This window comes from Choloepus didactylus, assembly GCF_015220235.1.
Source record: "Choloepus didactylus isolate mChoDid1 chromosome 26 unlocalized genomic scaffold, mChoDid1.pri SUPER_26_unloc2, whole genome shotgun sequence".
Taxonomy (NCBI): domain Eukaryota; kingdom Metazoa; phylum Chordata; class Mammalia; order Pilosa; family Megalonychidae; genus Choloepus; species Choloepus didactylus.
Window position 1 is genome coordinate 3,204,858 of NW_023637615.1, and position 72,089 is coordinate 3,276,946.

The 72,089-nt window shown below is 37.4% G+C and overlaps 2 pseudogenes; one reads left to right on the forward strand and one right to left on the reverse strand.

The window, feature by feature from the left end:
• Window positions 1-16,506: 16,506 nt before the first annotated feature.
• On the reverse strand, window positions 16,507-18,216 carry LOC119525782 (annotated as a pseudogene).
• Window positions 18,217-70,713: 52,497 nt separating this feature from the next.
• Window positions 70,714-71,698, forward strand: LOC119525755 (annotated as a pseudogene).
• The last annotated feature ends 391 nt before the right edge of the window (window positions 71,699-72,089 follow it).

A 72,089-nucleotide genomic window follows, 5' to 3' on the forward strand; every position in this document is an offset into this window, starting at 1 on the left:
TCCATCCTAAACCCATAGTACTATTGTTTTTAAACACACAAAAAGATGTAAGAGGAAAATCCAGGGCTCACCTTTTGATAAAGGTATTTTCTTTTTAAAAGATTATGACATTATAAAGTGTCCTGAAATGATTTGTATACAGATTTTAAAACTTAAATCATTTCTTTACTTGCAGATTGCCAAGTTTCAGGAAGATCTCTGCACAGCAAGGTTTTCCAAGGGTAACTAAAATACTGCACAAGTGCTCCCATCCCACAAATATAAAAGAAAATATCATTTATTTTAATGGATACATAAAGAATGCATTTTCAATATAAAGAATTATTGGTATAATTTTCCATTTATATTTTTAATTCACAAATCCATATAAAACAGTATACTTAAAGTTAGGTCAATATTTCAAAATATTTAGGGGTGAATTATGCACAGAAAGGGCTAGAAGCTCTGTGTATGAATTGCAGAAAAGTGTTTATATTTTCTTTCAAAACATGCTATGAGAAATCCCTAGAATTACACCTGAAGTAAAAGGGCTCGTGTATATATCTTATTTTCATGACAAGGATTCACTTGTTTACTTTTCACCAACTGAATATGTAGCACAGAGTTTAGCAAAGAGAAGATAATAGGCAAATATTTGTGGTATTATTAATTAAATAACAACAATAAAATATGCAATTTTTAAGATGAATGGAGCCAAACAAAATTAAGTGTATTTAAATACTTAAATTAATTTTCTTCATATTGAAAGTTTGGGCAGCAAGAGGAGCCCCCCAATTTTGCTGGCATCAGTTCCACTAGGCACTGTAATCCAATCATTCTGAACTTTCATTAACAATTATCAATTCTACTTAAAGCTGCTGGGACTGAGTTTTTCAATTCAATGAATAATAATACTTTGACTTGGTCTCATTGTGTAAGTAACATCCCTATAAGTATTTTCCATTCCAATTTTATTAAAGAATAGAAGAGCAGGAGAGAGTTGGAGTGATACATGGAGGAGGTAAAAAGGAAAAGAAGAAAACAGTAACATTAAACACAAGTTAATACTGTCTTCTCTTACACTGGAGAGGAAAGGCAGGGTTTCTGGTAAGGATCCAGTAACTTTTCAGGTGCAGGCAAGGGTGAGTGGGAACCTGAGATGATTAAGACTATGGAAGTAATCATTCTGTTTTATAACAAGGCCATCTTTGTTTAGTTTTAGTTTAAAATGTGGGGAAGCAATTACACTAGAGAAAACCCCTTGGTATGCAAACTTTGGCATAAAAATAGAGTGCTGTTGTAATTTCAGATAGCTAATTGCCTTGAGATGGCTCTAGGAAAGCAAAATATCTTCCATGATTCTTAGAAATTCCAATTAAATTTCTGTCATTGATTTCTAGTTTAATTCAGCTATGCTCAGACAATTTAGTCATTATGATTTTAACAAAGGGAGCACGTTGATTTTTGGCTTAGTAAATGGACAATTTTGATATATACCAAAAATGTTCTTGAAAAAATCATATACCCAGAGAGAAATAATCTGTATGTCCTGTTTAAGACAAGTTAGCTCATTGTGTTTTTCAAGTGTTGTGTATAATAATTAGATTTTGTTTATATCTCCCACTATGATATTGGAATTCTAAAAATTCTCCTTTGTGATGTCATTTTGTGGAGTATGTTTGCAGTCATGTCATGAGTGCATACAAATTTGTAATTGTTAAATCTTCCTATTAAATCAACTTCCCTATATTTAAGAAAAATCTCTCTTTCTATTGAGCCATACTTCCTAAATCTGGTCTACATTTTTTTTACTAGAATTCAGCCACATAGCTTTAATGACTGTTTGTTTTTTAGGGGGGAGGGGCTTGTTTTGCATTATATATTTTGCCATCTTGTTTAAAATTTTATTTTTGATGTACATTTTTTTCTTATTTTAAGTATTATCACTTATGAAGAACTTACAGTTGGATATTTTAGTTTATCATTCCAATTGAAAAATTTTGTGTTATTATTGGGTCATTAAGTTCATTTAAATTTAACATCATTAGTAGCACATGTTGAATTTCTGTCTACTCTCATGCTTTTGGTTTGCTATTTGTCCCACCTTTTCTGTGTCCAATATTTCTTCTATTGAGTTGATAAAGTGTATTTTTCCTTTTTTACCATCTAGTAGATTTTCAGTTATAAAATCTTATCTCAGTAATTTTAGATATTACCCTAGAGATTTCAAAATTGATCTTCAACTTATTACATTCTACCTTGTTTCCATCATTAGTTGACAGATCACTCATATGAACAATTATCCAAATCAATATCTGGATATTGTTCCACATGGCTCTGGATTTATTTTAAAGGTGATTGTTTTTAAATATGCATTTAGATGACATATAAAAATAAATTTCATGATTGCTATGTCACTGTCACAGTTCTGAGTACTAAAGAGTAATTTTGTTTCATTCTATTCAAACTATCCCATGGAGGGCTTCCCCTCCCTCAACACCCCCATACAGAGGATGGCAAATAATTGTGGTTAATCTGGCTGCCTCTAGAGCCAAACAGCCTATGTTTCTAGGCACTATCTACAATGTAAGGGCTCTGTGCACTTTAGCAAGTTATGTTTTTTTGACTTCCTGAATCCACATATTTACCCTTTCATTGTCCTTCATACCTTACTGCATCCATTTTATCTGTCTGGAATGATTTCCCTCAGCCTGAAAATCATCTGTTAAGACTTTTTGTACCATCCAGTTGATGGCCTTGAACTTTCTCTGCTTTAGTTTATCTGAATATATATTTCTTTGCTCTTTGTTTAATACTTCCATAAGTATTCATTTATTTGATGTCAGACACTATTATGAATATTCAATGTCTATATAAATAGAATCATATAGTATGTATTCTTTTGTAGTTGACTTCTTTTGATCTATCTATCTATCTATCTACATAATTTTTGGCTGGGGGTGATTTGTTTTTCTAGGAGTGTTCCACCAGATTTACTGCACATATTGTAGTTATTGAATCTCCTAATATTCAACATTGTGTTTATTACCCTGTTTTAGCTATTGTGAAAACTAAACTTCCTTTAAAATTGTTATAATTGGGTTGGTGGACCTAGACACTCATTTTTCTTGAACATGTAGGAGATAAATTGCTAAATCAAAAACAGATGCATGTGACAAGTGGATAGTGAGAAGCAGAAGAGCAAGAACCAAGACTCCATCCTCCCAGCATAACAACTATTATACAGGTAGAACCTGTCTGAAACAGCTATTTTGAATCTCCACAAATGAGAGGAATACTGTACAGTATCCAGGGAAAAGCAGGAGTAAGAGCCTGACAAATTACAGTAAAGAACAGAAAATTGCTCTCATCTCAAGGTGGTTACCGTCACACATATCCCACTCTTGCTGCACTCCACAAAGTTTCCAACCCTTGACAAGCTTGCTGGTGACAGAAAGGGATGTGAAAATCTTTGCCAAGACAAAGTGGGGGCACATCTAAGCACTGATCACAGCTTTTGATTAATGGCTTTTGATTGCTGGGACCCCACTATAAATGTGGCCATTGATTCAACCCATCCTACAGAGGCAGTGGTGGCAGCCATTTTTTTGAACCATCCTGAGAGGTAGAGGTGAACTGAAGAAACTAGCCTTCCACAGGTCTGCATAAGACAGATGAAAGAGTACACTTTTGGGACATGCCAAGAGAGCTCAGCTTTGAAAAGCTGTGAAGAAAGATCTTGGGGACTTACCTGGTCTTCTACCCAGGGCATTTTGGAGCCAGTCTGTAAACTTGACACTGTTGACTAGCCCTGATTCAGCAGAAGAGACAGGCTTGTGAAAGTCTTCTTCATGACATCCCTCAACTCAGAATTTGCCTCTCAGTCAATAGCAACTTAAGGCAATAAAAGACATGTAAGAATTATAAAGGCAGTGATACAGGAGCAATGAATTGTGGTCTTCAAACACCCATGAGCAGGATGTCTGTCTCCTGGTCAACAGAGGACAAACTCCTGAAAATAGAGAATCTCAAAAACAACTAAGAAGAAAAAGCACAGGACCAGACACAGGCACAGAATGAAAAGGGGAAACATGCACACTGTATTCATTTTTTGTAGGCATCCCTGATAGGGGGGATGATGCTCAATAAAATCTCTCTCTTATCACCAGATGGTTACAAAACTAAGAAACATAAATCTTCAGGGAATAAATACCAGAATTAACATATTAAAATGCACAGTGTGCAATGAGTGAAAAACAAAGAGACAGGAAATAATGGCCTATCAAAAGGAAAAGGATAAAAATACAGCAACAGTGAAGAATGCCAGAATCTGGACATGCCAAATAAATCCTTTAAAAATGATCTTAAAATGCTCAAGATGAAGGAAAATACAGAGAAAAAACTGAAGGATATAAGGGAAACAATGAATGAGAAAGTGGGAACCTTAGTAAAAATACAGAAATTTTAAAAGGAATCAACAGAACTACTAGAGTTGAAAACCATAATAACAAAAATAAAAAGTGTCCAGAAAAGTTTCAAGGGCAGATTGGTGCTGGCCAAAGAAATAATCTGAACACAATGACAGGACAATTGAAATGAATAGGGTTGAGCAACAAATATAATAATTATGAAAAGTGAAAATATCTTAAGAGATCTTCAAATGTACCAATGTATGCATTACAGGAGTTCCAAAAGGAGAGGAAAGAAAGGGGAAGAAAGACTAGTCAAAGAAACAATGAACTTCCCAAGCTTAACAAAAAATATGAATATACACACCCAACAAGCTCAGAAACAGCAAAGATCAGAAGCATTAAGAAAAATGAAACATTTCATTTATTGATAACATTATTGAACACAAAGTACAAGGGGAGACTTCTGAATGCTCTGAGAAAAAACAATGAGTTATGTACAAGCAAGTCCCAATAAGTTTGAGTGCTTATTTCTCATCAGAAATAATGAAGGAAAGAAGACAGTGGGTTGAAATACCTATTGTGATTTAAGGAAACAGTTTCCAACCAAGAATTATATATCAGGTGAAACTTTCATTCAAAAATGAGGGAGAGAGACTTCAGGGCCAAGATGGCAACTGGAATGGGCAAATGAACTGTGGAGTACTGGCCCCACAGAGCCATGGTCTATCCGGGAGAATGATTGGTTGGCATCTTCTGTCATGAGGAGTGGAGATAAAAACTGGGTGTCAGTTAACAGAGCAATCAAGCCTTTTGCAGAACTTGGCCACCCTCCAGACTGCTTCTCTCAAAAACATTGTGCTTCTCAATACTCAGAACTTCAAGAGACCACTGAGACCCCAAAATGGAAATGCAGTGAAAGAGGAAGCTATGGAAACTGTTGAAGATGTCATTCTTCAAAACTGATGGCTGAACCAGTTGAGGAATTAAAGAAAGTAATAAAGGAAATCCAGGAAAAATATAGATGACTGAAAAGAGATGCAGAACTAATTCAAGCTGGGCACATGGATAGCAGACTGGATGAGCTTTGCAATGACATTGCAATGAAAAAGAAATTTGAGGAAGAGGAGGCTGAAGTAAAGAGGAAGGCTACAGATGCTGCATATCAGGCTCTTCAAGCAGTAAAAACACCCCCTTGGAGGTTACTGACTGTGATGGTTCACTCTCCTGTAGATTCTGCCTTCCCAGGAGGTGATTATTCACTTGGGGACTTGACTGTAACCACTAAGGAAGAGGCCACTTCTGAGGTAAACCCTGGGATGTTGCCAAGTACCACAGTCACCTCATTTCCTGGGATACCTGACACCCTTCCTCCAGGCTCTCCACCCTCAGAAGCCCTCATTACCCAAGTAAGAGATGATTAACCCCAGAAAAATATGACTGGACAGAAATGAAGTCCACAAATACAATAATTTTTGTCCAAGAAGGAGAAGATAAAAGTAAAGTGCTAGGAGGAGTATATGAGGACAAAATTGGATAACTCTTCCCACCTTAAAAAAGATGTAAATATACAAAGAAGCCCAACAAACTCCAAATAGAACAAATCCAAATAGAATCACTCTAAGGCATATACTAATCAGATTGTCAAATTTTGAAGAGAAGGAGAAAGTCCTGAAAGCAAGACAGAAGCAATTTACCACATAAAAGGGAAACTATGTAAAACTAAGTACTGCTACAGTACACGCATCATGGAGGTGAGAAGGCAGAGGTATGACATATTTAAAATTCTGAAAAAGCAAAAATTCCCAGCAAAGAATATATCATACAGCAAAGCTGTACTTTAAAAGTGAGGGAGAGACTAAAATTTTCACAAACACATGCTGAAAAAATTTGTTGACAAGAGACCTGCCCTGCAAGAAATACTAAATGGAGCTCTACCCACTGAGAAAAATGTCAGGAGAGAGAGATCTGAAGAAAGGTACACAACATAAGAGTATTAGAAAGCATAACTTAAAGGAAAAAGAGAGAGAGGAGGGAAAAACAGAACAAAAAAAGGATAAGATGGTTAGTTGAAGAACTGCCTTCACAGTAATGAATTTGAATGGGAATGGATTAAACTCTCCAATTCAAAGATATAGACTGACTAAATGGATTAAAAAGTATGATCCATTGATGTGCTGTTTACAAGAGAATCAACTTAGACCTAGTGGCACAAAAAGATTGAAAGTGAAAGGATGGAAAAAATATTCCATAGAATCTGTAACCAAAGAAAACAGGGTTAGCCATAGAAACATCAAAGGAAATAGGTTTTAAATGCAAAATCAATATGGTAAATGAATTACACTTAATATATATGTCTATATATAAGGAAACATATGAATGCATTAAAAATAACAGTATATACCTTTTCTCTAGTGTTCATGGAATGTTCTCCAGGAAACGTCAAATGATGGGGCACAAAACAAGTCTCAATTTAAAATGAATAAAATCATCCAAATAACATTCTCTTACCACAATGGAATGTAACTTGAAATCAATAATTACCAAACAACAAGAACTTTCAAAAATATATATAGTCAAGGTGTAAATCCCCATGCAATATGAGAAATGACTCCTGGGGATAAGACTGGATCTGACAAAAGAGATAAAGCATATAATGAAAATACTGGATAGACATAAGGTAGAAAATGAAAGTTAAAAAAAATACAAGTGGCAGAAACTATGGAAATGACAGACACAACACAAGAGATGAAAGACAGAAAGGAGACATAAAAAAGCAGATCTCAAGAGGCAGAAGAAAACATTCAGGAACTGGAGAACCAGAGATGAGAAAGCCTACACACTAAAGGAGAAATAGAGAAAAGAATGGAAAAATATGAACAACATCCTGGGAACTGAATGACAATGTGAAATGCAGAAATGTAAATGTCAGCACACTAGGCACAGCAAAAAAGCAGCTACTTGAAAATGGATATGAGGGTTTGAAGCAGTGTTACTCTAACTAGATGACAAGAGACAGAAAAGGGAAAAGGACTGTGCAGCAAGAAAAAGTACCCAAAAGGAAATAAATGGACTGTAGGACGAGTATTGTTTATATTATTAGAAATCTTTAAACAAATGCCTTGAAGATAACACATTAATACAAAATTCAGCAATGAGGAAGCAAAGTAGTTATTATAGGTTATTTGCTTTTCCTAAACTCTCCTTTCCTTTAATCTAAAGTTTTCATATTTTGATGTTTGTGTGTTTTTCTAGCTTATAGAGAATATGTGTAATGAATTCAATACATTGAAAGAAACAAAAATTCAACATTTCATTTAAAAAATAATCGCAGTGCAGGCAAAATAATTATCGGCCTATCTCAACTAAAGCTCATAAAGTCAATATCAACAGGAAGAATCTCTGAATAAAACAGAATTTGGGGAATAGTTTTTAAAGATGGTTCAGCAGTTTTCTAATTTATACAGCTGAAGGAAATAATTGATGTATATTCACGGGAAAGAGAATAAATACACCTGAAGAAAATGGAATGTTTCACATGAGACCTAACACTCTGTCTTGTTTTTTCCTTTCTCTATTTCTCACATTATTACTACCATTAACATTTTGCTTGGTCTATAGGTCATCAGTGGCTAATTGTTGAGGTGTGGACCAGGTCCCAAGGTGACATATTTGTACTACGACCACATTAATTTAAAGATTGTGGTAATGTACCAGTGAATACCTAAGACAACATCCGTGCTGTGAAGGGAAATACAACAAGAATAACTAAAGAAATTGACATTCTTTTACTGACAAATGTCCAGTTCTTAAAGACAATCTTTTAATACAAGGAATGTGAAAAAATGTTAACACGGTGAAGAAATGAATTATAGAAACACACACTTCCTAAGTGTTGGCTTCCATCCTTACGAAGGCCTAGGTTCAGATCAGGGTGAGATTACACTGACCTGCTTTCATGGGATAGGAGAAGAATTGTCACAGTCAGTTCCACTTGGGCATACTCCCTAGGGCATCAGCAAATTCAGGAACTAAATTCTTCGGGGAAGAACTCTCCCTTTGCTGAAATCTTGTTTCAGATGTGGAACGGTTCAGGGGCCACGTCTGTGGTAAATCTCTGCCATGCCCAGCAGCAGGCCAGAGGGGGACTCGGGGTGACTCTTTGCAGTTCCTTGTGGATCACACTCAATGACAGAGCCAGAGTATGTTGGCTTCCAGAACAGGGAATTCCGTAATGGCAATGGAAATGACTGGAAAGAGAAAGAAAAATATTCAGTGTCCACCTTCGTGCCGGCCCTCTGGGAGCCTCCATCCCTGGCCACAACCATGCCTGCAGCAATCTCAACATCAGCCTGTCCACATGTCATGTGGTCTCTGCATCACGGGACCACCTTGGTTATCACTCTGCCTTTAGTCCCAGAAGGAGAGATCCGGCAAGCACAAATAGAGCAAGAAATCCCACGATTAAGGGAGTCATGAACCAATCATCATGCCGGGTATAAACAGTGGAGAGGACAGACACGTCACAGTTGTCCCAGTTTCCCTGACTTCTAGAGAGTTCATTGACTGAACATGGTCATGCCTCACGGTGACCTCTCCTAAGTGAGATTCGGGGTGCTAGGCTGCATGTCTACCATCCACTGGTAATATCAGTGCCATTGGAAAAGAATGGCAGGCCCAAGCGAGAGCAGGGGCACTTCACTAAGCCTCGGCCGACCCCACAACCCACTGGAAGTTGCCCTCGGGCATACCAGTGCAGCGCACTAACGGGAGAGTCAAAAATCTCACCAACCATACGGGGGCATGTCATCCTCAGGGCTGCAGAATCATCCTCATATGTCTACTCCTGACTACGCAGGCCACAACACCTCCACCGTGACCTGCACACTTGGGGAGCCCCTTCCATGCTCAGACCACAGGGCAGCCATTGGGCTAGAGGTCTGTTGCTTAGGAACCAGATTACTTTGGGACACAGATGAGGTACAGCGTCATTTGCACATGCACATTCTGACCCCTGCTAGAATTCTAAACCACTTTGGAGCCTGTGCTGACGCTGTCTCCTCCACCGGTTCCACCCCAGTGGGAATTTTTCACTGAGTTTTGTTAACTTGGGATTTCCTGCTGCCTACTGGGCACACAGGGTTACAGCGACTCCTCTGTGGAGTAATGGGAGAAATTCAGTACCACATTCCCTGCTCTTTAGCTGAGTCTGCACACTAGGCAAAGCAGAAAAGCCTCTATTGGAAAGTGGTTATGAGGGTTGGAAGTAGTTTTTCTATAACTAGATGACAAGAGAGGGAAACAGGAAACATAGGTCTGGACAGCAGTGAAAAGTACCCCAAGGGAAATCCATGGACTGTAGGAAGAGTACTGTGTATAATATTAGAAATCTTTAAAAAAAAAAAAAAAAAAAAAAAAAAACGCCTTGAAGATAACCCATTGATGCAAACTTGAGCAATGGGGAAGCAAAGTGGTATCTTCAGATTAGTTGCCTTTCTGAAACTGTGCTTTGCTTTGTTAGAAAGTGGTGATCTTTGATGTTTGTGTGTTTTTGCAGTTTATAGACAAAATTTATAAGGAATTCAATACAGTGTAAGAAAGAAAAATTCAACTTCTCATTGAAAAAGTAATCACGATGGGGGACAATAATTATCGGCACACCTCTCCTAAAACTCATCAACTCAGTTTCATCAGGAAGAGACTCTGAGAAAAAACACAATTTAGGCAATGTATTTTCTAAAGGATGGTTCAGCAGCTTTCCAATTTACCCAGCTGAAGGAATTAATTGACATATATTCAGATGAAAGAGAATAAGTATACCTGATAACGAAATGCAGTGTTTAATACGAGACTGGACAGTATCTTTGTTTTTTTTTCCTTTCTATATTTCTAACATGATTGTTCCTGTTAACATTTTGTTTGGTCTATAGGTCATGACTGGGTAATTGTTGAGGTGTGGACCAGGTCCCTAGGCGACATATTTGTACTATGACCAGGTAAATTTAAAGATTGTGGCAATGTTCCTGTGAATACATAAGAGAACACCTCTGTTGTGAAGGGAAATACAACAAGAATAATTAAAGAAATTGACCTTTTTTACTGATAAATTTCCAATTCTTAGAGACAACCTTTATATACATGGAACATGAAGCACTGTTAATACTGTGAAGAAATGAATTAAATAAACACAGTTCCGACGTGTTGGTTTCCTTCCTTATGGAGGCACTGGGTCAGATCATGGTGCCGGGATCACGGGTGGCCGAGTTCCAGGCGCCGCCTGACCGCTCCCTCCAGGGCGGACAGTCCTGGCCGTTTCCCTGGAGACGGCTGTGTCCCGGGTCCTATGTTACGTCTTCCCCGCGGGCCTGTCCTCGCGGCCTCGCTCTTCCCAGCTCCATGGCGCCTCGCCATTCTCCTTGCCCGAGGCCCCGCGTCTGCTCGTAGGGCACCGATGTCAGCCTTAAGGCGTGGGCGTCACTTCCCGGCCCGTCGCTGCTGGCGGTGAGGATCCCGGCGACGTTCCCCACGGGACGGGCGGGCCCCGTGCGTGCCCCTGTGTGGCGGGGAGCGGCTGACACTGGGGACTCGAGCAAGTCGGCGCGGACCGCTGGATTTCCCTGGCGGGAGGGTGTTGTAGGGAGGCAGAGGCCGGCCGGTGTCCCAGGCCTCGCGGGGCCGGCCTCGGGCAATCGGTGCCCCGGGCGGTGAGGCCCGTGTGATTTCCTGGCGGCGCGGCTGTGTCCGCGGCTTCCCTCAACTCCCTGCCGGCGGCTCTCGGGCCCTCGTCGCCGCCTCGTCTCTCCGGCACCTCCTCGCCGCCTGCCGTATTCCCGGCGTTCCCGTCCTCGTCGTTCTTTCCCACCCGGGGCCACTCGTCCCGCGTCTATCGCCTCCCAGGGCGGTCTGCGGCTCCTCTCCGTTGCCCGCGTTGCCCAAGTGCGGCGGGCGGCGTGCCGCGGGGCGGGGCTCTCTTTACCGCGGGCCACCCCACCAGCGGTCAGGCGCCTGCGCCCGTGAGCGCGTTGCCGGCGTTTACACCAAGGGGCAGGCCCCGCCGCTCCTCTCCACTCGCCGCCGCACGCCCCGCCGGTGCCTGGGAATGCCCATGCCTCTGGACCCTCGCCCGGGCGCTGGCGGTGGCGGCGGCGCTGTGGAGGGGTTGGCGATCGAGTGGCCGGCCACCGGCGGCGACTCCCGATCCGCTCTGGCGCCGCGCCCCTGTTGTCGGTGGCCCCGCGGTAGGGTTTTGTTCTGCCTGCGCTCGTCGCCAGCGAGCCCTCCCTGCTCGGCGGCCCGGGACGGGTTCCCTGCCCCCTGCGGCTCTCCGGTGAGACCCGGGAGGGGGCGGGAGGGCACCGCTCCCTGCTCTTGCGGGCGGGACCCTCGCGTCTGGCGCACCCGTCCCACCCCGAGGGAGAGACGCCGCCCCCCCACCCGGGTGTTCTCCCAGGGTTTTCAGTGACTTTTGTTAACTTCGGTTTTCCTGCTGTGTATTGGGCACACGTGGGCACTTTGACTTCTACTTGGGGTAAGGGGAAAAAGTCACTAACCCATTGTGTGGTTTTTAAATGATTCTGCACACTAGGCACAGCAGAAAAGCCTCTATCTGAAACTGGATACTGGGGGTTGAAGCAGTGTTACTGTAACTAGATGACAAGAGACGGAAACGGGAAACAGGTCTGTGCAGCAAGAAAAAGTACCCAAAAGGAAATAAATGGACTGTAGGACGAGCATTGTTTATAATATTAGAAACCTTTAAACAAATGCCTTGAAGATAACACATGAATGCAAACTTGAGCATGAGGAAGCCAAGTAGTTACTATAGGTTATTTGCTTTTCTTAAACTCTGCTTTGCTTTAATGTAAAGTTTTGATTTTTTGATGTTTGTGTGTTTTTGTAGCTTATAGAGAATATGTATAATGAAGTCAATACATGGAAAGAAACAAAAATTAAACTTTTCATTTAAAAAATAACTGCAGTGCGGGCAGAATAATTATTGGCCTATCTCAACTAAAGCTCATAAAGTCAATATCAGCAGGAAGAATCTCTGAATAAAACAGAATTTGGGGAATAGTTTTTAAAGATGGTTCAGCAGTGTTCTAATTCATACAGCTGAAGGAAATTATTGATGTATATTCATGGGAAAGACAATAAATACACCTGAAGAAAATGCAATGTTTGATATGAGACTGGACACTCTGTCTTGTTTTTTCCTTTCTATATTTCTCACATTATTACTACCATTAACATTTTGCTTGGTCTATAGGTCATGAGTGGCTAACTGTTGAGGTGTGGACCAGGTCCCTAGGAGACGAATTTAAAAGGTATTCTGCTGATTAATTTTTTTCCAGGAATCACAAAATATAAAGCAATTTTAACTATTTGAAAAGAATAAAAGCAGACCTTTGACAGCAAAGTAAGGCTATTGTCATAACCTGCCTTTTCCGTTTTCTAATATATATCATGCTCACTTAATTCTACCTTTAACAAAATTAGGGCTACATACACTTCAGATTTTATTTTAACATATAAGGGTATTAGAAGGTAGATATAATTAATTCTAAAGAAAGTATTTTTACAAAAATAAAATAATGCAACTCTAATATCAATGATTTTGCAAATAATATTTATTTATTGTGTGGTTTTAATTTTCAAACTAAAGCCATTTTTCTTTATACCCGATGAATGTCTTAGGAAGGATATTGTCTGTAGTGAGAGAAATATTAAAATAATTTAAAAGTTTTACACAGCTTTTTCACCTACATCTCTATTGCTCTCTAGACAAGTAAAGACCAACTTGGATATTTGAACATGTATACTCAGAGTCTCTGATGTGTTTGGGTTGTTTTTTGGAATGTAATGTTGAATTTTCTTGTAAATACTTCTTTTCAGTAAAGCAATGTATTAGAGCCTATACTGCATTTGATTGTCTTAAAGTAAAATAAATTAAGATATCTTCTCCCTGCTTGCTTTTGGGGGTTATTTAGTGGTGAGCCAGTATCATAAGACATCCTGTGGCATCTATGCTATATACACCAAATTCTCTTTTTTATCCACAAATGTCTTTTTTCCCTGTGGCCAATGTACAGGGAAATCTATGACCTGAGCTGCCCTTTGTAAAAAGTATGCTCATTAGTTCACAAATTTGGGGCTTGAAGTGTTTTCTCTGTTTAGGACTTCACATGGCTTACCTGATAAATTTTTTTTCATGATGATCAGAGTGCACTTCCTATAGTAATTAAGAAAGAACAAAGGAAGTACAGGAGGGATTAACATTGTTTCCACAGGAACTGAAGGAAGAACTTCCTAAGTGTCTTTATTGCCTGCTGTTGCCTGTAATACTTATGCTTCAAAAGATGATTGCAGAATAGTATCACTCAATATTTCAGCCAACACAGGATAATCAGAAGATTGCTTTCACAAGCATATCAATTAAAAACTATGTCTGCATTAAGAAACTACAAAATCCCCACACTGGTTTCTTGTCTCTTTATGGCAAATAACTGAGGTCCTACTGAGTGCATAAATCAATGCTGCTCATTATGCTGGATGCCAGTTATGATCCATTTACAAAGGGTTTACATAAAGAAACAGTGAATATGTGTAGGTGGCATGGAAGACTGATAATCTTACCAATAGAAGAAGGAAAGAATGATGCTGTAGAAATCAAATGAAATAAATCTAGATGATAGTCACATATGTGCAAAGTAAGGAAACAGGTTTGCCCTTCTTCAAATTACTCAAGGAAAAATATGTTTCAACCAACATAAGGTTTTGTTAAAATTATTTAGCCCATATTTAAAATAAATTGAAGCTCAATCCATATGTACATATATCAAATGCATCAATAATTTATGCATTAAAATAAGAATTTTAATCTGGTGCTTATCAATGAGAAAGCCAAAGGCACAAGTAATTATACTGAAATATGTAGAGGCAGTTTGCAGTAATGTGAAGTATTAATGGCATTGACCTTAAGTACCAGGCATACTTATAATCTAGAGATGCTCATATCTGTCCACATTCTTAATAGTGATCTCATGGAATCTTTGCCCAAAAGGCAATACAAATATAGGAGTTTTAACATAAGTTTTACCCTTGGGAAGACGGTTGCTGCAAAGGAGAGGCTAGGCCTCCCTATATTTGTGCCTAAGAGTCTCCCCCTCAATGCCTCTTTGTTGCTCAGATGTGGCCCTCTCTCTCTGGCTAAGCCAACTTGAAAGGTGAAATCACTGCCCTCCCCTCTACGTGGGATCAGACACCCAGGGGAGTGAATCTCCTTGGCAACGTAGAATATGACTCCCGGGGAGGAATGTAGACCCGGCATCGTGGGACGGAGAACATCTTCTTGACCAAAAGGGGGATGTGAAAGGAAATGAAATAAGCTTCAGTGGCAGAGAGATTCCAAAAGGAGCTGAGAGGTCACTCTGGTGGGCACTCTTACGCACACTTTAGACAACCCTTTTTAGGTTCTAAAGAATTGGGGTAGCTGGTGGTGGATACCTGAAACTATCAAACTACAACCCAGAACCCATGAATCTCGAAGACAGTTGTATAAAAATGTAGCTTATGAGAGGTGACAATGGGATTGGGAAAGCCATAAGGACCACACTCCACTTTGTCTAGTTTATGGATGGATGAGTAGAAAAATAGGGGAAGGAAACAAACAGACAAAGGTACCCAGTGTTCTTTTTTACTTCAATTGCTCTTTTTCACTCTAATTATTATTCTTGTTATTTTTGTGTGTGTGCTAATGAAGGTGTCAGGGATTGATTTAGGTGATGAATGTACAACTATGTAATGGTACTGTAAACAATCGAAAGTACGATTTGTTTTGTATGACTGCGTGGTATGTGAATATATCTCAATAAAATGATGATTAAAAAAATAAATAAAAAAGAAAAAAAGAAAAAAAAATCTTATTGAGCTATAATTGGTATTTAATGAACACAATAAATATATATAGTTCAATAATTTCTGACAAATATATACACACAAAATCTGCAACCATAATCAAATATATAAACTTCTTATCTACCCTCAAAAGTTTCTTCAAACCACATGGAGACAATTCAATTCTTCTAGGACACCCAGCAAGCCACTGGTATCCATTCTTTTCTAATAGATTAGCCTCACTTTTCTTAGGTTTATATATGTATGTGTGTGTGTTTGTATGTATAAGTAAATATAAACATATAAATATATTTCTGTGATGAATAATGACATTAAGCAACTTTTGATATGTTTACTGGCCTTTTTTATATTTTGTCAAATTTCTAATCAAATTATGTGCAATTTTTAAATTTATTTTATTTATATTTTATATTTTATTTACATTTCTAATATTCCTTCTGTTTCCAGATGAATTCAATTTTTGTTTCACAAATACAAATTCACTTCATGTGGAAGACATAAAGAGGAACTCATTTTATCCTTAGTATTATGTAAGTATGTACCTTATATTGCTATCATTGCTTTTCTCATTTTAATGCAGTTTTTATATATAATTTAATGATAGTTTAATTTCAAAAAATGTTTGTGTAGGTAAGACAGTGAAATTTTTTAAAACCTGAATTTAATACATTTTACTAGTTTTCTAAAACAACTTAGAGGAATCATTATTTATAGCAGATGTAGTATTTATGCAAAATCTGGCATCAGGTGTATTGCATATGTATATAATGTGTGTGTATATATATACTGAAGTATGTGGAGGCAGTTTACAGTAGCATGAAGTATTAATGGCATTAATTGACCTTAGGTACCAGGCATAAAGACATAGATATATATGGATCCAAAGATTATAAGAGATAGGAAACAGATCTACATCCAAACAGCATTTTAGAGTACAGAGTCTGATACTGGGATTTATAAATGCTCTTTAAAACATGGGATTTGGAGGGGAGGTGTCTTGTTTTCAAAACCAGAGACTTTTCTCAGGACTCTAGCCAACATCATAAATGTCACAGAAGAGGGCAAAGGGGAAGCTCTTCTTGCTTTAATTCTTCTTTTGCATCAGAAATTCCAGTATCACTGAGATAGGAACCACTGCATTAAGAAGGGAGTGAACAGGTTCCCCCAAAGAAAGATTCTTGCTTAGTTATGTTTACTGCCATGCCTAATGCTTGGCAGCTCCAAGACATTTCAGTAGTGGAACATCATAAACCCAACATTCTCTATCTTCCTGAAATAACCTTGTTTCCCCTTCAATTTCCTTCTCCTTGCTTTATTGGTCTTCTGCTCTTTGAATTTCTTCAACTCCATGCTTTGTTTCAGTTGCAATATTCAGTGTCTCTGGTTTTTAAGATGAAAGTGACATCCTACAAAAGGCAACAGGATTCATACTCATTCTGATCTTCCAACTTCCACACTTTCTTCTTGATTACAGGTGACTTCTTCATATCTATAAAGATATTTTCCCTGTTGCATATTTTGCATGCATTACACCATTCCATTCCTCTTCAACTAAGAAAAAAGTCCTCTTGAATTTGGAGAAAAAAATTCAGTGGTAATTGTGTTGCTTGCCTCCATAGAAAGGTGTAGTATAGAAGATGATATTTGCACCATAGCCTTTTTGGAACAATTAATATTGTATTCTCCTAGCTCTACCTAGGGCATGGTGAAGATAGATCTTCCATATTTGGGAAATGTGAGAAGACAATATTGATCTTAGCCTAGACATGAGACACAGCCCTGCCCTATGTTGCTCAAGCCAACTGACATCCCAAGGAATTTTGATTTGGTCCACATATAAGCATTGTATTGCATCTTTTTGTTAAAGCACTTAGCATAAAAGGATGAATGGGTGGATGATGGGTAAACTGATCAGCCATGAATGTCACTCTTTTTGGAAACCAGGGAACCAGTCTTTCCAAAATTAGTTCTGTGTTCTCTTCAGTGCTATTTAGTAGCATCCAATGAAACTGCAAGATTTTGACCACAAAAGGTCTGCATGGCTTTTTGGCAACTGATCCTTTCATTCCTGCATGAAAGGGTGAAATGTACCATTTCAAAACCTAAGCCATGCAATCCCTGGGATCCTTCTGGTCTCCAATGCTCACAAACAGGACTGGATGTGCAAAATATCTGCATACATCTCTAAAAGATCTTCTTTTAAGAATAAATTTTGGAAGAACTACTTTAGTAAGATCCATTCTAAGCCTAACTTGTGACAAGTGTTGTATGATAATCCTCTTGTGCTCTTCTCCTGACCCTACATCCCCTTCACTGCCTCCTTTATCATTGAAGAGGTAAACATCCCTTGTCCCATTGGACATGGGAGATTTCAGTGATTTTGGACTATTTCCTGAGCTGCTATGTTTCAACATGGAGGTATATCAAGAGGAATATATTAAGTACTTTGGGGATAAGCCACTTTGATGGAATTCAAGAGCATCATAGTATTCATCCCCACTATTAGAATAAAAGAACCCCAGGACTGTCTTTGGAGACAAGATGTCAAGGCTTGGAGACATTAGACTGCTGCTAGGTGTTGAGTGTCCACTGCCTGTACTATTTGGTATTGAGACCTGATGATGTCTCAGGGTAGCTAAGACAGGTACAACTGGTAGGGAAGATAGACACAGTTTTGACTTACACAACTTAATAGGTTCTGGAATTAAGACAGTCTGAGAAGGCATTTTGCTGATCACAGGTTCCAAGGAGCTGTTGATATACTGCATCTACAGTATTAATAGTACTTATAATCACATATGTATGTTTCTCCACATTATTCTGGTCATTAATTCTGCAGCAACTCAATGCAGTGTTTAATTGATTCTACCATGCTATTTGTTGTCTCTTTTAGAGATTCAATTTTCTTTCTCTGTTCATTACTGGAGACCTTAAGACAACTTAGAGTTGGCACAGTACCAGTCACCTGGAGATCCAGACAGAAAGATATTTGGAGGATGGAGCCCAAAGTTTATCCCAGAGAGGCTAAGAGGGGACCACCAGATGCTTAGAAAGAAACACCCTGGGAGAAAAATCAAGGAGGCACAGGAGTTGAGAGAGACAAACTAAGAGTGATGGATGCCCAGAGACATGTTGGAGAAATCAATTTTGAAACCACAATCCAGGTACAAAGGATGAGCAGACATTAGCACAGGCCTTCCCAGTTGACAGAGTGTGGCAGATGTCATTGGTCTTAAGTGAACATATCCTCCTGTTGATGGCCTTGTTTGGACACTTTTCTTCCCTTAGAAGTGTAAGTTTGTAAACTAATAAACACACTATAAAATCCAATATGCTTCTGATATTTTGCACTCAAGTGACCTTAGCAAACCAGGAAACCATATGTTCCCTTAACTCATTGATTTTATTTCTTAATTGATTTAACATGTTTTTAAAATTTTTATTGAGATTGTTCATATACCATACAATTATCCAAAGACCCAAAGTGTACAATCAATTGCCCATGGTACTAACAAGCAGTTGTGCATCCGTCACAACAATTATTTTTTTTTTGAAATTTTAGAAATTTTCATTACTCCAGAAAAGAAATAAGGAGATGAAAAGGAAACTCAAATCCTTCCATACCCCTAACCACCCCCTCTCCTTTACTGACTCATAGTATTGGTGTAGGACATTTGTTACTATTGAAAGAATGTTAAAGTACTACCTGCTTTAGCATTTAGTTTGCAATAGGTATATTTTCCATATATGCCCTTCTATTCTTTTTTTTTTAAGTGAAAATTATTTTTTATTAAATTCAGTTTTATTGAAATATATTCACACACCATACAATCATCCATGATATACAATCCACTGTCCACAGTATGATAACATAGTTATGCGTTCATCACCACAATCTATCTCTGAACATTTTCCTTACATCAGAAAGAACCAGAACAAGAATAAAAAATAAAAGTGAAAAAAGAACACCCAAATCATCCCCCATCACACCCCATTTGTCCTTTAGTTTTTATCCCCATTCCTCCACTCATCCATACACTAGATAAAGGGGGTGTGATCCACAAGGTCTTCACAATCACACTGTCACCCCTTGTAATCTACATTATTATATAATTGTCTTCAGGAGTCCAGACTGCTGGGTTGGAGTTTGGTAGTTTCAGGTATTTACTTCTAGCTATTCCAATACATTAAAGCCTAAGAGGTGTTATCTATATAGTGCATAAGAATGTCCACCAGAGTGACCTCTCGACTCCATTTGGAATCTCTCAGCCACTGAAACCATTGCATCTCATTTTGCATCCCCCTTTTGGTCAAGAAGATACTCTCAGTCCCATGATGCCAGGTCCACATTCATCCCCGGGAGTCATACTCTGTGTTGCCAGGGAGATTTACACCCCTGGGAGCCGGGTCCCACGTAGGGGGGAGGGCAGCGAGTTCACCTGTCGAGATGGCTCAGTTAGAGAGAGAGAGGGCCACATCTGAGCAACAAAGAGGTACTCAGGGGGAGACTCTTAGGCACCATTACATACAACTTTAGACTCTCCTTTGTGGTAATGAGCTTCATAAGGGCAAGTCCCTTGCTCGAGGGCTCAGCACATCAAACCGCCAGTCCCAATGTTTGTGACAACGTCAACACCAGTCCAGGTGAGGATGTCCAACACATCCGCACCTTCCCCCAGATCCTCGGGGCTGGGGAGGGGGAGGCTGTAAATATATTTTTTATTATCTGCCCAAATTACTCTAGGATGTGTCACTATTTCACTCCAGCCTATACTAACCTACCGTATCTCACTTCCTATTCAAAGTTCCATGCAATTGTGGTGCAAAAACCATATTCTTTAATGCAATCTTGTGGGGGCAGACATATTAGTGTTGATTAGGTTGGAATCCTTTGATTGTTTCTATGGAGATGTGACTCAATCAAATGTTGGTGACCCATTTGATTAAATTATTTCCATGGAGATATAGACCCCACCCATTCAGGGTGGGTCTTGATTTAATCATTGTAAGTCCTATTACAGAGCTCACAAACAGAAGGACAGAAGAGCAGTTGAGAGAAACACATCAGAGATGCTAGCCCAGAGTTTGTTCCCGAGAAGCTCAGAGAGGGCAAAACACCCCAAGAGCAACATTTGAGGAGCACACAGGTGCTGAGAGAGGAGCTGGAATACAACCCAGGATAAGCAAATGCCAGCCACATGCCTTCCAAGCTAACAGAGATTTTCTGGACACCATTGGCCTTCCTTCAGTGAAGGTATTCTTGAGCTGATGCCTTAATTTAGACATTTTCATGGCCTTTACACTGTAACTTTGTAACTGAATAAACCCCCTTTATAAAAGCCTATCCATTACTGGTATTTTGCATAACAGCAGCATTAGCAAACCAGAGCAGATGGTAATTCTCTCTTTCACTTTCTGATAACCCACTAAACTTTTCCACAGTGGCTGTACCATTTTATATTCCCACCAACAATATACTAAGTTTCCTATTTCTTGGCATCCTCACCTACACTTGTTATTTTCCATTTTTAAAATGATAAACATCCTGGTTTGTGTGAAGTGATTGTCATTATGATAATGCTATTATTTTTTAAATGTCAACGGTGACAAAAAAACACAACTGATATTGATTTCGAATCCTGGACCTTATTCAAGTAGCTTTTATTTTTTGTAAATCCCTTAAGATTTTTCATATATACAATCACACCATCTGTGCCAGTTTGAATGTATTGTGTTCCCTAAATGCCATTATCTTTGATGTAGTCTTGTGGGGCAGATGTTTTGGTGCTGATTAGATTTGCTTGGAATGTGCCCCACCCAGCTGTGGGTGATGACTCTGATGAGATATTCCCATGGAGGCATGGCCCCACCCATTCACGGTGGGCCTTGAACAGTGGAGCCATATAAATGAGCTGACTCAAAGAGAAGGAACTCAGTACAGCTGTGAGTGACGTTTTGAAGAGAAGCAAGCTTGCTCAAAATGGGAGAAAGACATTTTGAAACCAGAACTTTGGAGCAGACGCCAGCCACGTGCCTTCCCAGCTAACAGAGGTTTTCCGGATGCCATTGGCCATCCTCCAGTGAAGGTACCCAATTACTGATGTGTTACCTTGGACACTTTATGGCCTTAAGACTGTAACTGTGTAGCCAAATAAACCCCCTTTTTATAAAAGCCAATCCATCTCTGGTGTTTTGCATTCTGCAGCATTAGCAAACTAGAAAACCATCTTTGAATAAGGCCAGTTTGTATGCTTTTTAATTTTTCTTGCCTTATTGCACTGACTAGGGCCTCCACTACAATGCTGAATAGAAGTGGTGAGGACAGCTGCCCTTGCCTTTTTCCTGCCCTAGGGGGGAAGCATTCAGTTTTTCAGGTATCATGTTACCTGTAAGTTTTTTTTTTTTATCTTCATTTTATTGAGATATATTCACATACCACGCAGTCATAGAAAACAAATTGTACTTTCGATTGTTTACAGTACCATTACATAGTTGTACATTCATCACCTAAATCAATCCCTGACACCTTCATTAGCACACATACAAAAATAACAAGAATAATAATTAGAGTGAAAAAGAGCAATTGAAGTAAAAAAGAACACTGGGTACCTTTGTCTGTTTGTTTCCTTCCCCTATTTTTCTACTCCTCCATCCATAAACTAGACAAAGTGGAGTGTGGTCCTTATGGCTTTCCCAATCCCATTGTCACCCCGCATAATCTACATTTTTATACAACTGTCTTCGAGATTCATGGGTTCTGGGTTGTAGTTTGATAGTTTCAGGTATCCACCACCAGCTACCCCAATTCTTTAGAACCTAAAAAGGGTTGTCTAAAGTGTGCGTAAGAGTGCCCACCAGAGTGACCTCTCAGCTCCTTTTGGAATCTCTCTGCCACTGAAGCTTATTTCATTTCCTTTCACATCCCCCTTTTGGTCAAGAAGATGTTCTCCGTCCCACGATGCCGGGTCTACATTCCTCCCCGGGAGTCATATTCCATGTTGGCAGGGAGATTCACTCCCCTGGGTGTCTGATCCCACGTAGCGGGGAGGGCAGTGCTTTCACCTTTCAAGTTGGCTTAGCCAGAGAGAGAGGGCCACATCTGAGCAACAAAGAGGCATTCGGGAGGAGGCTCTTAGGCACAACCATAGGGAGGCCTAGCCTCTCTTTGCAGCAACCGTCTTCCCAAGGGTAAAACTTATGGTAGAGGGCTCAACCCATCAAACCACCAGTCCCCTATGTCTGTGGTCATGTTAGCAACCATGGAGGTGGGGTAGGCAAATACCCCTGCATTCTCCACAGGCTCCTCAAGGGGGCATTACATCTTTTTTTTTCCTTGTTTTTCTTTTTTTGTTTTTTTTTTTTTAACTTTCCCATCTTTTTTAAATCAACTGTATGAAAAAAAAAAGTTAAAAAGAAAACAAACATACAATAAAAGAACATTTCAAAGAGACCATAACAAGAGAGTAAGAAAAAGACAACTAACCTAAGATAACTGCTTAACTTCCAACATGTTCCTACTTTACCCCAAGAAAGTTACATAATATAGTAACATTTCTGTGAACTTGTTCCTACTATATCCATCAGAAATTAACAGACCATAGTCATTCCTGGGCATCCCCAGAACGTTAAATAGCTTATCTGTTCTTCTTGGATTATTGTTCCCCCTTCCTTAATTGGTCTCTACTGCTAGTTCCCCTACATTCTACATTAAAAACCATTTGTTTTACATTTTTCAAAGTTCACATTAGTGGTAGCATATAATATTTCTCTTTTTGCGCCAGGCTTATTTCGCTCAGCATTATGTCTTCAAGGTTCAACCATGTTGTCATATGTTTCACGAGATCGTTCCTTCTTACTGCCGTGTAGTATTCCATCATGTGTATATACCACATTTTATTTATCCACTCATCTGTTGAAGGACATTTGGGTTGTTTCCATCTCTTGGCAATTGTGAATAATACTGCTATGAACATTGGCGTGCATATATCTGTTCGTGTCACTGCTTTCCGATCTTCCGGGTACATACCGAGAAGTGCAATCGCTGGATCGAATGGTAACTCTATAGCTAGTTTTCTAAGGAACTGCCAGACTGTCTTCCAGAGTGGCTGAACCATTATACACTCTCACCAACAATGAATAAGGGTTCCAATTTCTCCACATCCCCTCCAGCATTTGTAGTTTCCTGTTTGTTTAATGGCAGCCATTCTAACCGGTGTTAGATGGTATCTCATTGTGGTCTTAATTTGCATCTCTCTAATAGCTAGTGAAGCTGAACATTTTTTCATGTGTTTCTTGGCCATTTGTATTTCCTCTTCAGAGAACTGTCTTTTCATATCTTTTGCCCATTTTATAATTGGGCTGTCTGTACTATTGTCATTGAGTTGTAGGATTTCTTTGTATATGCAAGATATCAGTCTTTTGTCAGATACATGGTTTCCAAAAATTTTTTCCCATTGAGTTGGCTGCCTCTTTACCTTTTTGAGAAATTCCTTTGAGGTGCAGAAACTTCTAAGCTTGAGGAGTTCCCATTTATCTATTTTCTCTTTTGTTGCTTGTGCTTTGGGTGTAAAGTCTAGGAAGTGGCCGCCTAATACAAGGTCTTGAAGATGTTTTCCTACATTCTCTTCTAGGAGTTTTATGGTACATTCTTTTATATTGAAATCTTTGGTCCATTTTGAGTTAATTTTTGTGTAGGGGGTGAGGTAGGGGTCCTCTTTCATTCTTTTGGATATGGATATCCAACTCTCCCAGCCCCATTTGTTGAAAAGACCATTATGACTCAGTTCAGTGACTTTGAGGGCCTTATCAAAGATCAGTCAGCCATAGATCTGAGGGTCTATCTCTGAATTCTCAATTCGATTCCATTGATCTATATGTCTATCTTTGTGCCAGTACCATGCTGTTTTGGCAACTGTGGCTTTATAATAAGCTTCAAAGTCAGGGAGTGTAAGTCCTCCCACTTCGTTTTTCTTTTTTAGAGTGTCTTTAGCAATTCCAGGCATCTTCCCTTTCCAAATAAATTTGATAACTAGCTTTTCCAAGTCTGCAAAGTAGGTTGTTGGAATTTTGATTGGGATTGCATTGAATCTGTAGATGAGTTTGGGTAGAATTGACATCTTAATGACATTTAGCCTTCCTATCCATGAACATGGAATATTTTTCCATTTTTTAAGGTCCCCTTCTATTTCTTTTAGTAGAGTTATGTAGTTTTCTTTGTATAGGTCTTTTACATCTTTGTTTAAGTTTATTCCTAGGTACTTGATTTTTTTAGTTGCTATTGAAAATGGTATCTTTTTCTTGAGTGTCTCTTCAGTTTGTTCATTTCTAGCATATAGAAACATTACTGACTTATGTGCATTAATCTTGTATCCCGCTACTTTGCTAAATTTGTTTATTAGCTCTAGTAGCTGTATCGTCGATTTCTCAGGGTTTTCTATATATAAGATCATATCATCTGCAAACAATGACAGTTTTACTTCTTCTTTTCCAATTTGGATGCCTTTTACTTCTTTGTCTTGCTGGATTGCCCTGGCTAGCACTTCCAGCACAATGTTGAATAACAGCGGTGACAGCGGGCATCCTTGTCTTGTTCCTGATCTTAGAGGGAAGGCTTTCAGTCTCTCACCATTGAGTACTATGCTGGCTGTGGGTTTTTCATATATGCTCTTTATCATGTTGAGGAAGTTTCCTTCAATTCCTACCTTTTGAAGTGTTTTTATCAAAAATGAATGTTGGATTTTGTCAAATGCTTTTTCAACATCTATTGACATGATCAATTGATTTTTCCCTTTTGAATTGCTAATGTGTTGTAATTGATTGATTTTCTTATGTTGAACCATCCTTGCATGCCTGGAATGAACCCCACTTGGTCATGGTGTATGATTTTTTTAATGTGTCTTTGGAATTGATTTGTAAGTATTTTGTTGAGGATTTTTGCATCTATATTCATTAGGGAGATTGCCCGGTAGTTTTTCTTTTTTTGTAGCATCTTTGCCTGGTTTTGGTATTAGATTGATGTTAGCTTCATAAAATGAGTTAGGTAGTGTTTCATTTTCTTCAATGTTTTGAAAGAGTTTGAGTAAGATTGGTGTCAGTTGTTTCTGGAAAGTTTGGTAGAATTCCCCTGTGAAGCAATCTGGCCCTGGGCATTTATTTGTGGGAAGATTTTTGATGACTGATTGGATCTCTTTGCTTGTGATTGTTTGGTTGAGGTCTTCTATTTCTTCTCTGGTCAGTCTAGGTTGTTCATATGTTTCCAGGAAATTGTCCATTTCTTCTACATTATCCAGTTTGTTGCCATACAGTTGTTCATAATATCCTCTTATAATTTTTTTAATTTCTTCAGGATCTGCAGTTATGTCACCTTTTTCATTCATTATTTTGTTTATATGGGTCTTCTGTCTTTTTGATATTGTCAGTCTAGCTAGGGGCTTGTCAATGTTTTTGATCTTCTCAAAGAACCAACTTTTGGTGATATTTATCCTCTCTCTTTTTTTTTTTTTTTTTCTCTATGTCATTTATTTCTGCTTTAATCCTTGTTATTTCTTTTCTTCTGCTTGGTTTAGGACTGGTTTGCTGTTCATTTTCTAGCTTCTTCAGGTGATCAATTAGTTCTTTGATTTTGGCTCTTTCTTCCTTTTTAATATATGCGTTTAGTGATATAAATTTCTGCCCTAGCACTGCTTTTGCTGCATCCCATAGGTTTTGGTATGTTGTGTTCTCATTTTCATTCGTCTCTATATATTAAGCAATTTCTCTTCCTATTTCTTCTTTAACCCACTGATTGTTTATGAGTGTGTTGTTTAACCTCCAGGTATTTGTGAATTTTCTAAGTCTCTGATGGTTATTGACTTCTAATTGTATTCCATTGTGGTCAGAGAATGTGCTTTGAATAATTTCAATCTTTTTAAATTTATTGAGGCTTGTTTTATGTCCCAGCATATGATCTATTCTGGAGAAAGTTCCGTGAGCACTAGAAAAGTATGTGTATCCTGGTGATTTGGGATGTAATGTCTTGTATATGTCTGTTAAATCTAATTCATTTATCAGATTGTTTAGGTTTTCAATTTCCTTATTGGTCTTCTGTCTGGTTGATCTATCTATAGGAGAGAGTGATGTGTTGAAGTCTCCCACAATTATTGTGGAAACATCAATTGCTTCCTTTAGTTTTGCCAGTGTTTCTCTCATGTATTTTGTGGCACCTTGATTGGGTGCATAGACATTTACGATTGTTATTTCTGCTTGCTGAATTGCCCCTTTTATTAGTATGTAGTGGCCTTCTTTGTCTCTCAAAACATCCCTGCATTTGAAGTCTATTTTATCTGAGATTAATATTGCTACACCTGCTTTCTTTTGGCTGCAGTTTGCATGAAATATTTTTTTCCATCCGTTCTCTTTCAATTTCTTTGTGTCCCTGTGTCTAAGTTGAGTCTCTTGTATGCAACATATTGATAGTTCATTTTTTTTATCCATTCTGCAAATCTATATCTTTTAATTGGAGAGTTTAATCCATTTACATTCAACGTTATAACCGTGAAGGCATTTCGTGAATCAGCCATCTTATCCTTTGGTTTATGTTTGTCATATTTTTCCCTCTCTCTATTAATATCCTTTATTGTACCCATACCGAATCTCTTTAGTACTGAACCTTTCTCCAAGTCTCTCTGTCCTGTCTTTGTTTCTCTGTCTGTAGGGCTCCCTTTAGTATCTCCAGTAGGGCAGGTCTCTTGTTAGCAAATTCTCTCAGCATTTCTTTGTCTGTGAAAAATTTAAGCTCTCCCTCAAATTTGAAGGAGAGCTTTGCTGGATAAAGTATTCTTGCCTGGAAATTTTTCTCACTCAGAATTTTAAATATATCGTGCCACTGCCTTCTTGCCTCCATGGTGGCTGCTGAGTAGTCACTACTTAGTCTTATGCTGTTTCCTTTGTATGTGGTGAATTGCTTTTCTCTTGCTGCTTTCAGAACTTCCTCCTTCTCTTCTGTGTTTGACAGTGTGATCAGTATATGACTCAGAGTGGGTTTATTTGGATTTATTCTATTTGGAGTTCACTGAGCATTTATGATTTGTGTATTTATGGTGTTTAGAAGATTTGGGAAGTTTTCCCCAACAATTTCTTTGAATACTCTTCCTAGACCTTTACCCTTTTCTTCCCCTTCTGGGACACCAATGAGTCTTATATTCAGAAGTTTCATATTATCTATCATATCCCTGAAGTCCATTTTGATTTTTTCAATTTTTTTCCCCATTCTTTCTTTTATGCTTTCATTTTCCATTCTGTCATCTTCCAGGTCACTGATTCGTTGTTCAACTTCCTCTAGTCTTGTACTATGAGTGTCCAGAATCTTTTTATTTTGGTCAACAATTTCTTTAATTTCCATAAGTTCATCCATTTTTTTATTTAGTCTTGCAATGTCTTCTTTATGCTCTTCTAGGGTCTTCTTGATTTCCTTTGTATCCCGTACTATGGTCTCATCATTCATCTTTAGTTCTTTGAGTAGCTGCTCTAGGTGCTGTGTCTCTTCTGATCTTTTGATTTGGGTGCTTGGGCTTGGGTTATCCATATCGTCTGGTTTTTCATATGCTTTATAATTTTCTGTTGTTTATGGCCTCGTGGCATTTGCTGAACTTCATAGGGTTCTTTTAGGATTTGTAGACCAATTGAAGTCCTTATCTCTAATTTATCACATCTACAGCTTCGTGGAGTACACTTTCTCTAACTAACCAGTAGGTGGCGTCCACGAGCCACCTGTTCTCCACAAGCCAGTTCTCCCCTGCTTAGCCTTTTTGGTGAGTGGGGGAGTGAGTCTTGTGGGGTCCAATTGGTTTACCAAGCTTGCGTGTGTATTTGGTGTTGCCTGCCCTGTATATGGGTTGTGTTTCTTGGTAGTCAGGGAGGGGGGTGGCCCTAACAATCAAATCTCCCTGGTGATCCTAGAATTTTAAAGCTGCTGCAATAGTCTAATCCTTTAGTTCAGTCCTGCCACAGTTTGTCTCTGCCACTGACCCACAAGTCCTTGATATTGGCGTATGGCTCCTGAGACTTGCAAGTGGGCCCCTCTTCCAGGCTGTGCACCCCATGTCCTCTGTTGAAGGATGACTGTGCTATGTCACAGGTGAGTGCCGTCCCCCCAGGGCAGTTCTGGGCTGCTGGGCTGTGTAGGGAGGCTCCCAGTCTGCTGAAATGATGGCTGAATGGGGCTTTGTTAATTCACACTGCTCCACCTTCCCAACTCTGGGACAATCAGCTGATGTTGCAGGGAAGGCTAATGTCCACGCCCAGTTTTGTGGTGTGTGCCTGTTATTTGAAGCACTTCCGTCACACTGGGTTGTCTGGGGCAGCTCTGGGCTATGGGGCTGGCAATGGGCAGGAGTGTTTCCTGTCCACCAGGATAATGGCTGTGAGCGGACACCCCCTTTTTCTTGGGAAGTTGTGGTGTTTAGTGAATTTTCTCAGCCACTGGATTATTGCCTTTTGTCTCAGAGCTCTCTTAGTTCTGCTCTTGACTTGACCTGTCCAAATTGCAAGTCTTTGAAGCTTTCTGTATTGGGCTTCTTAGAGTAATTGTTTTAGAAAAAGAAAAAAGGATTAAAAGAAAAAAAAAAAAGGGCCCTCCTCAGAGATCTAATGGGTTATTGAAATGCTAAGAGACAAAGCAACCAGGGCCATTAAGGAAAGTTCCACAGGGCAGAGAGATCAGCTTTTCTTTGGGATTTGCATATGCGTCTCAGGGCCTGAGCTCTGCCCTTCCCCATTCTATGTTCACCAGAACTCCAAAAATCCTCCGCTTTTGTTTTGGAGTTTTTCGTGTTGTTTTTTTTTTTTTCTATGCCTGTCTCCTCTCTGCTGGGCTGGCTGCTCTCAGATTCTCTGGTGTCTGGTCTCAGTCTATCTATGGTTGAAGTTTGGATCAGTAGAATGAGTTTCCGATAAGGGCTGCCACTGCAGTTCTCCCTTCTCCTTCCTGGAGCTGACAGCCCCTCCTCCCACGGGACTGAGCCTGGCAGGGAGGGGCGCGGGTCCCCTGGCTGCAGAAACTTACAGATTTCGCTGATCTCAGCAGTTCGACGTTTTCATGAGTGTTGTATGAAGTATGCCCAAAGTCAGATTGTTCTGTGGTTTCCAATCCCTGCAGTTCCTGGCTTTCTACCTACTTTCCTGAAGAAGTAACTAAAACATACAGCTCATCAGTCCGCCATCTTGCCCTGCCCTCGCCCTTCTATTCTTAACTTCTAGTTATAGTGTCATACATTTGTTCTAGTTCATGAAAGAGATTGCTAATATTTGTACAGTTAATCATGGATATTGCCCACCACAGGATTCACTTCTTTATATCTTCCCATCCTTTAACCTCCAACTTTGCTTCTGCTCACATGCATGACTCTGGGCTTCCCCTTTCTACCATATTCACTGGGCTATTGTCACCTCTGTCCCTTTATAAACACAGTTAAGTTCAACCTAGTTGAGGATCCTGCTCATAATTAGCAACTGCTTCCCATTCTTTAGCCTACTTCTATATCCTGGTAACTTATATTTCATGTCTATGAGTTTAAGTATTATAATTAGTTCATATCAGTGAGACTATCCAATATTTGTCCTTATGTTTCTGACTTATTTCACTAAATATAGTTTCCTCAAGTTTTCTTCATGAACCCAATTTTAAGATGGTTTTGTTCACACACCATACCTTCCATCCTAAGTAAACAATCAATGGTTCCCTGTATAGTAATGTATTTATATATTCAACACCATCACCATTATCTATATAAGGACATCTCCATTTCTTCCACAAAGAAGGAAGAAGAGTCAAAGAAGGTAGAGAGACAAAAGAAAATGAAAAAAGAGAAAAAAATGATAAAAATAAACATAACCAGTAGGAAGCAACAAAAAGAAAAATAGCATTAAACTTTAGAATAGTCAGACAACATCACCAATGCCTAGAGTTCCATATCCCTCTTATATCCCCCTCTTATATGCATGCAGCTTTGGTATATTGCCTTTGTTACATTAAAGGAAACATATTACAATGTTTCTGTTAATTATCATCTCTAGTTTGTATTTTCCCCCAATCCCACCGCATTTTTAACACCTTGCAAGGTTGATATTCATTTGTTACTCCACATGCAAAAACATATTTGTACATTTTATCAAAATTGTTGAGAACTTTAGGTTTCACTGACTCGTATAGTCCAAGTCTTTATCTTTCCTCTTTCCTTCTGGTGTCCCACATGCTCATAACCGTCCTCTTTCAACCATATTCACAGTCATCTTTTTTCAGTGTACTTATATTGCTGTACTACCATCACCCAAAATTATGCTCCAAACCTCTCACTCCTGTCCTTTCCTATCTGTCTGTAGTGCTCCCCTCAGCATTTCCTGTAAAACAGGTATCCTGTTCACATACTCTATCATTGTCTGTTTGTCAGAGAATATTTTAAACTCTCCCTCATATTTGAAGGACAGTTTTGCCAGATACAGGATTCTTGGTTGGCAGTTTTTCTCTTTCAGTATCTTAAATATATCACAGCACTTCCTTCCTGCCTTCATGGTTTCTATTGATAAATCCACACATAGACTTATCAAGCTTCCTTTGTATGTGAAGGATCACATTTCTCTTGCTGCTTTTAGGATTCTCTTTGTCTTTGTCGTTTGATAATCTGTTTATTAAGTGTCTTGGCATATGCTTTTTCAGATGTATTCTGTTTGTGGTATGCTGCAATTCTTGGATCTGTAATTTTAAGTCTTTCATAAGAGATCAGAAATATTCATTGATTATTTCCTCTGTTATTGCTCTGACACTTTTCCCTTCCCTTCTCCTTCTGGGACATGCATTACATGTACATTCATGTGTTTCATGTGGTCATTCAATACCCTGAGATATTGCTCATATTTTTCCATTCTTTTCCCTGTTATTTTGTGTGTAGGATTTCAGTTGTCTTGTTCTCCTGTTCCTGATTGTTTTCTTCTGCCTCTTGAGATCTGTTGTTGTATGTCCCCATTGTGTCTTTCATCATTTATGTTGTGCCTTTTGTTTTCAAAGATTCTGAAAGTTGTTTTTTTTGAACTTTTAATTTCACTCTTATGTTCACCCAGTGTTTTCATTATACACTTCATCTCCTTTGCCATATCATCCCTAAATTTTTGAATTGATTTAGCATTAGTTGCTTCAATTCTTCTATCTCAGTTGAAGTGTAGGTTTTTTCCTTTGACTGGGCGTAACTTCATTTTTCTTAGTATAGGTTGTAGTTTTCTGTTGTCTAGGCATCTGCTTTACTTGGTTACCCCAATCAGGGTTTCTTAGACCAGAAAAGGCTCAGTTCTCAGAATGGGGCAATATTCAGTTTCAGATTTCCATGAGGGTGAATCTTAGAAACTTGACACACCCTGTGGGGTCTCTAGCTGCTGTGCTTTTCCTAACTTTCCCAGTAGGTTGCATCTGACAGCCTTTTGTTCCTGACTGGTGTAAGGGATTGTGTCCTAGAGCTTCTGTTTTGGCTATTTTCGCCCAGTCTCTGGGATCTGGTTGTGAATTGGAGGCCAGTAGTAGGGCTGGGCACCATCTCCTTCCTCTTATGGAAGATACACCACCTAGGGAGTGATCATCAGCATTTAAATAGGTTCTTTGTCTCTCTGACTCTGCTGTCTCCACCCTAGTCTGGGTCAAAGCACTGTGAACTGAAAATGGCTGTGGCATTCTTGACTGAACTGCCCAGGTTGAGAGAGAGAAAGGGACAGAAATCCTCCCCTTCAGGGTCAGTCCACACCCCCACCAGCTTCACCCACTGGCCAGAGATAGCACCTGGTCCTCTGGGTTACTCCCCCCTGGTAAAGAGAAGTCCACTGGCTCTTTAAGGTCAGTCATCACTAAAAGCCTCTGTCTGCCTATTGGGGATTCATAGCTTGTATTGAGCAGTCCACATCAGTTAATTAAATCCCAGCTGAAGCTGGACTGAGGTATATTCACTTGTTCAGAGAGTGCTGCTTTTTACCACAGTGAGGTTTTGCAGTTTGGGCTTCCATGAGGGGAGGAGGGGGGCTTCCAGCGGGAGTCTGCAGGTTTTACTTACAAATTCTATGCTGCAATCTCAAGCATTCCTCCCAATCCAGGTTGGTGTATGATGTCTGCACAGTAACAGTTGTCCCCCAGTAGTTATTCCAGATTATTTACTAGTTGTCCCTGGTTGTTTATTAGTTGTTCCAGGGTGACTAAATAACTTCCAGGCCTCTTCATGTCACCATCTTCTTCTGTCCAACAGGTCTTTTCAAACAACTTTTATTAGCTGTTTCAACTTCTGTATCTTGTTTGAAGTGTTAGTTTGTCCATTTGACTGGGCCATATCTTAATTTTTCCTTTTGTAACTTGTAATTCTTTGTTGGTATTTAGGCATCTGGTTTTCTTTATTAATTTATTGTAGAGGTCATTTTCACTCTTTTACCTACTGTTTTCCTGATTGGATTTGTTATTTATCTGTTCTCTGTTGTTCAGTTCAACTTACTCTAGACCTCAAGCATAGCTTTTTTTTGCTGATCAGAATGTTTCAGCTCTTGTATTGTGGTTCATGCCCTGTCTATATGGATCCCATTTTTGTGAAGGGGTTCTACCCAGATATAATCAAACTCAATCAGATTTTTCCAGTTTTAGACAGGCCAAGGACTCGGGAAGTTGGTGTAATCAGTAACAAGTTTCCCTGATGATGAGACAGAGACAGTTTTCAGACTTTCCTGTGAGGCCTTTACACTGTGCTTTTCCAATGCCACCCATCATATGGCACTTTTAGCCCACAGTTCCCTCATCAGTGTTAAAATACATGGTGCCTCTAATTCTCAGACTGTCCTTGCCAGAGTCATAATTGAATTAAAAGTCCACTTTAAGCTGTTTCTTCTTCCATCCTTGTTTTCTGAGTTGTCTGAAAGAGGGCTGCCACTTGAGCTGGAGCATGACCCCCTTTACTTGGGGAAGATATTCCTTTTAGGGAATTATCTCCTTCACTTGACTCCTTGCTTTGTGTCTCTGACCTACCTTTGCTCCACCCTTGCCTGGGTCAACACTGACAATTGAAAATGCCTGAGGTTCTCTTTATTGAGCTACTTAGAATCATTTAAGAAATGAAAGAAAACTAAGTCAATTTTCAGAGCCATTCCCAAAGCCACAAATTTCACAAGTCATGAGCTGAAGTTGGTATATGGCTTTTTATGCCCTTTATCTTGGGACACAGCCGTTTTCAAGTATTTTGATCTTGATCAACTCCAAATGCCTCTGTTGTATTTATTTATTTTATTATTATTTATGTCATCCCTGCCTCCTCTCTGCCATGAGAGAATTCATGGTTACTTTCCTGCTTGATGCAGGCTTATCTGTGTTCATAGCTTGTATTCAGTAGTCTAAATTTGTTGGTTAAAACCACAATTGATATTCCCTGTTGACTGTTCTGAGAAATCCAACTCACTCAACCAGGTCACTGGCATTGAAGAATCACAGACCAGTCTCAGGGATTAAACCAGAGGGACAGGAAGAGATGTACTCTCTTGCAGGCACCCAAACATAGCTTTTCCAACACACAATGGCTTAGACAACATAGAAAATATCTCAGGGTTCAGTTTTCTGGGCTCTGATGCTTCTCTCACAGTGAGGATCAAGTTTTTTCCCCAAAGAACCCATTGGGAAGTCACTTACAACTCTGGGACATCTCAGCCCTCTGCATGCTTATCTCATTGTGAATGAAAACCCAGAGGAAGACAGTTGTCAGCTGAGCTATTGACAATGCAGCCACTGGAGTCCATGGATTTGAAAGATGTAGTTACAGATTTTACACATAAAATGTGGTCCCTGCTGGACAGATCCCAGAGAAAGTGTTCTGAGATATGATGCTGGATAATATCAGTAATCTGGTCTCAGTGGTACATCCAATCTTGAAATCAGATTTAACCTCCCACTTAGAGCAACAAGAGGAACTCTGGGGGGAAGGAATCGGATTTTTCCAATCCCAGAATTCAGAGGTGAAATTATCATTAAAAAGAATAACATTATGTGTAATGAATTGCCAGAATATTTTACACAGAGATCCAGAGTGATTCAACAGCTGCTTTAACTCACAATGGAAGTAAACTGTACCTCATCAGTTTTGCTGGAAGAGCCCTAAGTGACCAGCAACTGTTAATAAACAAAAGCAAATGTGCACTCAAAATGCATCACATGAATGCTGTCTAAGTGGTAAATCCTTTATTGAAATCTCTAGTCTAACACATTACAATGGAACTCACATTAGAGTGAAACCATATGAATGCCCTCTATGTGGGAAAGCCTTCATTCCCTATTGTACCAAGAGACAACATGAGAAAACTCACATTGAAGAGAAATGACATGAATGTCACCTATCTTGCAAAGCCATCATCTATTATTCTATGCTTAGCCATAGATGAGTCATACTGAGAGAAACCCTATGAATGTCATCTCTTTTGGAAAGCCTTCGGTCAGGTTTCTAATCTGAGACAACATGAGAGAATTCACACTGGAGAGAAACCATATGAATGCCATCTGTGTGGGAAAGCCTTTCATCTATGTTGTTAGACTACATGAGACAACTCACACTGGAGAGAAACCATATTAATGCCATCTGTGTGGGAAAACCTTTAATTGATGTTCTTCCCTGAGACAAAATGTGAAAATTCACAATGGAGAGTGACCCTACGGATGCCACCTTTGTGGGAAAGACTTCACTTATAATTCTGCCTTTAAAGAACATGAGAAAACTCATTTTGGAGAGATAAAAAATACCATCTATTTTGGGAAACCTTAGTTTATTACTGTAACCTTAGACAGCATGACAGAAACCAAACTGGAGAGAAACCCTATGAATGCCATATATGTGAAAGACTTCAGTCAATATTCTGACCTTAGAAGACAAGAAAAAACTCATACTAAAAACATTTTTATATAGATGAGATTTAATCCCTTGCATGAACCTTTAAACATGCAAGAAAACTCACACACTGAAACAAAACTCTAAGCAATCTGGTAGAGCTTTTAGTCATCCTAACTGCTGTATCAATCTAAGCAAAATTAAACTAGAGATGATCAATGTAAATGCCACTTACATATAAAATCATTTAATATATGGTCATACAACATGACAGAAATAATAATGAAAGTGGAATTGTCTATCTCCAGTGCTCTGGTAGAGAGACAAGTCTTTAACAGAGGATGAAGCCCCTTGAGAGAGAGCTAGATAATGCCTGCTGGAGATGTTATTCATGGAAAATCACACAATATAATTTATTTTATACAGCAACACTTTTAGGGCAAGTGAGAATTCACATTGTATAAAACTCATCAATGTCCTGAGGGAAGGCATGTCATCATTGATCTCTCATTTTTTAGCCCTAATATTCATGTACTGAGGAATCAACAACCCCAAATTCAATTTAGGAATATTTTCAGTTAGATTTCACATTAGAAAATTCATATTGCTAAATAAAATCTTTTATATGCATTCTTTAGCACTTGTGCTGGTTTGGGTGTATTATGTCTTCCAAAATGCCATGTTCTTTAATGCTATCTTGTGTGGGCAGGCATATTAGTGTTGATTAGGTCAAATCCTTTGAGTGTTTCCATGGAGATGTGACTCAATCAACTGTGGGAAAGACTTATGATTTGATAATTTCCACCCATTCAGTGTGAGTCTCTTTAAATCACTGGAGGGGTATAAAAGAGTTCACAGACAGAAGGAATTCAAGAGCAGCTGAGACTGACATTTTGGAGACAGCAATTGAAAGCAGACTTTTGCTGATACTTGGAGATGCTAGCCCAGAATTTGCTCTGGAGAAACTAAGAGAGGAAAAAAAAATGCCTCAAGAGCAATATTTTGCAGAATGCACAGGAACTGAGAAGCTGGAACACACCTGGGGATCAGCATATGTTATCCACGTGCCTTTCTAGCTAACAGAGATTTTTCTAGATGCCATTGGCCTTCCTCAGTGAAGGAATAAGTGTTGATCCCTTATTTTGGACATTTTCATGGCCTTCAGCCTGTAAATTTGTAACCAAATAAATTTCCTTTATTAAAGCCAATACATTTCTGGTATTTTGCATAACAGCAGCGTTAGCAAATGGAAACAGCACTCAATTCAGCAAAGAGTCAAGAATTTTGAATAAGACTTACTATTGAATTTATGTGTGAAAACAATGTAGGATTGTGAGCTGTCATTGGCATTATAATTAATGATGAATTTTATAAGAAGTGATACAAAGTGAGAAAAAGTCCATACATTAGTACTTGCATACTTTTAAGCAAGAAATAATGTTGCTGAAAATCTAATATGTTGGCCATAGTTTAGTTGTTTTTATTCAGCTCTAAAAAAATTATTTGAATCAAACAGAAGGCATCTCTGAAAGCTAACTCAAGAACTTAGAGTATAAAACTATGATTATTAACTATTATCATAGAATTATATATGATCATGGCAAGGATGAAAACAAACTTGGATAAATAAATGTACATTAGAAGTAAAAAAAAACACAGTAGAAGCTTCATTGGACTACATTTCCTTCCTCCTAGTAGAGATGATTCTTTTTCCCATGGGGAAGTGTTCCAATTCAGCCTGCCTTGCCAATGGGGTGAGATGCCCTGCATTCCACGAGGTCTTTACTTACTGGTGTATAGAAATCTGTACAATTACATCAATTTTGTCTGGTGTACAATGTGTGTCCATTCACTGATGATCCCCAAACAGTTGTTCCAGACAGTTCCTGCCATTTTCCTAAATTTTTTCATCTCAAAAATATTATAAAAATGAAATGAAGCAGTATGTAACCTTTAAGATTGATTTTTGTGATTTTACATGATTCTGTGATTATTCATCAGTGGTGTTGCCTATATCAGTAATTGTCCATTTTTATTGCTGAATAGTAATGTAGTATATACAGGTACTACAGGTTGTTTAAACATACACTCATGGAAATTCACCAAGGTGTTTCCCAGATTTTGGCTGTTATTAATAAAAACTATAGAGATATTTGACATTTTTATGATCCTTTATTTTATTTCTTCCTCCCCATTGTACATCTTCTATTTTATTTTATTTTTGCCTCATTGCAGTGTCTTTAACTTCCTATAGTATATTGAATAAGAGTTGTGGCAACCAGTAACTTTGCCTTGTTCCTGATCAATAGGGAAAGCCATCAATCTTTTCCCAATATCATGATAGCATTTGGTATTTTTGTAGATGTATGTTATATAGTTGAATCAAGTCCCTCTATACCAAATTTGCTAAAATTTTTTATTATGAATTGGTGGTGGTTTTTAGTCAAAGACTTTCTATTTCAATTGATGTTAATCATATGACTTATATTTTTAGCTTGCTGATATGGTAGATTACATCATTTTATTGAATGTTTCACCAACCTTACATAAAGTGAATAATCTCCAACTGATCATTGTGTATAAATCTTCTAACACATGCAGGATTCAATTTTCCAATATGTTGTTGAGGATTTTTGCATCTGAATTCGTGAGACATATTGGCTTATAGTTGCTTGCATACTTGCTTGATTGTTTGCTGTGTGTGTGTGTTTCTGATATTTGTTTACACTTGGTTTTAGAGAATTGTAGAAAGAGAAAAATGTTTGGTATGTGTCTTTCCTCAAATTTTCTAGAGGAGTTTGTGTAACATTTCTGTTAACAATTCTTCACATGCTTTGTAGAATTATGTGAAAAATATGGGATAGGAGATTTATTTTTAGGGAGTAAAGATCATGGGTCCAATTTCTTAAATAATAAAGCTACTCAAATTTTGTATTTCAGCTTGATTAAGGAAAGGTAGTTTATTCTTTTAAAGAAAATGGGCGTTGTCAATTTTAGGACTGTAAGTTGTTTCTAGTACTTCCTTATAGTTTAAAAATGTATTTTACTTTCAAATTTTTACTTATTTTATTTTATAAGTAAACACTCTCACTTTATGTCTCATTCTTCACTCTACATCCTGTTTTGCCTTCCCCAGGACTTACTATTTTATGGTATTTTATGAAGAAGGCTTGGCTTCATTGATTTTCCCTATTGATTTGCTTTATTCAATTTCATTGGTTTATGCTTTTCATTTTTTCCTGTTTCTAATTGCTTGATGTATATTTGGCTCTTCTTTTTATCTAGTTCCCTGAGATAGAAATGCAACTCATTTATATGAGAATTTTCACTTTTACTAATGCAACCATTTGTGGAAAGAGTTGACATAAGATATGTCATTGACACCATGAATCAGGGACAGTGAAAATTCTCAGCAAAAACTGCATCATTATTTACACAGTGAAAAGTGTGCAAAAGAACAGAGCAGATTTCCTATTGTGGCTTATCTCCCAGGGAGGCCAACTGCCCAGTACAGGTTTGGTAGATGTCAGCTCAACCTGCCCCAATTTCTTTGAAGATGAGAGATCACAGCAGCCCAAGTGTTGAGTTTTTAACTCACCCCAGGGTAGGGAACCCTGCCACGGAACAAAATAATGTATCAGGAAAATTTTGTTCAGGCTTTCTGCCTTCACAGTTTAGCTGCTTGTTCCCAAATTAGGGTTCAAGGTACAGTAAGGATATTCCATTTTTGGGTAGCCTGTTTTCCATGTGTGAGACTTAACATATCCAGGCTTCAAAACAAAAACATGTCAAAATATTAAATGCAAACAAGCAAGAGAGGAAAAGGAGGGGGTAGACAGAGATGACTTTTTCAGCAGCATTTAGTGCTACAAATATCAACTTTAAGAATGCTTAAATGGTGCCCCAAAATTTGAAGAATTCTATTTTTTTTTACATTTAATTGAACATGCTTTTTAATTTCCTTAGAGTTTTCCTCACTGACCTCTGGATAATGTACAAATGTGTAATCTAGTTAACAAGTGTTCAGAGATTTTCTTGTATTTCTAATTACATTTATATTTAATTATATTTCTAATTACATATTTTGAAGATAATGTTATGACTTTTTATATGATTTATCATGGTATATGTTCCCTGGGTCCACAAAATGAATGCATATTCCACTGTGGTGGTGTGCTTTTGCAAAAAAAAATCAATTAGATCCTGTTCATTGATGTGGCTGTTGAGTTCTATATTCTTGCTGATTTTGTCTAATATTCTATTAATTTTGAGAGAGGATTGTTGATTTTTAAACTACACTAGTGTATTTCTCTATTTATCATTTCAGGTCTACCATTTTTTTTCAATTATTTTGCAGTTTTATTGTTTGACATATGTTTCATTTTGCTAAGCCTGGTTAAATTCAATTCACTAGAAATGGGTTGCCTTTTACCATGGGTACTTATTAACTTAAAATTTATAGTTCTTAGGCCATGAAAATATCCAACTCAGGGCATAAGCAGGATGATTCTTGGATTCAGAGGACAGGCTGTTGACATCTTGGACACATCTGTTATGTGGGAAGACGCACAGCCAGCATCTGCTGGTTCTTTTCAGGGTTATCCTCCTTCCAGCTTCTGAATTCAGTGGCTTCTCTCAGCTTCTCTGGGTTTTTTTTTTTTTTTTTTTTTTTTTTTTTTTTTTTGGTTTGTTTGTTTGTTAGCTTCTCTTAATTTCAACTCTTTCTGTGTGCTTTCTCTAGTAAGGGGATTAAGACACACCTTAAATAGGGTGGGTCAAATCTCAATTAAAATAACCTAATCAAAGGGTCCTACCAACAGTATGCACCCATGGGAATTGATTAAAAGAACATGTTAAAAGAACCATAAGAAAACATAGAAAATGGAAGGCAGAATATCACAAATAAATATTAACTTAATGTTTGCAAGTAAGACATGTTCTTCAATTTGAAATGACATATGTAAACTGTAAAAATCCTACACACTAGACTGTGATAATACAGGCATAAAATATAAATAAATGTTAAAGAGAATGTCATAATCAGGAAAATATGAATCAGATTTGAGGGCCATAAAGTCAGAAATATCAAGTATTCAATTGCCAAATGACCATTTACACTTTCTAAGGAAGCTACATGAATGTAATGACTAAGAGAGATCCATTTCAAAGATTGATGAAGGGAAATGTTAGACTTATAGATGTACATAAGGCATAAAATTTAATATTCCTATTTAGAAACCCAGGCAAAGAAGATTTGAAAGCTAGTTAGGTGGAAAAATGGAATCTGTTAGAAGAGAAGAGAATATGTTCAAAAAATTAGGGAATTCAAAAATAAATTGTTAATTTTGTGAAAATTCTATAAAATATGTGTGATATAAAAATGCCATATATCATGACAGTTTTGGTTTGGTAAATCTGGTGAAATGCAATATTTCAGAAATGGACTGGGTTTTAACAAAGAGATTTATTAGCTTACAAATTTATAATTCCAAGGATGTGAAAATGTCCCAATTAGGGCATCAACAGGATGATACCTTCTCTGAAGACCACTTATTGGTGATCTTGGGCTCCTCTATTGGTGATCTTGGGCTCCTCATGGTAATGTCTGCTGGTCATTTTCTCCCATGTTTCTTTGTTCCAGCTTCTGGCTTCAGTGACTTCCTCTCTCAGCTTCTGTGGAGTTTTTCTGTGAGCTCTTAATTTACTCTCTTTGCTTTTCTGTGTTTTATCTTTTTAAAAAGGACTCCACTAAGAGGATTAAGACACACCATGAATGAGGTGGGTCTCATCTCAATAGAAAAAACCTAATCAAGATGTCCTACCCATACTGGATCTGCATCCAGAGAAATGGATTAAAAGAAAATGACTTTTTCTGGGGTTCATAACAACTTCAAATTACCACAAGGAACAAACACTTAAGAATGCTAAGTCTTTCTTGTGGATTGATCAGTATATAATTATAAAATTTCCTTCTTTATCATGGTAATTTTCTTTGCTATGATGTCTAATTTATTTGATATTTAAAAAGTTACTATTGATTTATTTGATTAATGTTTTCATGGTATATATTGCATCCATCCTTTAATTTGAGCATACCACCATAGTTACAATTTTAGTGAATTTTTGTGGGGGGTTAATATTGTATCATTTTTTCTTTTAAAAGCAATTTTATTGAGATATGTTTACACTCCTTTCAATCATTCTAAAGTGTACAATTAATGGCTCACAGTATCATCACATAGTTTTTAATTCATAAACAATTTTAGAACACTTTCATTACTCCAGGGAAAAAAGTAAATAGAAAAATAGAAAACCCCAAATGCCCGATAACCCTTATCTCCCCTATCATTGATCCTTAACATTTGGGCAGTATATTTGTTAGTGTTGATGAAAAAATATTAATATATTACTGTTAACTCCAGTCCATAAAACTGAATATGTGCACTTTCCCCCATATATCACTCTATTATTAACTCCTTGTAATTCTTCCAAACATTTGCTCTGGTTCATGGGGGAAATTTTACTATTGATCACATTTATCATCCACCACAAGATTTACTATATTATACATTCCAATGTTTAAACTTCTGGCTTTTTTTCTGGTGATATATATGACTCTAAACTTTTCCTAACAACCACATTCACACATGATTCAGCCCTGTTAAGTATAATCACAATAATGTGCTTCCATTACTTCTATCCATCTCCACATATTTAAATTCAACCTAGTTAAAAATTCTGGACATTTTAAGCAACTGTTCCCCATTTTCTAGCCTCATTCTATCTCCTGGTTCACTGTATTCTAGATTTTATCTCTTTAAGTTTACATAGTATAGTTAGTTCATATTAGTGAGTTCATACAATATTTGTCCTTTCTTGTCTGAAATACTTCACTCAACATAAGGTCCTCAAGTTTCATCCATTTTATCACATGCTTCATGACTTCATTTCTTCTTGTTGATGAATCATATTCTATTGTATGTACATACGTTTTGTTTTTCCAGCCGTAGGTTTGTGGGCACTTGTATTACTTCCATATTTTGGTAATTGTAAATAATGCTGCTATGAACATCAGTGTGCAAATATCTGTCCTTATCCCTGATTTTAATTCTTCTGTGTATATCTGGAGTTGTGGGATTGCAGATCATAGGGCAACTCTGTACTTAGCTTTCTGTGGAACCACAAAATCAGCTTCACCATGACTATCATTTTACATTTCCAGCAGCAGTGAATAAGTGTTCCTATTTCTCCATATCCTCTCTAACACTTGTAGTTTACTGTTTGTTTAACAGTGATTATTATAATAGGTGTGAAATCACTCATTGTGATTTTGATTTGCATTTCCCTAATAGTTCCTGAAGATGAGCATCTTTTCATGTGCCATTTGTATTGCCTCACTGGAAAATTCATGCATTCTGTTCATTTTGCAATTGGACTCTATCTTTTTAGCATTGAATTGCAGGATTTCTGTGTATAATCTGGATATAAAACTCTTATCAGATATGTGATTTCCACATATTCTCTCCCATTGTGTTGGCTACCTTTTCACCCTTTTGAAAAATTACTTTGAAGCACAGATTTAACCAATTTTGAGGGAGTTCCATTTATCTGTTTTTACTTTCATTTTTGTGCTTTGGGTGTAAGATGTAGGAAACTATTTCCTATCACTAGATATTGAAGATATTTCTCTACATTTACTTCTAAGCATTTTATGGCACTGTCTCTTATCCATTTTGAGTTAATTTTCATATTGGGAGTGAGATCATGGTCTTCTATCATTCTTTTCTTTATGCATGTCCATTTCCCTAGCACCATTTATTGAAAAAATTGTTTGGTCCCAGTTGAGTGGACTTGGGAGCCTTGTCAAAAACCATTTGACCATAGACATGAGTACCCATTTCTGAAGTCTCAATTTGATCCTATTTTTTTTCAATATGTCTATCTACATGCTATTACCATGCTGTTTGGATCACTGCAGTTTTATAATATGCTTTAAACCTGGAAGCATGATTCCTGCCACTTCATCCTTCTCTTTCAATATGTTTTGGCTACAGAGGTCCCTTTCCCTTCCAAATAAATTTGATAATTAACTTTTCATTTCAGCAAATTAGGCTGTTAGAATTTTAGATAGCTATTGCATTGAATCTGTAGAATAATTTGGGCAGAATTGACAGCTTAATGACATTTGGCCTTCTCATCCATGAATACAGAATGTCTTTTCATTGTCTTAAGTCTTTTATTTCTTTTAGCAATGTATTGTAGTTTTCTGTGTACAGGCTTTTTACCTCATTTGTTACGTTAATTCCTAGATATTTGACTCCTTTAGTGGCTATTTTGAAGGGAACTATTTCTTGATTACCTCCTCAGATAGCTCATTGCTAGTGTACAGAAACACTACTGGTTTTCAGTGTTGATCTCATATCTTGCCACTTTGCTGAACTCTTATTAGCTCCAAGAGCTTTATCATAGTTTTTCTTTGTGGAGGAGGGAAGCATTCTAAATATAGGATCATGTCTTTGGCAAATAGTGCAAGTTTTAACTTCTTCCTTTCTTATCTGGATGCCTTTTAATCTTGTCTAATTGCCCTAGCTAGAACTTCCAGCACAATGTTGAATAACAGTGGTGACAGTGGACATATCTTTCTGGTTCCCAATCTTAGAAGGAAAACTTTCAGCCTCCCACAATTTAGTATGATGTTAGCTGTAGGATTTTCATATATCCTCTTTATCATGTTGTGGAATTTTTCTACTATTCCTATCTTTGAAATGTTTTTATCAAGAAAAGGTGCTGGATTTTGTTAAATGCTTTTTCTATGTCAGTTGAGAGGAGAATGTGGTTTTTCCCCTTTGAATTGTTAGTATTTGTTAACAAGTAACTACATTTGTGAATTTGTTGATTACATTACTTGATTTTTTTGTGTTGAACCACCCTTGCATAGCTAGGATAAAACCTACTTCATGGTGGTATATATTTCACTTAATGTGCTCTTGGATTTCATTTGCAAGTATTTTTTTGAGGATTTCTGCATCCATATTGATTAACACTATTGGTCTTTAATTTTCTTTTATTATAATATTCTTAGCCTTTGTTATTAAGGTAATGATGGTGTCATAGATTGCATTAAGTACATTCCTTCTAATTCAATTTTTTGGAACAGTATAAGCAGAATACAGATAATTCTTCCAGGAATTCTTGGTAGAATTCACCTGTGAAGTCTTCTGGTTACTGGGTTTCTCTTTGTTGGTATGTTTTTGATAACTGATTTTATCTTTTTCCTCTTTACATATTTTTGAGTTCTCTATTTTTTCTCTAGTCAGTTTGGATTATTCATGTGTTTCTAGGAAATTGCCGATTTCATGTATGCTTTTAGTTTGTTGATGTACTGTTGTCCATAGTATTTCCTTATGATCATTTTTATTTCTTTGAGTTCATGGTGATGACCCCCATCTTATTTCTGATTTTATGTATTTGCTTCTTCTATATTTTTGTCTTTGTCAGTTTATCTAATGGTTTGTTTATTCTCTTTATCTACTCAAAGAACAAATTTTTGGCTTTGTTGATTCTCTATTACTGGTTGTTCTCCATTTCAATAATTTCCACTCTATTTCTGTATTTCATCTATTTCTGTCCTTGGGCTTTTTTGGGGATTACTTTGCTGTTCATTCTCTAGTTTTTACAGATATTTAGTTAGGTCTTTGATTTTAGATCTTTCTTCCATCTTAATGTGGGTGTTTAGGGCTATATATTCCTTCTCATCATTGCCTTTCCTACATCCCCAAATTTTTTATATGTTGTGTTCTTCTTTTCATTCATCTCAAAACATTCACTGATTTCTCTTGGAATGTCTTCTTTGGCCCACTGATTAAGATTGTATTGTTTAACCTCCATAAATTTGTGAATTTTGCAGCCCTCTGCCTGTTATTCATTTCCATCTTCATTTCATTATGATAGAAGCGTGCTTTGTTTAATTTCAATCTTTTCAAATTTATTAAGAACTGATTTCACCCTGGAATTTGGTCTATCCTGGAGAATGTCCCATAGCAATTGAAAAGAATGTATAACATGCTACTTTGGAGATAATGTCCTATATAAGTCTGTTAAGTCTAGTTCCTCTAAATAATAGAGGAACTATTACTTAGTTTCTCTGTTTCCTTATTGATCCTTGGTTTAGATGCTCTATCTATTGGAGAGAGTGATTTGTTGAAGTTCCCCACTATTATTTTAGAGACATCTATTACTCCCTTCAGTTTTGCTGATGTTTGCCTCATGTACATTGATGCATCTTGATTAGATGCATGAATATGTATGATTGTTAATTCTTCCTGTTAAAATGGCATTTTACTAATATTTAGTGCCCTTCTTTGATTCATAATATATTTGCATTTAAAGTCTATATTTTTCTGGTATCAGTATAGATACTGCATCATTTTTGTTTGGTTGTTGTTTGCATGGAATATCTTTTTCTATCCCCTCACTTTCAACTTATTTGAATCTTTGGGTCTAAAATGAGTCTCTTGTTAATAGCATGTAGATAGATAATAATTTTATGCAATCTATGGCTTTCATTTTGGGAGTTTAATCCTCAACATTCAATGTTATTACTGTAAAATCACTCCTTACTTCATCCATTTTATGTTTAACTTTTATTTATAAGATCTATTTTTCTCCTTTTATCTTTTTAGCTATCCTTACTGAAAAAATTCATTTCTATACTCTCCTCTAAGTGTCTCTCACCTGTATTTTTTTCAGCTGGCAGCACTCCTTTATTATTTGTTGTAGGGTCAGACTATTGCCAACAAACTCTCAGCTCCTATTTATCTGTGAATATTTTAAACTACCCCTCATTTTTGAAGGAGAGTTTTGTTGGATAAAGAATTCTCAGCTGGTAATTTTTCTCTCTCAGTATCTTAAATATATCATTCCCCTGCCTTCTCACCTCTGTGGTGTCTGGTGGAAAATCAGCCCTTGGATTTATATGAATTCCCTTGTATGTGTTGAATCACTTTTCTATTGCTGGTTTCAGTATTCTCTTCTCTTTGGCATTTGGCAGTCTGATTAGTATGTGTCTTGCAATATGTCTATCAGATTATTTCTATTTGGAGTGTATTGGTATTACTTAACTTGAATATCATGTCTTTTATAAGGTTTGGGAAAATTTTGTCATTTCTGCAAATATTCTTCTCTTCTCCTTCTGGGACAAATATGATGTGCATACATTTGTGTTTTGTGTTTTCAATCATTTCCTTGAAACCTGGCTCATATTTTTAAATGGCAATGCTTTTTTAACAAAGTAACTGTATTCATTAGGGTTCTCTAGGGAAACAGAATCAATGAGAGGTGATTCTATCAAATTGTAAAAGTGACTCCTGCAACTGTGGGTATGCATGAGTCCAAATTCTATAGAGCAGTCAGCAAACTGTCAACTCCAAGGAAGAGGTCCATTGAACTCCTCAGGAAATGAGCTGGCAACTTTGATGAACACCTCAGGAAATGAACTGGATTCCTTGATGAATGTGTTCGATGTACTCCAGCAACTTCGACGAACTCCTCAGAAAATGCTTCACTGGGCAGCCAAAGAAGAAGTAAAGGTCCTCTATCTGTCTTGCTTATAAGTCTTCAACTGATTAATTGGATTAAATCCAGCCAATTGCATTCTCTCATTGTGGAAGGCACACCCTTTGGAGAGTCATCAGTCACAGCTGCAGTCAATTGACTGATGATTTAATAAACCAGCCTGTTGGTTTACTAACCAGCCTCAAATGTCCTCACAGCAATTGTTAGGCCAGTGTTTGCTTGACCAGACAAGTGGGTACTATCACCTGGCCAAGTTGACACATGAACCTAACCATCACAGTCCACCCCTTGTCAACTTGACAGTTATATACATTACCTAAAACCATACTTTGTCTCTAAGTAGATAACAATAACAGACATATACTTTGCCTAACAATACTCTGCTGTGCAGCATACATCTGGAAAGGTACTAAATCTCTCCAGAATGGGGTGCAAGTCCTTGGGTGACATTCACTCTTAAAATTGATTTCCTTTAGCTTAAATGCAGCAAAATGAACAGTACAGTTTATGCCATATGATAAGGGGATAAGACAGAGAAGAAAGCAAATGAGGAGGAAATAATCATGTCATCATAGTCCTTGTTTCTTTAACTGGTCACATGGCCATTGTTCATATTTATCACTACCTTCTTCCACTACCCATTCCATGTTCCCTTTACCCTCAGCAAGCACTTCTGCTGGCTGTGGTTTTTTGCCTGCTGGAGTGACCCAAACCTACATTCCTGAAGTTTCTTGTTCATTGGTAGTCCTGCCTGGATTTTGTTGTTGCAGTTTTCCATTGACTATAATCACAGGACATGGTAGTACTAAGAGATGCCCTAGAGGATCTCCTGTATTCCAGGAAAACTCTTCTTTACTTCCATTGTGCAGTTGCAGTGCTATTTACCCTTGATAATCAGGATCAATCACCCCAGCCAGTACAGTAATCCCCTTACTTGCCTGTTGATTCAGAGGCATAAGAAGCCCAAAGTGGCCAGGTGGCAGTCTTAACTAGCAGTTCAATGGCATTACTGTTGTGTTTCCTTGTGGAATCACTCCTTCTTTTGGAACCAAGACCTGTAGACCAGCAGAGCTTAAGCTTGCAGGGACAAGAAGCAAAAATTTACTTAGTGGATCACTAGGAGTGATAGTGAGTGGTGCCAATCCTGTTTCCACCCCTTGATTCCTGGACCCATGAATCCTGGCTATGGAAGAAACAGCACCATAGAATGGATGCTGATTCAGAGCATACACAGCCTCCTGGAGAACACTGCTCCAGCCCTGCAAGGTATTGCCCCCTGGTTGATGCCATAATTGAGCCTTCAACAGGCCATTCCACCATTCTATCAACCCAGCTGCCCCTGGATGATGGGGAACATGGTAAGACTACAGAATTCCATGAGCATGTGCCCATTCCCTCACTTCATTTGCTGTAAAGTGGGCTCCTTGGTCTGAAGCAATGCTGTGTGGAATACCATGATGGTGAATAAGGCATTCTATAAGTCCATGGATGGTAGTTTTGGCAGAAGCATGTCATGCAGGGAAAGCAAACCCATATCTGGAGTGTCTATTCCAGTAAGAACAAACCACTGCCCTTCCCTGATGGAAGTTGTCCAATGTAATCAACCTGCCACCAGGTAGCAGGCTGATCACCTCAGGGATTTGTGCCATATCAGGGACTGAGTGTCAGTCTCTGCTGCTGACAAATTGGAAACTCAGCAGTGGCTGTGGCCAGGTCAGCCTTGGTGAGTGGAAGTCCATGTTGCTGTGCCCATGTATAACCTCTATCCCTACCACCATGTCCACTTTGTTTATGAGCCCATTGGGCAATGACAAGAGTTGTTGAGGAAAGAGGCTAATTGGTATCCAGCAAATGGGTCATTTTATCCACTTGGTTATTAAAATCTTCTGCTGCTGAAGTCATCCTCTGGTGAGCATTCACATGGGACACAAATATCTTCATGGTTTTTGCCCACTCAGAAAGGTCTATCCACATACCCCTTCCCCAGACTTTTTTGTCATCAATCTTCCAATCATGTTTTTTTCCAAGTCCCTGACCATCCAGCCAAACCATTAGAAACAGCCCAGGAATCAGTATGCAAATGCACTTCTAGCCAGTTCTCCTTCTAAGCAAAGTGAACAACCAGGTGTACTGCTCAAAGTTCTGCCCACTGGGAGGATTTCCCCTAACCACTGTTCTTCAGGGACATCCCAGAAAAGGGCTGCAGTGCTGCAGCTGTCCACTTTTAGGTGGTGCCTGAATATTGTGCAGAGCCATCTGTAAACCAGGCCCAAGTCTTCTCTTCCTCAGTCAACTGACTGTAAGGCACTCCCCAAGATGCCATAGCTGTGGGCTGGGAAAGAGATGGTAAGGTGGAAGGAGTGGGGGCCATGGGCCTTTGAGCCACTTCCTCATGTAACTTACTTGTACCTTCAGGACCTGCTTGAGCTCTATCTTGTATATACCATTTCCATTTTATGATGGAGTAATGCTGTACACACCTAAGTTTATGGCTTGGTGGGTCAGTCAATACCCAGCTCATGATAGGTAACTCAGGTCTCATGGGAACTTAGAGGCCCATGTTTAAGCATTCTGTCTCTACTAAGGCCCAGTAGGAACAGTTGTTTCTAAAATGGAGAGTAGTTATCTGCAGAGGAAGGAAAAGCTTTACTCCAAAATCTTAAGGGCCTGCATTGTGATTCTCCTATAGGAGCCTGCCAAAGGCTCCAAACAGCATCTCTATTTGCCACTGACACTTCCAGCACCATTGGGGTAGCTGGATCATATGGTTCAAGTGGCAGAGCAGCTTGCACAGCAGCCTGGACCTGTCACAGAGCCTCATCTTTTTCCAGTCCCCACTCAAAACTAGAAGATTTTCTGGTCACTCAGTAAATGGGCTGGAATAGCAAACCTAAATGAGGAATATGTTGTCTCCAAAACCGAAAGAGGCCAACTAAGTGTTGTGCCTCTTTTTTGGTCATAGGAGGGATCAGATGAAACAGCTTATCCTTCACCTTAGAAGGAATATCTCAACAGGACCCACACCACTGGACACCTAGACATTTTACTGAGGTGGAAGGCCCAGGTATTTTTGTTGGATTTATCTCCCATCCTCTGCCATGCAAATACCTTACCAACAAATCTAGAGTAGTTGCTACTTCTTGATCACTAGGTCCAATCAACATGATATCATCAATATAATGAACCAGTGTGATGTCTTGTGGGAAGGAGAAACAATCAAGATCCCTGCAGACAATATTATGACATAAGGCTGGAGAGTTGATGTAACCCTGAGGTAGCACAGTGAATATAAACTGCTGGCCTTGCCAGCTGAATGCAGACTGTTTCTGGTGGTCCTTACTAAGAGCAATTGAGAAAAAAGCATTTGCTAGATCAATAGCTGCATACCAGGTACTAGGGGTTGTGTTGATTTGCTCAAGCAATGTTACCACATCTGGAACAGCGGCTGCAACTATAGTTACCACTTGGTTAAGCTTATGATAATCTACACTCATCCTCCAAGACCCATCTATTTTATGCACAGGCCTAATAGGAGAGTTGAATGGGGATGTGGTGGGAATCACCACCCCTGCATCCTTCAAGTCCTTAAGAGTGGCATTAATCTCTGCAATCCCTCCAGGAATCTGGTATTGCTTCTGGTTCACTATTTTGCTAGGCAGGGTCAGTGCTAGTGGCTTCCACTTGGCATTTCCCACCATAATAGCCCTCTCTCCAGGCGTCAGGGAACCAATGTGAGGAGTCTGCCATTTGCTGAGAATGTCTATTCCAATTATGCATCCCAGCACTGGGGAAATAACCACAGAATGGGTCCAGGGACCCACTGGACCCACTGTGAGATAGACCTGAGCTAAAACTCCATCAATCACCTGACCTCCATAAGCCCCAACTCTGACTGGTGAACCAGAGTGACATTTTGGGTCTCCAGGAATTAATGTTGCTTCTGAACCAGTGTCTAATAATCCACGAAATATCTGATCATTTCCTTTTCCCCAATAAACAGTTACCCTGGTAAATGGCCATAGGTCCCCCTGGGGAAGGCTGAGAGGAAGATTAACAGTATAAATTTTTGGCAGTGTAGCAGGGTCCTTCCCCAAGGGTATCTGGCCTTCCCATCATTCAAGGGGCTCTGGATCTGTAAACTGTCTCAAGTCTGGGAATTGATTAAGGGGCTGTGACTCTCTGTTTTTGTAATTCAAGGGAGACTTTTGTTCACATGACCTAGAATTCTTCTGCCTATATAGTTCAAACAAGAATTTTTAGTTGATTGCCCATCTATTTTACTACTTTGTACTCCATGATCCACTAGCCAACACCGTAAGTCTCTGTGAGTCATATTATGTTGATTGCTGCTTTGAGCCTGTTTTCCATTATGGTAGCCATGCCCACATTGTCTGTGGTGATTAACTGCAGCCATTTGGCTTCTACCATCTTGGGACCCAATTATCCCCATTGTGTTTAAGGGTTCCAGCTCAGTGACAGAAGTTCCTACAGTAATATCTGACCTACAGAGAAGGGCAACTACAGAGCTCTTCAGGGATAATGGAGCTAGTCTCACAAATTTATTCCTTACAGTCCTGGTAAATGGTGTGTCCTCTGGACATGCCAGGACTGTGTGAGCAAGTCTTCCATGATAATTCCACTCTAACATTCCAATCTCTCTAAGGCTTTGAATCCCTCCTCCACATTGTACCAGAGCAGTTCTTGCATTTCAACCTCTGTTAATGTCAGCCACCTTTTGATCCATGTTACAGCCAGCCACCCAAACTGTTAACACCCTTTCTAACCCCTCAAGCTACAACACTTAGTGCAGAGTCTCTGCTTAGTGGACCCATATCAGTAAATTCAGCCTGATCCAACCTTATATTCCTTCCACCATTATTCCAAACCCTTAATATCCATTCCCACACTTATTCCCCTGGTTTCTGTCTGTATAAGTTGGAAAACTCATACAGTTGCTTTGGAGTATAGCATACCTCTTCATGGGTCACACTTTGTATCTCACCCTGTGGGGCCTGTTGGGACTTGAGCCTAGTCTTGAAGCAAAAATAGGTGGTTGGGGTGGGTCATGAAAAGAGTTAGAATTATCTCTCAAGCCATTCACCTCAGGACATTCTGTTGCATTTTCATCTCTTAAAACAGGATTAATCTCTCCAGACAAAGGAGTTAGGGCTGCTTCTTTAGGGGAGGTGATTACAGGATTAGCAGACACTGAAGGGTTAATTTCTTTAGAAGGGGGCTGGATGGCAGGCTCCTTAGGGCAGACTGGAGGTAGGGAAGCTGTTTACCCAGGACAGCCCTCTACAGGTAAATCTAACAATGACTCAGCAGAATCTAGGTTTCCAATGTCCTCACTGCCATTGTTATCAATCCATATATCGCCATCCCGTTTCTGGATCCCATTCTTTTCCAATCAATGACTTTACTTTTATAGCAGACACACTGTGAGGTCGAGATTTTAGTTTACATTGCAAATCTGCTACTCACACAATGAGAGACTGCATCTGGTTTTCAGAAACTTCCAGTCTGCAGGCACAGGAAATAATATTTTTTTTCAGGGCACACATAGAAACCTTTACATCTGTCATACAGCATTTAAGTTTTGAATTTGAAACCTTTAGCTCATCCCTTTCTCTTACAACTTTATCCAAAGTATCTAAGAGCAGCCAGCCAACATCATTATACCTTTTAATACTGCAAAACTCTGTGAAGGTGTCAAAAGCACTGCCACCCACAGCCTTGCTTTGTACTAGAGTATGATTAGGAGAATGAAACAGTGCTATTTTGCAAATTTCCTTTACCAACTCACGCCATGGACTGTCAGTGCCCTCTTGATTATTGGAAACAGAGTCATTAGTGCCTCTGAATCTAATCAGAGTAGAAAACAAGTTGTAAAAGCCCATTTTAAGATTCTGTTTCTCAAGAACCACTCCCGGTACCAAGTTGTATTAATTAGGGTTCTCTAGGGGAACAGAATCAATGAGAGGTGTCTCTGACTATCAAATTGTAAAAGTGACTCACACAACTGTGGGTATGCATGAGTCCAAATTCTGAAGAGCAGTCAGCAAACTGTCAACTCCAAGGAAGATGTCCATTGAACTCCTCAGGAAATGAGCTGACAACTTTGATGAACTCTCCAGCAATTGAACTGGGATCATCGATGAACATGTTCAATGAACTCCAGCAACTTTGACAAACTCCTCAGGAAATGCTTCACTGGGCAGCCAAAGAAGAAGTGAAGGTCCTCTGTCTGTCTTGCTTATAAGTCTTCAACTGATTAATTGGATTAAATCCAGCCAATTGCATTCTCTCATTGTGGAAGGCACACCCTTTGGAGAGTCATCAGTCACAGCTGCAGTCAATTGACTGATGATTTAATAAACCAGCCTGTTGGTTTATTAACCAGCCTCAAAACTCCTCACAGCAATTGTTAGGCCAGTGTTTGCTTGACCAGACAACTGGGTACTATCACCTGGCCAAGTTGACACATGAACCTAACCATCACAGTAACTTATAGCCATCTTACCTCCCAATGCGTCTTTTAATGCACCTCATTTAAAGCATTGTTATCTAAACTATACTACTATGTTATTTGAGACCCATATCAGACATATTTCTTAAAATATAAACTTAAATTTTATTGCTCCTAAGGAGAGGAAAATTGTAATATTTTAGCAAACATTTTACTCCAGATTTCTTTTCTCCTTCCAGATGTTCCAATATAACTTGTTTTTATTTTCTTATCCTTTCTGTTTATATAGTTTCCTTTAGCCATTCATTTATGATAGGCCTGCTGGTGATGCACTCTCCAGGTCTTCCTTCATATGAGAATGTGTTGATTTCCCACAATTCCTTAAAGTTATTTTCACTGGACATGGGATACAAGGTTGACAGATATTTTCTGTTGTCACTTGTAAAATATTGTGCCACTTTTTTCTGGCTTCCAATATTTTGGAAAATAAACTCACTGTCATTTATATTATTTTAGACCTACAGGGAAAGTGCCATATCCCTCTTGTGTTTTCAGAATAACTCCTTTAAATTTGAGAAGTTGATTGTGGAAATTTTGAGCATCTTGGTGTGGATTTTGTGCTATATATCTTCCTAAACATTTGTTCGCTTCTTTTCTCTGTTGTGTTCTACCTTTTTTAGAAATTCTAGATTTTAATCATTATTATTTATTCAAGTACTTTTTCATCCCTATGCTTTTCTCCTATCCTTACATGACTTTATGACTTAAATCCTATACATTTCATTATAGTTAAGAGGAATTTGGAGCCCAATACATTTCTCCCTATTTCCTCTCTGTTGTTCCTTTTAGGTAATTTCTATTATTTTATAACTAGTTCACTAACTCTTTATCCTGTCCTCTCCCTTTCTTCAGTTTACTCAAAGTATTTAGTTTTATTTTGGGTATTACATATTTATGTTCCAAATTAACATTTTGTTCTCCCTTACAGCTTTTATTTGCTGAAAATCTATTTTTGTTAGCCAAGATTACCTATTTTAATATATTTAATCATGTTCATAGTTTATATGGCACATTATTTAGAATAACCAGATAGTGCATTTAAAGTAATTATTATTGCTATGCTAAGGGATATGTTAGACAAAAAAAGACAAAAGCAGGTTCAGATAGGTCCTGTAAGCAAAGAGAAGGAACCATGATTTAAAGAAAACAATCAAATGTAATGCAAGACATCAAATATGCTACACAGAAATGAAGAATGCCTTTCATTCAGCAGTAGACAGAACATGCATGATTAAACAATCAGTAATATTGAAGGTGTATCAATAGAATTTACACACAGTGACATACAAAGAGAAAAAACTTTTAAAAATCTGTATTTTCCTCATAATATTTTGGTAAACCTTCAATTTCTCTAATAAGGATTTGCAAAACAGAACACCATGTCCTGACACTGTAACAATTTCAAAAGATGAAACATAGGGGTAATTGGAAAATAGAAAGGACAACAAAAATAACAGAGAAGAAATGTTTGTAATAATTATGGCCAAGGTGTCTCCAAAATTAATGACTAAAACCCAAGTACAAATTTAGCTACCTTCAAGAATGCCAATCAGAATAATTGTTAGAAAATTCAGAAAACAGAAAAGAAGAAAATATTGAGATAACCCAGAAGGGGAAGAAAAAATTATTATAGAGGGACAAGGATAATAATTAATTGATTTTTTAGAAACTATGCCAGGAAAAATAGGGTACAGGGAATTATTTAAATATTTGAACTGTTGAAGGAAAACACACAAGGCCACAAAAGCCAAGAACTTAGAATGCTATATTCAGTGAAATAAGCTTTAAAGGTGAAATAAGAATAAATATTTTTTCAAGAAAAGTGAAAATTGAGGGAATTCACTCTCAGAAATTACACTCTGCAGAAATGCCAAAAGAATTTCTACAGAGAGAAGGAAAATGATATAGGCTAGAACCTTGCTTTATAAAATATGATTGATATGCTAACAGAGGAGAGAAAATAAAATCATATCAATTACTCACTTAAAACCAAAGAGTGCATTTTAACAGGGAAAAAAATAAAGGTAATAAGGCAAATTGTGCAAAAATAGAAAGCAGTTTCAGGTAGATCTGAACCTATTGTTTAAAACGCCTATTAAAATGCAGCGATTGACAGATGACAACATAAAACAAGACCGACTTTTATGCAGTCTACAGAGATCAAGTTAATTTATATAGCAAGATATTGGTAAAAATATAGGGATAGGGAAAGATGCACTATTCTGTACTTAATCAAAAGGAAGATGGGCTATATTAATTTGAGATGAATTGGAATTTAGAACCAGGAAAAGTATTAGTGATAGGTAGGATCACTGCATAATGAGAGAGGGATCAATTCTCCAAGGAGACATATAAATCAGAAATGTCACCCTAAAATTAAAGCATCAAAATACATAATGGAAAAAATGATAGAAGTGAAAGTATGAAGAAAAAACAACATTATAGCTGTCGACTTCCACACACTTTGTCAGTAATGCAGATAGAGAAGGCAGAAAATCATTTAGAGTATAGCTATTAACAGCAATATCGATCACCTTGATCTAACTTACATTCTCAGAACAGTCCAACAATAGAAGAATATGCATTCTTCTCAAGCTCAAATGGAACACTCACCAAGACAGCCCACGTTCTGTGAGGTAAAACAGATTTTAACAAATGTAAAGTATAGCAATAATTTAACACATATTCCCAGACAACAAAAGAAATAAGTAGAAATCAGCAAAAAGATGTGATACAGGTCCATTAAGGTCTTCTTTAATAGTTGATTTGCTTTTTACTCCTTTCAGTTCCTTCAGTTTTGCCTCACGTGTTTTTGTTTGTTTTCTTTTATGGATTTTTTGTTTGTTTTGTTTTGTTTTCAATATTTTATTGAGATCATTCAGATACCATACAACTATCCAAAGAACCAAAGTGTGCAATCAATTGCCACATAACCACCATAAAGAAGTGCACTTAACAAAATTAATTTTTTTCAATTTTTTCACTACTTGATAAAAGAAATAAAGAAAAAAAGGAAACTCAGAGCCTCCCATACCCGTAACCATGCCCCCCTCCATTATTGAGTTATAGTTTTGGTATAGTACATTTGTTACTGTTGATGAAAAATTTTAAATACTACTAAATGTAGTATATAGTTTGCAATAGGTGTATATTTTCCTATATGCCTCTCTATTATTAACATCTAGTTATAGTGACATACATTTGTTCTAGCTCATGAGAGATTTCTAATATTTTTACAGTTAATCACAGACATTGTCCAGCACAAGATTCACTGTTTTATACATTCACATCTTTTAACATCCAACTTTCCTTCGGGTGACATGTGTGACCCTGAGCTAACCCTTTCCACCACCATCACACACTTTTCAGCACTGTTAGTTATTCTCATAACATGCAACCATCACCCCTGTCCATTTCAAAACATTTAAGTTCACCCTAGTTGAACATTCTGTTCATAATAAGCAATCACTCCCTATTCTTTAGCCTCATTTCTATATCCTGGTAACTTATATTTCATGTCTATGAGTTTTCATATTATAATTACTTCATATCACTGAGATCCTGCAATATTTACCTTTACGTGTCCATCTTATTTCACTCAATATAGTGCCCTCAAGGTTTCTTCATCAACCCATTTCTTTTAAGATTGTTTTGTTCATACACCATACATTCTGTCCTAAGTAAGCAATTGTTGGTTCCCCATATAGTTACATATTTATGTATTGAGCACCACCACCACTCTCTATATATGGACATCTCCATTTCTTCCACAAAGAAAGAGGAGGAGTCAAAGAAGGCAGAGAGGTGAAAGAAATGGAAAAGAGAATAAGAAAAAGAAACAAACAAAAATCTTGATATCTAGAAAGCAGCAAAGGAAAGATAGTATTAACCTAAAGTAGAATAAAGAGTCAGACAACATCACCAATGCCAGGAGTCCCATATCCTTTCTGTATTCCCCACACCCATAAGCATTTAGCTTTGGTTTATTGCCTTTGTTACATTAAAGGAAGCATAATACAATATTTCTGTTAATTCTAACCTGTAGTTTGCCTTGATTGTATTTCCACCACAATCCCACCCTATTTTTAACAACTTGCCATGCTGACATTCATTTGTTCTAACTCAAGTAAAAACACAATTTGTACCTTTTATTACAATTGTTGAACACCCTTGGTTTCCTTAGTTACACAGTCCCAGTCTTTGTCATTTGTCTGTTGTTCTGGTGTCCCACATTGTCCCAGCCTTCCTCTTTCAACCATATTCACAGTCATCTCTTGTGAAAGAAGGGAGCCAACTCCATCTCTCTGTTCATGCAAGAAGTTCTTTATTGGCTTTGTAGTACAAGATTATATAGCATAAGCATTCTTTGGACTACATGATTGTTTTCCTGTTTCCACAGGGACTCACATTTGTTCTAAAATCACAAGACTAGCATGTTTACAATTTTCGGGTATAAGCCTGAGGAAATTAACAACCTTAGGGAACAATCCCTTTGGAACTAGGTGGGAAAATGGAAGGAGCCCAGTGGCATTCTCTAACTTAATTTCCTGCCTTCAGGCACACAATGCTGTGGCGCCTGCCTTCTGGTTCACAATGCCTTGGCTTCCTCTTAACCTTTCAGGAGGTGGCCTCCCTGACTAACTTGCCAAGCCAGTGAAACTTCAATGCCTCCACAATCTTTGTTAAGTGTGCTTACATTGCTGTGATACTGTCTTCCAAAATTGTTTCCCAAACCTCTCACTCCTGTCTTTTCCTTCCTGTCTGCAGTGCTTCCTTTAGTGTTTCCTGTAGAGTAGGTATCTTGTTCACAAACTCTGTCAATGTCTGTTTGTTAGAGAATATTTTAAGCTCTCCCTCATAGTTGAAGGATAGTTTTGCCAGATACAGGATTCTTGGTTGGTGGTTTTTCTCTTTCAGTATCTTAAATATATCACCCACTTCCTTCTTGCCTCCATAGTTTCTATTGAGAAATCCACAGAGTCTTATCAAGCTTCCTTTGTATCTGATAGATGACTACCCAGATCTATTCTGTTTGGGGTACATGGTGTTTCTTGGATCCATAATTTTAGATCTTTCATAAGAGATGGGAAATTTTCATTTCCTCTATTATTGCTTCTACACCTTTTCTCTTCTCTTCTCCTTCTGGGAAACCAACAACACATAAATTCTTGCTATTTGTTTTGTCTTTAAGTACCTGGAGATGTTGCTTGTATTTTTCCAGTCTTTTCTCTATCTGTTCTTTCATGTATAGGCTTTCAGTTGCCTTGTTCTCCAGTTCCTGAGTGTTTTATTCTGCTTCTTGAGAACTTCTGTTGTATGTTTCCATTGTGTTTTCATCTCTTGTGTTGTGCCTTTCATTTCCACAGATTGAGCTAGTTTGTTTTTTAACTTTGAATTTCTACATTATATCCATCCTATGTTTTCATTACATGGTTCAGCTCTTTCACCAAAGCTTCCCTAAACTTTTTGAATTGACTTATTAGTTGTTTCATTTCCTTCATCACAGTTGAAGTGTAAGTTTGTTCCTTTGACTGGGCCATAACTTCATTTTTCTTAATGTAGTTAGTAGTTTTCTGTTGTCTAGGCATGGTTTCCTTGGTTACCCTATCAGGTTTTCCCATGCCAGAATGGGCTCAGGTCCCAGAAGGTAGAAATATTGAGTATCCAGTTTCCCTGAGGGTGTGTCTTAGAAAATTGGCTTTTTTGCCTCAGGTCACTGTGATTTTCTGCCCAGCATGTGGTGCCTGTTAGCCTGTAATTCTTGACTGGTGTGAGGAGGTGCGCCTGTTCTCTCCCAGGCCCTGGTTCTGGTTTTGAATGGAAGGTGGGAAATAGGGCTGGGACCCACCCCTTTCCTCTGAGAGAAGATAAAACCCATAGGGGGAGGTTAGCATTTCAATGGTCTCTCTGTCTGTGCTATCTCCAGCCTTGTCTGGACCAGAGACTAGGAACTGAAAATGGCTGAGGCTTTCTCCACTGAGCCAAAAAGAGAACAGAAACTCCCTTTAAGAGTTAGCCCATGGTGAGCTCCTGCTCTCCAAGGTCAGTCATCACCCAAAGCCTCTGTCTGCTTGTTGGGGATTCATAGCTCATAGTGAGCACTTCACACTTGCTAATTAAAGCCTCAGTTGGAGCTCAGCTGAGCTATATTTGATTGCTGGGAGAGAGCTTCTCTCTGGCACCACAGGACTTTGCAGCTTGGGCTGTGGGGGGAGGGGTCTCTTTACTTGGATTCACAGTTTTTGCTTACAGATTTTATGCTGTGATCTTGGGCATTCCTCCCAATTCAGGTTGGTGTATGAGTGGATGGTCATGTTTGTTCCCACACAGTTATTCCAGATTATTTACTAGTTGTTTCTGGGTTTTTTTTTTTGGTTGTTCCAGGGGGACTACTTCGCTTCCACTCCTCTCTATGCCACCATCTTAGATCCTGCCTCATGTGTTTTGATGCAAGTTTATTAGGGCATTCACCTTAAGGATTTGTGTGTTTTATTGGAAAATTGACACTGTATAATGATTTAGAACTCTTCTTTATCTCTGATAATTTTCCTTGTTCTGAAGTGTGATTTGTCTGAAATAAAAATAGTCTCCAGCTTCTCTTTTGATTAGTGCTAGCATGATAACACTTTCTTCAAACCTTTACCTATGTCTTTGGCTATGTTTAATGTGTTTTACTGTAGACAATATATTATTGGATTTTGTTTTTATGCATATTACTCTGAATTTTAACATATATACATAACAGTGATAACTTTTAAAGTATGATTTAACATGTAGTTAGCAAATTTCAAAGAATATTTTTGGTTATAATTCCATAATTTAAGTTATTTACATTATTGTAAAATATAACATATATACAGAAAGGTTTTAACTTTCAAAGTACAGCTCAACAAGCAGTTACATATGTAATTTGTAAAAATGTGAGCTACACTTTCACAGTTTTGATACTTTCTTATTGTGAAATGGAAGATACATACTGAACAATGAAAACTTTCAAAGCACAAGACAACAAATAGCTATAGAGCAACTTTCAAAGAATGTTATACATTACAGTCCCACCATTTCAATTATTTCCTTCTAGATATTCTAATACCCTAGCTTCTAATACATATATAAAGTTTCAGTATTCATAATCCTTTGTTTTGTCCTCTCTTCTCTGTTGCTACCCATTTCTCTTCTTTAATCACTTTCCTGGGTTTCAGGGTTGTACAGGCAGTGACCACCCTGACTTTTTCTTATTGACATGGGGTGTCAACATTATGTGGAAGGGGGCTGAATCTGATTGTTTTTCTTAGATAGGTTGTTGCCTCTGGGTTTCAGCACTTGTCTGGCATAGGAAAACTTGGTGGATGTAAGTTTCTGAGAGATTAAACTTAATGAGTGAATATTTTATAGAATCTCAGATAGGGACCTAGGTATCTTGGGTCTACTGTTGGTAAGGGCTTTGCATAATGTGGCAATTTTGGACAGCTCTACCCACCAGTTCCCAGCTTGATAGCTGTCATCCATGGGGCTATTGAAGTGTTATCTCCCTAGCAAACAGCTGATATGGGTGCATGAAGTGTGGAAATCTGTTCCCATCCATGCATGTCTGCTGGCTCTGACCATCAGTATCCAGCACAGGGGCTCTTGAAAATGATGCTACAAAGGGTAACACCCCAGCCAACTGTTGAAAAGGGTGCACAGGGTGTAGAAGACTGCTCCCTTCCATGCTCTTCAGCTGCCTAAAACAGCCCATCCCCAGTGCTATTCCTGGCTCAACACTCACCTGTACTAAATGCAGTCTCTGCCTCTCCAGCTGTGTCATCACTATGTGGTGTAGATCTCCCTGCCCAGCCAGTGGCACTCTAGAACTGTTGTACTGGAATGATATCTTCATCTAGTGTTTTCTTTTTTTTCATGGAGGAAAGACTTGCTCTTTCTCTCCTAATCTGCCATCTTCCTGGAAGTCTCAGGTTTTGTATCTATATTGAGTGCTTCTCCCTTTGAATTGAAGTATATAGACCATACATCATCAAAGTAATTATTTGAAACTTCCATATGAGCATCTGTTTTTTATTTCATTGTGATTGTTTTCTTTATCTTACTTTCTTTTTCTGCTATTTCTGGTTTTAGTTGAGATTTTTATTATTCCATTTTCTATGATTCCATTTTTATGATTCCTTTTTCCTCATAATATACTTCTTTTATTTTCTTATTGCTTGCTGTAGATTTTGAAATATGCATTTATGACAGATCTAACTCCACTTCTAAATAACACTACAGCTTCAAAGGTAGTGTAGATACTTTAGAGAAGAAAATTCCCAATCCCTCCTTTTCATACATTATAATATTGGTGACATTCATTTCCTTTAATTATAAATGTAATCACCCAGTACATTGTTAGTATGTTTACAAAAAGTTATTCATTAGATCAATAATAATAGAATCTATAATTTTCCCTTAATTTTTTCCTTTTCTAACCCCCTTTTTAACTATAAGTATACTCAAATTTCATTTCTAATAGCATTTCTCTTCTTTGACTACCTTTACTGTTTCTTGCAAGTCGGGTTTACTGGTAGCAAATGAGCTCAATTTTTGTTTGCCTGAATGAGTTTTCTCTTTCCCGTTTGAAAGAAAATTTTATGGAATACAAGATGCAAGGTTGGTGTTGTTTTTTCACACTTTAAATATTTCACTCCACTCTCTTCTTTCTTGTATGGTCTCTGAAAAACATCCAATATAATCCTCTACTGTAGGGTAATATAGGTGAGGTGTCACGATCCAGACTCTTTCAAATTGTCTTCTTATCTTAGGTTTTCTTTAGTTTGAATGCATGCCTAGGTGCATATTTTATTGTTTTTATCCTCTATCTTGGTCTCTGAGATTTCTGTATCTTGGAATTTGGGTCTGTCATTAACACTGGAATGTTCTGTGCAAGTGTTACCTCAAATATAATTTCTCCTTTTTCTCCTTCTGGTATTCCAATTAAACCTGTGTTTTCACCTTGATGAATTTTGAGATGCTCATTATTGCTATAAAGCTAGAAATTAAGTCAATTTCATCAAAATTGGAAATGAAGAAGCAAAATTTTCTCCATTCACTTTTTAAAATTTAATTTTATTAAGATTGTTCATATATACAATCATCTAAAGATACAAAGGGCACAATCAATTGCCCACATTACCATCATACAGCTGTACATCCAACACCACAATATTTTTTAAACTTTTAGAACATGTTCATTACTCCAGAAAATAAATAAAGACAAATAAAAAACTCAATTCATCCCATATGCCTAAGCAACCCCCTCTATTATTAACTCATAGTACACTACATTTGTTACTGTTGATGAAAGAATGTTAAAATACTACTAACTATAGTCCATAGTTTGCAATAGGTATATATTTTCCCTAAATACCCCTCTATTATTAACTTCTAGTTGTAGTGTCATACATTTATTCTAGTTCTTGAAAGGGATTTCTAATGTTTATGCAGTTAATCATGGACATTGTACACCACAAGATGTACTGTTTTATACATTTCCATACTTTAACATACAACTTTCCTTCTGGTGACATATGTAACTCTAAGCTTCCCCTTTCCAGCATATTCACACACTAATTCAGCACTGTTATTCTCACAATTTTGTGCTACTGTCACCTCTGTCCATTTCCAAACACTTAAGTTCAACCTAGTTAAACTTTCTGCTTATAAGAAACTGTTCCCAATTTTCAGCTTCATTCTATATCCTGGTAGCTTATATTTCATGTCTATGAGTTTACATATTATAATCATTTCATATCAGTGAAGCCATACAATATTTTTCCTTATGTCTGACTTATTTCACTCAATAGATCACCCTTAAGATTTCTTCATCAACTCATCTTTAAGATGGTTTTGTTCACCCACCATACATTCCATCATAAGTAAAAAATTGATAGTTCCCTATATTATCATGCATTTATGCATTCACCACCAGCACCACTATTTATATAAGGACAACTCCATTTCTTCCACAAAGAAGGAGGAAGACTCAAAAACAGGTAGGAGACAAAAGAAAAACAAAAACAAATTATATAACAGCTAAAAAGCAACAAAAGGAAAGACAGAATTAAACTAAAGTACAGTAAAAGAGTCAGACAATATTGCCAATACCACGAGACCCATAATCTTCCCTTATGCCCCACTTTTACAGAATTTAGCTTTGGCATATTGCCTTTGTGACAGTAAAGGATGCATAATATGATGTTTCTCTTAACCATAGTTTCTAGTTTGCATTAGTTGTATTTTTCCCCAATACCACCTGTGTTAGTTAGGGTTCTCTAGGGAAACAGAATCAATGAGAGATATCTATGAGTATAAGATTTATAAAAGTGACTCACACCACTGTGGGCATGCATGAGTCCAAATTCCATAGGGCAGTGAGCAAACTGGCAACTCCAATGAAGATGTCCAATGAGCTTCTCAGGAAACAAACTGGCAACTTCGACAAACTCCTCAGGAAATGAACTGAGATCTTCAACAAATGTATTTGAAGAACTCCTCAGGAAACAAACTGGCAACTTTGATGAACTCCTCAGGAAATGCTTTGCTGGGCAGCTGAAGAAGAATTTAATGTCCTCTCTCTGTCTTGCTTAAAAGTCTTCAACTGATTGATTGGATTAAATCCAGCCAACAGCATTCTGTCATTGTGGAAGACATGCCCTTCATTGAGTCATCAGTCACAGCTGCAGCCAATTGACTGATAAACCAGCCTATTGGTTTATTAACCAGCCAGAAACATCCTCACAGCAATGTTTAGGTCAGTGCTTGCTTGACCAGACAGCCGGGTATCATCACCTGGCCAAGTTGACACATGAACCTAACCATCACACCACCCCATTTTTAACACCTTGCAAAGTTGACATTCATGTGTTCTGCCTCATGTACAATCATATTTGTGCATTCTACCTCAATTTTTGGGCACTCTAGGTTTAATTAAGTTATCCAGTCACAATCTTTATCTTCCCTCTTTCCTTCAGTGCCCCACATGCTTCTAACCTTCCTCTTTCAACCACACTCACAGTCATCTTTGTCCAGTATACTTACATTTTTGTGCTGTCATCACCTAAAATTGTGTCACAAACCTCTCACTTCTGTCTTTCCTATCTGTAGTGCACCCTTTAGTATTTCCTGTAGAGTGGGTATCTTGTTCACAAACTCTCTCATTGTCTGTTTGTCAGAGTATATTTTAAACTCTCCCTCATATTTGAAGGGCAGTTTTGCTGGATATAGGATTCTTAGACGGTGGTTTTGCTCTTTCATTATCTGACATATATCACACCACTTCCTTCTTGCCTCTGGTTTCTACGGAGAAATCTGCACATAGTCTTATCAAGCTTCCTTTGTATGTGATGCATCACTTTTCTCTTGCTGCTTTCAGGTTTCTCTCTTTGTCTTTGATATTTGATAATACGATTATTAAGTGTCTTGATGTAGGTCTATTCAGATCTCTTCTGTTTGGGTAATGTTACTGTTCCTGAATCTGTAACTTTATGCTTTCATAAGAGATGGGAAGTTTTCAGTGATTATTTCCTCTATCTTTTTCTTCCCCCTTTCCATTCTTTTCTTCTGGGACACCCATGACACGTACATTTATGTGCTTCATGTTGTCATTCTGTTCCCTGAGACATTGTTAATATTTTTCCATTCTTTTCCCTATCTGTTCTTTTTTGTTTAGGATGTCAAGTGTCTTGTTCTCCAGTTCCTGGGTGTTTTCTTCTGCCTCTTGAGATCTGCTGCTGTGTCTCCACTCTGCTTTTCATCTTTTGTGTTGTGCCTTTCATTTCCATAGATTCTGCCAGTTGTTTTCTCAAAATTTTTATTTCTGCCTTATGTTCACCCAGTGATTTCTTTATATGCTTCATCTCTTTTGCCATACCTTCCTTGATCTCATTGATTTGGTTTTTTAATTGATTTAGTATATTTCCTTGAAAATCTTTAATTGATTCTTACATTACAGTGGAACAATATCTCATCTGTATCTTACTTGATGTGTAAGTATGTTCCTTTGACTGGCCATTTCTTTTTTTTATTTTAGTGTAATTTGTTGCTTTCTGCTTTCTAGGCATTTGGATTTCTTGATGACCACAATCAGATTTTCCCAGGCCAGAATGGGTTCAGGTCTCAGAATGGGATTATATTCAGTTTCAAGTTTCACTGAGGGTGTATGTTAGAAGATTGACCATCTTTCCTGGGAGGCCTTTAGTCAATGTGTTTTTCCTAGCCAGCCCAGGAAGTGGCACCTGCTCATCTGTCACTCACAACTGGTGTAAGGAATTGTGGCCCCTTTGTTTCTCAGCTTAGGTTGTTACTGGTTCAACTGCTTACCCCCAGGCCCTGGGGTCTGAATTTTGAAGGGACATCTGGCACTAGAGCTAGGCCCCACCTCCTTCCTATTAGGGAAGATACACACCCTGGAAGTTATCTTCTGCAGTTGAATTGCTCCTTTGTGTTTCTGTGTTATCTCCACCCTTGTCTGGGTTAGAGCACTACAAACTGAAAATGGTTGAGGATCTCTCCACTGAGCCACTCATGTTGAGAGAGAGAAAAAGGGGAAGAAATTCCTCTTTAAGAGCCAGTCCATGGCCCTCCAGTTACACATGTTGATCAGAGAGAGCAACTGGTCTTCTGGGCTGCCTTTCCAGGGTTTCATGTGTTTCCTGGCTCATTAAGGTCAGTCATCTCTGAAAGCTTCTGTCTGCTTGTTAGGGGTTTTCTATGTTTGTGGCTTGTATTCAGCCATTCACATTTGTTAAATAAAACCCAAATTGGAGCTGGGCTGGGCTATATTTTCTTGCTCAGTGACTGCTGCTTTCTCCTACAGCAAGGTCTTGCAGCTCAGCCTGCTGTGGTGGTAGGAGGTTCCCAGCAGAGTCTCACAGTTTTTACTTACAGATTTTATGTTGCATTCTCAGTCATTCTTCCCAAACAAGGTTTGTGTATGATGTGTGCACAGTCATGGTTGTCCCTTAGCACTTGTTCCAGATTATTTACTAGTTGTTCCTGGTTATTTGTTGCTCCAGAGTACTAACTAAATTCCATTCCTCTCTATGTTGCCATCTTGACCCTCCCTCCTCCAATCATTTTTGACATTATCATCTATGTTGAAAATTCTACAGAAACTACAAGGAAAAAATTCTAGTAATAAGTGAGTTTAGCAAGATTGCAATATACAAGATCTGAAACAAAGTCAGCTGAATCATACACACAGGAAATGAATCATGGAAATTAAAATTTAGAAACACAATAGCTTAAAATAATATGAAGTAGATGTAAATTTGACAGAAGTTATTCATGACATGCACACTGAAAATCTTTTAAGTCAAATATGTTTCATGTATTGCCAATTTCCCTCTTTTAAAGTGCATGATTTTAATGCTAAAATTGTCTTCTATGAGAACCATTTGAACACTTTTTAAGGTTAGCAATTTTTTTCAAGAAATTGTTAATTCTTTATTTTTAACTCATAAATTATTTTAAGTGTATCTTTATAAACAAAATATATGATTATTTGGTTTGGGTTGGTTTTATTATGTAGCCTGATTACTAATATCAAATTATTTTGAGTAAAAATTTTATGATAAACTTTTAAAAATTTAATTAAGTTTTCTCAATCTTATTACATGTTTATTTTAGTAATATTCAATATAGACATTAATATGTGTCACATTTGAGATAGTATATAATTTGCACTCCTATATAATTCATTATTTATTAAATATTGATATGGTTGCTTGGAAATCATTGCTTAATTATCCAATGTCAACAAGGATTTGTCCATCTTTAAGTCTTAATCCTTATTCTGGAATATTAAGTTTAGATTGCAAGTTTTGTTGAATTTTACTCTTTATTTACTGATGGATTTTGAATTTAAACAATGCACATTTCATACATTTTATGCTTTTAATTTTTAATTCTATTCTATGATAATAATGTGTTGACACACAAAATTGCTCAGCCAATTTTGAGCCCTTCCAAATGGGACATGCTAATCTTTGTTGTCTCCATGGCATACAATATTGGTAGTCACATATCCTGGGATATTTTTTAAAATATATGCCATAGATACAAAATAAATGCATTTATGTTTATAGTAAGATATAATTTCAAAAAAGTATTCAAGAATGTTACTTATCAATTTTATATATATTTCAAACTTTAAAAATATTATCCCACAACATAATTCCCCAGTTGGATATGCTCAGACCGCATCCTACATATGTTAACATTGCAATCAGTCTTGTAGACTAAACATAGGTGTTTAGGCATAAAAATAACATGTTTAGACTAAACAAACTAAATATAACATTCACTGCATAGCCATAGTACTTTTTAAATTTCAGATGCATTTTAAAACCATTTATCTAAACAAAAGTAGATTTAAAAATTGAATTTAGTAGTTTAAATTATATTTTAAATGTCTCACTGCATGTCCATACAGTTTTTTTGGTTTTGACCTTTGTGTTATTAATATATTAGAATCCCCCATTAGAATCCTACAGGCTTATACAGCTCTGCAGTAGAAAAATGTGACTTTATGGTTACAAGAAAATACATAGTGAAAATGAGTTTGTGATTTTAGTGATGCCAACAGTACTTGAGAATGCATCATAATTGTGGTCCTTTTTCCATAAGGCCTGAAGAAATAATTAGGTAAATATGCTCTTTAATGCTGTCTCACAAATTAGAGAGACATATTTGAGTGTTTGAAGTCACTCATGGGTAAGTAAAGTTCAATTGTGACACTTCATTTCCAAAGATAACAGAGGGCAAAAATTCATTCTTATAATTGTGAAGAACAGAAAAATGAAGTCAATTCCAACTGCTGTGACAACATTTCCCTTTGGAATATTTTGGCTTTCAAACCTTTGGGAGATTGAAATAAGAGATAAAACCAGTACCATCTTTGTACCATCAACTCTGTTTGCTTAAGTCAAGATAGCAAGAAACAAGGTGCTCTTTAGGGAAGTAAATTCTTAGTATTTGAAAGCCAGACTTCACATTGTCCATCTGGATTAATGGTTAGTGATGATTTCAGCAACAACATGAGATGCCTCTCCAAATCCATCTTCTATGTGACAGATATTTGAGTGAGTACTAATTTTGGTTGTTGCTTATAATTCCAGATACAAAACAATAGGTCCTAGAGAAAAATATTTAAATCAATTTATAGCAAAATATTTTAGGGTGATTAAATATCTACTTTATAATTCTTAAGAAGTATGTCTTTAGTATAAGTTACAGAGAAACAAAATATTAATTTTGTACATAATTTCTTAAACATGAGCTCATAAAGTGTTTAAGAAGCTTGATCACTATAGAATTTTGATCAGGAATATACCAGTCTTTGAAATACTTACTACATAAGTATATTTTAATCTATAATAGGTGTTGAGCACACTGCAAGCAATGAATTTAAAAATTTGAAATAATACCTAAAGTCAATTTCAGTAATTGATAGTAAGTATTAAAGGATTTAAGGAAAAATAAAGTAAGATCATAAGAATTTGCCAAATATTACATCAGTGTGAATATTATTTTTATTTTATGATACATAATCTTTGATCAATTTTGTTATTGAAACTTATGAAACATTCAGTTGTAAATTAAAGCCTTGCTTCACAAAGAAAATAATTTCAGCATTATAAAAATTTCTTAGTGTTTAGAGCTTGTACATAGTAGACCAATATGGAATCTCATTATAAACATCAGCAGTAAATCTTTTTACAAAATCTTGTCTTAAAAGAACATGCTTTAGTAATTGATGGTCTTAAGGGGTTTTCTTCCAGTGAAACCAAGAAAAAATACTGCTTCAAATCAAACCCAGTGGCAATAGTTCATAAGTTCACTTTCTTTTTTACCACACGACAATATTCAAATTATAAAAATCAAGAGATGTGGAAAAAGAGTGCATGATTTTGGGAAAAATGCTAAGAATACTGTGGCTAATCTAGAAGAAAGAAAATACTCTTTAAAAACATTACAAGACTAAAATGCAGAAGCACTTAAATAAAAATTTTCAGTAAAGGAAGTGACAAAGATTTGTAGGAAATACTACTGCATGCTCTGTGTTTTTAGAAGAGTGGGAGTCTGCTGATTACAGCATTTTAGACAGAAGTAACCCACCCAATTATTTAAACAATTGTGCTATCTTTATAATTTTCCAATTAATGAAATTATGAAATGGATAGAGAATTATGGCCAATTGAGGAGACAGAAAAGACAGATCACAGAAATTTACAAATAACATCTCAACTATATTATTAGAAAAATACAGTGACAGCATTTGAGGGTAAAATATGTGCTTTTCCAACACTTTTCACAATTTCCCTTCAAAAGAGTTGGCAAATTTTAAATTAAATATAGAAATATGTGAAATCATTCATTTATTTGTGCTATATTTAAACATTTAAGCTTGGGATGGAGTAAGAATATATAAGCAAATTGTCCATTACAGGGTCAGAAACAGGTAATTAGATTTTGGAATTCAGACAAAGGAAGTAAATCTAGATTTCTACAGAGAACTATATACATTACCTTCTCTTTCTGTTGTACAGCAGTGTTACGTTAAAACTGATTATATACTCTTTTAAATCTGAACAATGTATAAAATTGTCCCATAAGTGTGAAAACAAGAGAAGTGAAGGGATATGAATATGTAGTTTGAGAAATGAGAAACTTAGATGAAAAAAATTAACTGCTATGGATAGCACATTTAATCATTATAAACAATCTAAAGGTCTCAAAAAATTTAGGAGAAAAGTTTAAAGAAGAGTAGGAAGAAAGCAAATTTAAAGTAAACTAGAGAGAAGAATGTCAAATAGGACAGAAAAATAAAAAAGTTAATTAGTGAAATAATCAGTTGACTAACATAAATAAATTTTGTATAAAAAAATTACAAAAAATGTTTGTTAATAATATATTGTTTACAAAATAATTTTATATTATTTGCACAAATGTAATTATGTTATCATATTATTTACAAAAATTTGTATAGGAAAATGGAAATAAGCTTTGGTGCAGGCAAATAAAGTAGCCCATATATTTTCTTTTATTTTCTATCACATGTAAATTAAAGCCATACTTTTTAATGCACATGATACTTCAACCTACAAAATTGTTGATAGCAAGTAGAATAGTAAACTATTGGCTTATGTAGTTGAGCAGCATCTCTACCTCATAGATGATTGTAAGGAAAAGGAAAAAAACTTACTAAAACAGAATACATCTGTAACATTTGACTAACTGGATTTTTTTTATGGATGGAACAAATTAACTATTAAAGCTCTTGTTGCCACACACACACATGCATGGACACACTCACATAGTGACTAATGTGTGCTAAGCATTAAATAAGAAACTTTGGTGCTCTAGATACCTTCAATAATAGTTTATTTTTATTTTTTATTGCAGAATGTCATCAAGAATGAACAATACCTCAATGGTAACAGAATTTTTTCTCTTGGATTTTTCTGGTCCATGGAAATTCCAGTTATTGCAAGCTTCAATTTTTATACTAATATACATATCAGCTCTGATGGAGAATGGCCTCATCATCACCATAACCTCCCTGGACCCATGCTTCCACACACCCATGTACTTCTTCTTAAGGAATCTGTCCCTATTTGATTTTTGCCTCATTTCTGCAGTGGTGCCAAAGACTGTTGTCAACTCATTGACACAGAACAATTCATCTCACTCACTTGTTGTGCCACCCAGATATTTCTGGTGGTTTTCTCAGCAGATGCAGAGCTGTTACTCCTCACAGCAACGTCCTTTGACCATTATGCTGCTATCTGCCATCCTTTGCACCATCATGTCATCATGAACAGAGACATGTGTTTGCAGATGACAGCTGCATCTTGGTTCAATGGTGGCTTTATGTCCCTTATACATACAGTAGGCACATTTTCTTTATCTTACTGTGGGCTCAATGAAATTCAACATTTTTTATGTGATATTCCCAAGTTGATTGCTGTCTCTTGTTCAGAGAATAGAACTACAGAAATTGTGCTCATTCTCATTAATGGAGTACTAGATTTATGTTGCTTTATTGGCATCATAATCTCATACATCTACATCTTTTCCACTATTAGAAAGATTCCCTCCACACAAGGACAGTCAAAAGCCTATTCCACTTGTATCCCACACCTAGTAGTTCTTGCAATTTTCCTCTCAACTGCTTTCATTGATTACCTGAAACCAATTTTTGGGTCTACTTCATTCATTGATCTCATTCTATCTGCTTTCTGTATTTTATTGCCCCCTTCCCTTAATCCTATCATATACAGTCTGAGAAACAAGGCCATGAAGAAAGGTTTGGAGTGGTTTATCATTAGAAAACTCTTGAAAAAATAAAATTCTTATATTTCTTCAAGAATAAAGGTGTTCCCCTCTTAATATTTGTTTAACTAATGTGTTAATTTAAGCTTGTCTCTTTCAACTCTGATTATCTCTAGCATTATCTGGAAACATTGTGCTGATACTTGGCCAAAGTAGAATGTAATATACTAAATAGTTATAAATGAAGTCATGTTTGGGTCTGAAACATTACAGCTTCAGACCTGTAGTATATAGTATGGTGTTTTGAATTATGTACCCTGGTGTAAGACATTCTTAACTTTAATCTGTTCTCCTGTGAGTTTGAATTTATTTGTAAATAGGACTTTTAAAATGTGTTGTTTTTAGTTCAGATGTGGCAAACTGAATCAGGATGGATCTTAATTCATATTACTGGAAGCCTTACTAAGGTAAGGCCACAGAAAGAAGCTATAAGTCAATAGAAACTAGACAAGTGTAGAA